This window comes from Cryptomeria japonica, chromosome 10 (assembly GCF_030272615.1).
Source record: "Cryptomeria japonica chromosome 10, Sugi_1.0, whole genome shotgun sequence".
NCBI lineage: Eukaryota > Viridiplantae > Streptophyta > Pinopsida > Cupressales > Cupressaceae > Cryptomeria > Cryptomeria japonica.
The window spans coordinates 911,977,392-912,049,480 of NC_081414.1; the positions used below are offsets into that span (position 1 = coordinate 911,977,392).

The 72,089-nt window shown below is 37.1% G+C and overlaps 1 protein-coding gene across 3 annotated transcripts; it reads right to left on the reverse strand.

Moving 5' to 3' along the window:
* Window positions 1-23,776: 23,776 nt before the first annotated feature.
* LOC131050480 (polypyrimidine tract-binding protein homolog 1) lies at window positions 23,777-56,269 on the reverse strand. 3 transcript variants are annotated; one of them, XM_057984675.2, is made up of 10 exons: window positions 55,728-56,265; window positions 46,284-46,493; window positions 44,607-44,669; window positions 44,421-44,494; window positions 44,165-44,260; window positions 30,725-30,776; window positions 30,520-30,624; window positions 30,335-30,416; window positions 24,759-24,871; window positions 23,777-24,562 (listed from the first exon to the last, which is right to left on the reverse strand). In XM_057984675.2, exons 1-10 carry the CDS (start codon window positions 55,911-55,913, stop codon window positions 24,074-24,076), a joined length of 1,470 nt encoding a protein of 489 aa, XP_057840658.1. In that variant the 5' UTR covers window positions 55,914-56,265; the 3' UTR covers window positions 23,777-24,073. The 3 variants fall into 3 exon arrangements, with proteins under 3 accessions (XP_057840658.1, XP_057840662.1, XP_057840666.1); XM_057984683.2 differs by having other exon boundaries at window positions 23,983-24,562; window positions 24,812-24,871; window positions 55,728-56,269; XM_057984679.2 differs by lacking the exons at window positions 46,284-46,493; window positions 55,728-56,265 and adding an exon at window positions 45,978-46,236.
* Between the last annotated feature and the right edge of the window lie 15,820 nt (window positions 56,270-72,089).

Sequence of the window (72,089 nt, forward strand, 5' to 3'; positions counted from 1 at the left end):
AATAATTAAACAAATAATGTTTAATTAATCAAGTAAATACCTGAATACTCTAACACCCCCCCTTAAGCTAGACTTAGGGAGAAGCTAAAACCTAGAACAGCTACTGAAAGCATGAAAGATGGGTCCCGACAACAAGGCCTTATCAGGTACCCAAATACAATGAAATCTCTATGAACTAGAGAAATAGATAAAACCACGTGGGAACAAAACTCTACTCCAAAAAGAGATGGAAAAGAACACCACTGAAGCATGAAGAACCTGCAAACTCTGTCTCTGAGAAACTGCTGATCTGAAGAACCTCCACTAAAATAGAACATGACCAGGTAGAGAAGACTATAATCTGTATGAGTGCCCTCAAATGACACTACTCGAATCAAAAGGAAAACAAGGCAAACAACTGAAATCAAAAATACAGATGGCATGAGATCCCAAAGCCTGAAGAGCTGATCAATCGAACCATGGAAGCATTAGAACCAACAGGACAAACCTCCCCATAATGCGGAAGAGGGAGAGGGATAGGAACACTGAAAAGGACAGCCAAAAAAAACTGCATGATAAAGAACCAAGAACATCAAAGGTGTTGAGACAAGTACATGGTGTCATGGAAGGAACACTCACTTGACACACTCACTTGACAAAGGAAGATGACAAACAACAGGCAAACATCAACCCCCTCATGGCACTTGATCAATAGTGCATGTACAACAAGACACAAGATATGCAAGATTCCAAGTAAACAATGCATGATGGCACTTTATCTCAGTGTGTTTGCATAAATACAAGTTACAATGATAAGAAGACTGGAAATAGAAACGTGAACCAAAATAGAGACATCCTACTCAGAGAAGAGATCCCAAGACCTAAAACAACCACGATATCCACCAGAGTGCCGAAAAGAAAAAAATTGAATAAAATATGCATGGAGTAGAATCTGAAAATAAAACTTAGATGGCTAGAAATTACACAGCACATGCTTTCCAAAAATATAAACTTTTCGAAAAATGGAGGTCAGATGCTCATTTTATGGCTCCTAGAGTGCAAAAACTAGACCTCACTTTGACTGGAAAAAAACACAATCAAACAGAAAAATTGGAAAAAAATACCAAGACTATGAGGTCAGCCTCTGAACCAGCTTTCTGACGCCTATTCGTTTTCAAAAAAATGACTCCGTATGCCCAAGATAGGGCCAAAAAACCAAATCCCCCCTGAAAAAGCCAAAAAAGGGAGTCTCGGGGCTTGTTTGGGCGGAGGTGGCCAGGGAGCGGCGCTTCGGTGGTGGCCTGGTGGTGGCCTGGTGGCAGGGCGAAGCCTCCCCAGGGGCTGGATGGAGCAGAGCCAGGTGGCCGGGTGGCGGAGGAGGCCGGGTCGGGTGGCGGCGGGCTGATGGGGGCCGGGGAGCGGGGGGCCGCAGGCGGTGCAGGGCTGCCAGAGGAGCCTGGTGGGCAGTCACCGGGGAATGCAGGGAGGCCGATGGGGGCCAGAAGGGCCGTCGGTAGGGGCCGCAGAGGCCGGACTGACAGGTCCGACAGGCCTGTCAGTCCAGTACCCTACGGTACCCACAAACCTCAACCCTAAAACAAAAAACCCTTTTTTTTGCTTTTTTTGAAAGAATTTTTTTTTTTTAAAGCAAATTTTGGCTTGCATGCTGTAAAAAGGGGAAAAAAAATTAAATTTTTCTCTCGATCTGCGTGCCAGGGTCGTACGGCCTGGATCTGAGAAAAAAATGCTCCCAAAGGCTCAGGAACCAAAATAGGTCAAATTTTATATGACCATAGGGGTTTTTGGGCCTTCTGAGCATGATGGTGAGGTCCGTTTAGGCCCAAAGTTCTTAGAAAAAAAGGTCAAACCCTAGGTACACAAAAAATTCCTGAAACCCCAGATCTGCTTCCAAAGCAAAAATTCTCAAAACAAGAACAGGTAGCTGCAGATCTGAAGCTCTGATACCATATAGGAGTTGAGAAAATACAACACCACATGAGCCCAAATAATCTCTGCAAGCTAAAAAACATGTTACAAGGAGAAGCAAGGAAGCAAATACAGAAAAACAAATACACAGAGAATATGCTCAAAAAAAGAGCTAAATATTCACAAAAATATGTAATGTGATTCTTACAATAAAAAGAAAGAACTCAACCTTTAATAGGTCAAGAAACCCTAAAAGGGAAAACCTAGGTTTGCACATAATAATTAATTAAATTAATTATATGCACCTAAAGTTAGCTTAAGTGTAAAAAGAGATAAAGGGAACTTAAATAATTAAACAAATAATGTTTAATTAATCAAGTAAATACTTGAATACTCTAACATAGGGGACCCACGCCCCTGTCCTGCCTTATCTTGGGACCCAGACAGGGCCTTGAGGCAGCATAAGGGCCACAATAGGAGGATACTTGGGATGAAAGTGCAGAAAGAGGTCTTAGTCGAGAGAGAGATGCAGTCGCTTAGGTGAGGACCTAAAACATGGTCGAAATAGCAGGCAGTCGGAAAGCTTGCAAAGTTCTCTATCACCTCATAACCCGCTACACTGGTTACACCCTATTGCTCAAAATTAAATTTAAACTTTTCATCACACCCTCCAAAAATGGAAACTTAATATCTTCAAAACTAGCTATGATCTTGCTACAAAAATTTCTTGACATGTTTATCTAGCCAATCCGAAGCTTTGGGGAGAATTTCGCACCATTTCGTGCTCAAACAAAAACTTACTATAAATAGTAATCTCATGTAAATGCAAGGTTGAGATGCCATTTTCCCAACATTCTCCCACTTGTCGAACACCTTTCAAGAGAAAAGGGAGTATCAACACATTAAATTAATTGCTAGGGGCCATGAGCCCATAGACTTCGAACACCACCTGAACTTCTCTATTCTCACAACCTTAGTTAAAGAATTTGTAACATTAATCAAAATCTTTACCTTAACCAGCTTCACCCTACCATCTTCTACCATATCTCTAACAAAACGATACTGAACATCAATGTGCTTGGTTCAAGCATGAAATCTCGGGTTCTTAGCTAGGCGGATCACACTATCACTGTCACAATAAACTGTCACTGCATCTTGTTTTATTCAAACATCTGAACACAATATCTTAAGACAAATGACTTATTTACAAGCATGAGTAGCTTCCATATGCTCTACTTCTGTAGTGGACAAAACAACCACATCCTATCACTTACTCATCCACCTAATTGCACCACCAAATAAAGTAAACACATAAGCACTGGTGGATATTCTGCTATAAATATCACCTGCCCAGTCTGAATTCACATAACCATGAATATCAAGGGAAATCATGTCTCCAAGATAATTACCATGATAACACAAAGAATACTTTGAGGTACCCTTCAAATATCTTAAGACTCTTTTGACTTCATCCCAATGAACTCTACTAGGATTAGACATATATCTGGAAAGAACTCCCACCGCTTGGACAATGCCTAGTCTAGTACATACCATAGCATACAACAAACTTCCAAATGCACTCTGGTAAGGCACTCTGCTCATGTCTTTCATCTTTGATAGAGACATAGGACAATCTGAAATAGATAATTTCATTCCAACTATGAAGGGCACACATAATGGTCTACAATACGACATGTTGAACCTCTGTAAAAGTGAATTCACATACTTACTCTGACCTATCCATAACTTTCTTATCACTTTATTTCATCTAATTTCCATCCTAAGAATGTGTTTCATTGCACCAAGATCTTTCATTTCAAATTTAGCAGCAAGCAACAAGCTGAGACTTTAGTTTTGAAACCATACATTTCCCTTTACCAATGAATAACATATCATCAACATATAATGCAGTGTACAGGAAATTATCACCATTAGATTTATAATAAATATAGTGATATGATTTATGTTTAAATCCCAAACTCACACATATATATCAAATTTATGGTACCACATTCTGGACTCTGTTTGAGGCCATACAAAGATTTCTTCAATTTACAAACCGAATTACTTTTACTTTTCACTTCATAGTGCTCTGGTTGTGTCATATAAATATCCTCCTCCAAATCACCATGAAGGAAAGCAGTTTTCACATCCATTTGCTCAACCTCGAAATCATAAGCAACAACAATAGAAAGAAAAAAATCTAATGGATCTTTTTTTTGTAACAGAAGAAAATATCTCACCATAATCAACACCCTCAAACGAAGAGTAGCCTTTTGCAACCAACCTTGCTTTATACTTCTCAATGCTTCCATTTGAACCAATCTTTTTCTTGAACACCCATTTACAACCAATAGGCTTCCTTCCTTCACACAATGGTACAAGATCCCATGTATCATTCTTTTTCAAAACTATCATTGCTTCTTCCATAGCAATCTTCTAGGATTCTACATCATTCATACCTAATGCCTCTTCTATAAGTCTAGGTTCATCCATATTAGTATCCAAAGAAAAAATACATCTCCAATCATTAGGTGAATACCTTTCAGGTGGTTGTCTATGTCTTGTAGACCTTCGAACAAGTTGAGTTGGAGGTTCTTCCTCCTCTTCTGAAGATTCGGAGCTAGATGATCTCTCCTCAACTTCTTGCCTATAAAGTGGTCTTGATTAAACTCTTTCAAGCGTAGAAGGGAATCGAATCACATCTTCCTATTTAGTTTGTTTTGGCTGCAATGTAACAGAAGGAGACTTAATTTCTCTAAAAGTAACACTTCTACTATGAATTATTTTTTGTGCAACAGGGTCCCAAAGCTTGTATCCTTTCACACCAAAACTGTAAGTAATGAAGATACATTTCACAACCTTGTTCTCCAACTTTATTCACTTCTCCTTTGGCACATGTGCTTATGCCTCGCAACCAAAAACTCTAACATGTCTTACTGAAGGCTTGTGACCTGATCATGCTTCTGTAGGTGTTTTATCAACAAGATCTAATGTAGGAGACTTGTTAATCAAGTAGCAAGTAGTGGCAACAACTTCAGCCCAAAACTTTTGTTCTAGATTAGCACCACTCAACATACTCCTAGCCTTCTCCATCAGTGTCCTATTCATTCTTTCTGTAACTCCATTTTGTTGTGGAGAATATGGAGTTGTCTTATCTCTGTTAATGTAACAGTCTTTACAAAATCTATCAAAATCATTAGAGAAAAATTCACTGCCATTATCAATCCTCAAACATTTAATTTTCTTTCTAGTTTACAATTCAACCATTGCTTGAAATTCTTTAAAACAATTGAAAACTTCATATTCACTCTTTAGAAAGTATATCCATGTCCTACTAAAATAATAAATAAATGAAACATAATATATGGATTTTCCAATGGAACGAACATATACAGAACTAAGCACACCAGAGTGAATAAGATCCAAAACACCACAAGATTTATGAGAACTCAAGTAAACTGAATGCGGTTTTGTTTTCCATAAATGCAATGCTCATAGAAATCAAAGTCAAGATTACAATCATTCAAACCTTCAACAAGGTTTTTATTTTTCAAGGTCCTTAGACCCTTTTTTTCAATGTGGTCAAGTCTTTGATGCCATAACATAGTCTTCTCTGCAGGTAACTTTGCTTTAGAAGTAAGAGCACCCTTAGGTACCCAAAAGCCATGTCCATCTGTTGAAGGTAAAACCCTGAAATTTTCTAATGAAGTATCCACAATTTACTTTTTACGGAAGTGTTATTACACTAAACAATGTATGCCTCTATCTTATACAAAGTTGTTGAATTTGACACCTCTAGCAATCACCATAGCACCCTTAATCATTTTACATCTTGCTTCAGAAAAGACTACCTACACACCCACATTTATCAGTTTTCTCACAGATAATAAATTTCATTTTAATCGAGGGATATGTAGCACACCACCAATCCTTTTTATTCTACCATCAGGAAACCTGATTCTAACTTTACCATGACCAACAATATCTAAATGTGAATCATCACCCAAATACACCTTACCTCCATTAAATTTCTCATTCAGAAAAGCAATCTTTATTGGAAGTCATATGAAAAGATGCACCTAAGTCAATTAACCGTGCATCATTACTTGCATGAGTAGCCAAAACTACAATGAATGCATCACCATCTTCCTTCTTGGACTCAAAAGCGGAATCATACTTCTTTTTCTTCTTAGTTTCTTCTTTGCAATCCTTACAAATATGACCTGAATTACCGCAATTCCAACAAATGACTTTGGACTTCCGAAGAGATTTTGATCTCCCTCTTGATTTGGACTTATTGCGCTTTTCATTCTTCTTGCCTTTATCCTTAAGGCTTCCAAGAATAGTTAGGGCTTCCTTCGGATTGATGGATACCTTACTTTGCATCTCTTCACCAAGTAGAGCACCCACCACATCTTCAGACTTCAAAACAACGAAAGTGCTACCAATAGTCATAATAAGAGAATTTCACGAATCAGGCAAAGAACAAAGCAAGATATGGTATTTCTCCTCTTTGTCCATCTTAACACCAACAAATACCAATTGAACCACCAACATATTAAATGCTTCCAGGTGGTCTATAATCTGTCCACCCTCTTCCATTGTCAAGGAATATAATTTCTTCCTCAAAATAATATAATTCGATAAATATTTCACTTGATACATTTCACCAAGCTTAGTCCATAACTTCTTTGTAGTGTTCTCTTTGTGGACATTGATTAGAACAAAGTCTACCAATCACAATCTGGTTAGACCCCTGGCTTTATGGTCCATAACATCATATTGAGCAACTGCAGTAAGATCTGAGGGTCTTGAGACATTCGCATCAACAACATCCCACAGATCTCGATCTATTAGCAGATCCAACATCTTCAACTTCCACATCTCAAAATTACTTCCAGAAAATTTATCCACCTCTATTCTACCTGACGAACTTGCCATCTAAAAATTCTTACAACAAGATCAAAAAGTATCTTCTGCACAAGCTCCCACTCAAATTTGGACCAGTTAAAAAAAACCAACAACCCACAACTGAAACCAAAGGTGATCAGACTCTGATACCACTTGTAAGGAAGTTAAGTAGTGGAACAACTTCCTAAACTAACCTTGAGAGGAAAGTAATGCAAAAAATTTTACAGATTGTTACAGCAATTACAAAAGCTTAACAAAAATAAACATAATATCATGCATACCACAACACAGTGATTTACATGGGGAATACCCTTTCAGGAGAAAAAACCTTACACTCCAAAAGAAACTCAATATATTATTCAGCAATCAATAATAGATTATAATATACTTGCACAGAAAGCTCTTCATAGGTGTACACTAATCAAAGCTCTTCATATTGTAATCTTATAGATTACAATATACTTGCACAGAAAGCTCTTCATAGGTGTACACTAATCAAATATTCAGAGGTAACTCAATAGCCATAAGACTCTTACACACAACCTCTATCTTATGCACCTCATATATAAGAGATACAATACAAGAAACCGTCAAACAATATTACAAAACTATGGGCTAAAACCACCCAATAAAGTAGAAATGACCTTATCTCCATTCTAGATGCCCGATGACATGTCAAAACACACAACAACACGTGTTCCTCCCTTCTGTGGCTCATTTAAATGTCCTATGGAGCTTATATTTCCTATTTCAAGAGTCCAAACTTTTGGAGACCATAACTTGTGAACCGGGTGTCCGATTGACGAACCGTTTTATGCATCAAAAAGCTTGTGAAGTTCTCTATCACCTCATAACCCACTATGCTAGTTATGCCCACTTTTTAGGGCATTTCAAAGGGTCTAAAGTCCTCAAAATTAAATTTAAACCTTTCATCACACCCTCCAAAAATGAAAACTTTAATATATTCAAAACTAGCTATGATCTTGCGATGAAAATTTACCTGCATGCTTATCTAGCCAATTTGAAGCTTTGGGGAGAATTTTGCACCATTTGGTGCTCAAACAAAAACTTACAATAAATAGTAACCTCATGTAAATGCAAGGTTGAGACACCACTTTCCCATCAAGAACCCCTACTTTTTTCCAATCTCTAGGGCACATTAATCTACTAGAATAGCTAGGGCTTCAATAGGGCTAAAGAACTAAATACCAACTATAGTAGGGGGATGGGGGGAAAGAGTAGGTTGTCACCAACCATAATATCAAGCAAGTTGGTAACCCCTCAACAACTAGAGTTTCCTTACTCTATCATTTTCTAGCAAGTTGGTCCATAGAAGTTCATGGCATTAGCCATTAACCAATTCCAACATATTCAACAAAGAGAAAAGTGCTAGTTCTTCTGGGAACAATCCATCAAAACGAATCAACGTGAGCAATCTGCATCGATCAATTCATGCACATGATCAGGTATTACGTGTGCATCATATATATAGGACTCCAATACCATGAGATTTCCTTTTCTCATTCAAGCTGAGCTCCTAAGAGGGGCTATGCTCTAAGTGTCTCCTTTATTAGGGGTAGTCTCTAGCTCTTAGAAGTAGATGTTCTTTAGCTCCCTAATCCTAAGAGAGAGATTACTTAAAGCCTTGTATGAAGGCAGATGTTTTCTATTACTCTAAGAATAGATAGTCCAACACTATCGTAGAAAGTATAGTGGGGTCATTCCCAACTGTAGTTTCATTTCAATAAGTAGATCGGACTAATCATCAGCAAAACACCCTACTATTTTAAGAGCAAGGTTTCAAAGGTTAAAATCTTCAAGATCAAAGGTGCTTTTCAAGCTCATTTTAGTCCCCTACTCCTTCATCTTCCTCCCCTCCAAAAAGGTTGAGGAGAAGTGAGTCAATGAATCAAGTGAATGAAATAACGTGAAACGAGCAGGTGGGACTAAGGGAATCATAAGGAACAAGGACCATTTCCTATGGAGAAATACATAGAAAACCCAACTGATTATGAGAGCTTCAATGAATTTGAATCCGTCCCAGAATGGATGGACCTAATTCTCATAATCAAGCAATAGATTTTGTCTCGCCCTGTAAATAGTCGATTGGTTCAAGCAAGTAAGTGCACTACTATCTCCACCTAAGCCCATTCGGCAAGTAGGTCATTCTAGCGAATCAATAGGTATTTATAGCAAATTGGTAGGGTGGGTAGGCAAGATTGATTTCTTAGGTTTTGAAGATGAGAAATCACAATTATAGGGAAAATATGAAAACCACCTGGGTAAAAAGGCTTAATTCAAACCTGTCTCTTCGAGTTGTTTTTAGAAGCAAGACTAGGTTGTGGGGGGTATAGTTGGCGCAGCGTCAAGCCCCCTACTCTTAGAAATCTTTTATTGCTCCTAAACCTAAACATAGTTGGTTGGCATTTAGTTAATTTGAAATAAACTTGCCACTAACCAAGAGATGAAACAAACCAAAACCTTTATATCGCTCCCACCTTTATCACCCCCACCCACTTAATTAATTAGCATGTTAGAAAAAGGAACTACCACCCTATAGTTGATAGTAGGGGTGCCCCCTCACCAACTCTTAGTGCTTGCCAATTAGGACTGACACCCCAATGCTTGCTAATTGAAACAACAAAATTACTAACCACCGCTATCGGAACAAACTCCAACTAATTGAGCAATAAACTTAAGGGCAACAATATAACCCCCAACCCTACTGCCTCACACATATTCCCACCCAAGAACCCTATGATCCCCATGTTGGCATTTGGCATTATAACAGACAAGGAGAGATTGTTGACATTTCAGTAAGGATATTGAGAAGGTTGTTGATGATTATGGATAAAACTGATTAAGGATGTTTTACTGTCTTAAAATTATTATTTTGTCATTGATGTCAAGAAATTGATTTTCTAATTCAGTATGATGTTGCCATATCTTGAGAAGTATGATTTGATGAGTATAAAGAAGTCGGTAAAAGGCACAGAAAGAATATGATGAATAAGGGGAGGAATAAGTTATTCAATGGGCAACTATTACCGAGTTAGACAATGATGAGATCATGATGTTTAGATTGTTTTGATATCATACATATGTTATTGATTGTAAGGATAATACTATACTATGTTACCGAGCAAAGAACCTAGTCGATAAACCCTAAGGAACCTAGTTGGTAAACCCTAAGGTTATCGCTATCGGTTAATGAAGGCGGAATGTCTACCGAGTGAAGTTAGTATTTACTGAGTTGCAACCGAGTAATAATAGAATGCATTGAATGAATAAAAACATTATTTAATGAAGGAAGCTGATGAGCTGGCTATGATTAAATGATTGGTATGATGTGAATGAAGTTTGTTAAAGAATCTATGGCAAAGGAAAATCGGCAGGAAGATCTACAGCTCAGATTGAACCGCAATACCCTAGCACAAGTTCCAAGAAATGTATGCGAGTTCCTAGGCGGGGTAAAACGTTTTCAGATCAAAGGATACATTGAACCTGGTCAAGTTTGAAGATCGGATGGCTATGATTGATCATGGGAAATGTGATCAAGGAGATTAAGCGGTTAAGCTATTGTTTATAAATAAGGAACTGTTGATAAACAATGTATGTGGGCAAGTGTATGCACAAGGATGCTACATAGTGATTACCGAGCACAGAAGCTTGAAGACCTGTTTTGAATAACAGAGTATAGAGCCCAGTAGATGGACAAGATTAGTTCTATGTCTATATTATATTGAGCAAATAAGAATCTTCTTTAGCATTTTAGATGTGAAGTTGCAGATAGATTTTTATTACTGTTATTTTGTAAAGTGACAGAAAATCTCTTAACCGAGTGGACTTAACAGTCTTATTTGTAAAACCCTCTAGCAAGGTGACATTCTGATTGAATGTTTGAAATCCTTTAACAAGGTCACTTCTAACAAGGTGAAGATCCTAACAGATCTGAGGGAAATCCCTTAACCGGGTCACATCTAGCAATGTGTTTGTAATCTTTAATAGGATTTGCTTTTAACCGAGCATACTTTAGAAGAGTATATTTCTTAGTGGATCCGAAATCCCACAGTGGTTTTTCTCTATTTGGGTTTCCACGTTAAATCTGGTGTTATGAGTGTTATGATGTTTATATGCTTTTGAGTTTGCATTGTTAGCAGTTTTGGTTATATTACTAATGTATAGGTTACCGAGGTTGAAATTGATGTTTTTATGGAAGATTAAGTTTGTATGATTCACCCCCCCCCCCCCCCCCCCCCCTCGCATCTTATTAGTTTGGCATCTGTACTTAACATTAAGTATCAAAACTATCAATTGGTATCAGAGCTTTGGACTCCAGAGGAAAAAGTTTAAAAGTACTTGAGGAAAAGATCCAAAGATGTATAAGAGGGATGCACCGAAGCTAAACAAGTCAAGTTTCTCTACATGGCAGAAAAGGATGAAGCTGCACCTATTAGGAGTTGGAGAATATGTTGTATATTATCTGGAGAATTATTTCATCACACCGAGCATCTATCCATTGACAATGGAAGAGATAAAGGCAAAGCAAGAACATATTCAAGCAATGATTGAAATAACATCTGCATTGACCGATTCAGAGTTTAATGATCTAGAAGGCTGCAATGATGCAACGGCAATGTGGGACAATCTCATATTTGTGTATGGAGGTGATGAACATGTTTAAAGAGCAAAAGTGGATAGTCTAAGAGGACAACTTGAATCTATGAGGATGAATGAAGGTGAGAACATAACCCAGTATAGTACAAGACTAAAGGAGATTGTCAATCAAATCAAAGGAGCAGGTGGAACCATTGAAGAAAAGGATATAACAAGTAAATTGTTAAGAACCCTTCTACCAGCTTATGCAATCCGAGTCTCTGCAATCAATGAATTGAGACTGTACCCAATATGCCAGTTTCTTTAGATGCTACTATTGGTAAGCTACATGCATTTGAGTTGAGTAATTTTGATAACAGTGGGTCATCGGTAAATAAAGTTGAATCTGCATTTAGTTCTTTTCATCTTGATGAATCTAATGATTACAATGAAAGAAAGTATAAGTACTCTGAAGGAGATCACAGTGGAGCAAGTGAAAGATTTCGCAAGAACATGGAGGAATTACACAAACTGTATGAGGAAATCAAAAAGCAAGAAGAGTTTGAAGCACTATTAGCTAGAAGGTTACCGAGAGGCAAAGGTAAGTATAAAGGAAAACTACCTTTGAAATGTTTCAATTGTGATAAGATAGGACATATGGCTTCTAATTGTCCTGACAAAGATTCTACTGAAAAGAGAGATTACCGAGATGACAGACAGAAAGATAATCATTACAGAAAACACCGAGACTTCAGAAGAAGAGATAGAAAGACATGCTTAATAGTCGATGAGAAATCCAATGATGATAAATCAGATGAAACTGATACAGAGGAAGTAGTTTATGTGGCTATCAAAGATGGATCAGATGAAGAAAGGTATGAAGAAAAGCCCTAATATCTCACATAAATACTAATGATTCTTGGATCATAGACAGTGGATGTTCACATCACATGACAGGTGATAAACACAAGTTTGTTATGTTAGAAGACTATGATAGAGGCTATGTAAGATTTGGTAATGATGCACCATGTCCGGAAAAAGGTAAAGGATCCATTACACTTCTTGACAATGCAAGATGCAATGATGTTTATTGGGTTGAAGGTTTGAAATATAATTTGTTGAGTGTAGCACAGCTAAACAATACAGGATACCGAAGAGAATTTGAGAAAGGAATTGTCAAAGTTCATGACAAGCATGGAAAATTAGCTGCTATCGGGACACAAACTAAAGGTAACACATTTCACCTTGACTCGACTCGGAATAAATGTCTGTAAAGATAGATGATACCCGGTTATGGCATAAAAGGTTTTGTCATGTAAATTTTGATAATCTAATCAAAATAAGCAAGAAGCATTGAGTAAGAGGTCTACCGAGTTTGGAAAAACTTGAGAATGCTATGTGTCGAGGATGCCAGATGGGTAAAATGACAAGATCAAGCTTTACAAGTAAGTCTTATGCTTCCAAGGGAATTTTAGATCTTGTGCACACTGATCTTTGTGGTCCTATGAAAGTTCAAAGTTATTATGGTGATAAATATTTCATATTATTTGTGGATGATTATTGAAGGATGATGTCAATAATGTTTTTAAAAGAAAAATCAGAAGCTTTTCAAATGTTTAAATGGTACAAGGCAAGAGTTGAAAATGAAACAGGAAGACAACTGAAATGTCTTAGATCAGATAGAGGAGGAGAGTTCACATCTGATGAGTTCAACTTATTCTGCAATGATCATGGTATAAAAAGACAAGTCTCTGCACCAAGAACTCCACAACAAAATGGAGTTGCTGAAAGAAGAAACAGATCTATTGTGGATTGTGCAGAACCCTGATGATTGAAAAGAAAGTGCCACAAACATTTTGGAGAGAAGCAATAAGCACAGTAGTTTACACCCTGAACCGAGTACAACTGAAGAAAGGAACTTTGAAGACACCATATGAAATCTGGTATGACAAGAAACCTAATGTAAGTTATTTTAAAATCTTTGGAAGTAGATGCTATGTACACAAAGATGATAGAAATGGCAAGTTTGATCAGAAAAGTGAAGAAGGAACATTTCTTGGTTATTCTTCTAGAAGTAAAGCATTTAAATGTCTGATCAAATCATCTAACAAAATAGTAGAAAGTCCAAATGCAAAAATTGATGAATTTACATAAAGAAATGATGAAGGAAATTCCAAGGAACCAGAAGATTATGATGAATTTGTCTATGTTCAACCAACAAGTCCTACCGAGAAAACTGCAGAAGGAAATGAAGAGAATATCCAATTACAGAGTGATGAAGAAGATCATACAGAACCTACCAAGCCTGTATTAGCGAAGTATGTCAAAAGAAATCATGCATCAAATCAAATTATGGGAGATAAGGATGATCCAGTGATGACAAGGAACAAACTGAGACAGAACACATGTCTGATATCTGAATTTGAACTGAGAATAGTGAAAGAGGCATTTAACAGTGAAGATTGGATAAATGCTATGACAGAAGAGATTGATCAAATCAAGAAGAATGACACATGGACTCTGATCCCAAGACCGAAGGACAAAAATGTAATCAGTACAAAGTGGATTTTCATAAACAAGCTGAATGAAAAAGGTGAGGTCATTCGAAATAAAGCAAGACTAGTTTGCAAAGGTTATGCTCAAGAAGAAGGAATTGATTATGGTAAAACTTTTGCACCTGTGGCTAGACTTGAAGGAGTAAGAACATTGTTGGCATATGTTGCTTTCAAATATTTCAAGGTATATCAAATGGATGTCAAATCTGCATTTCTGAATGGTATATTAGAAGAAGAAGTTTTTATTGAACAACCTGAAGGATTTGTTGAAGACAAGAATAAAGATCAGGTATGTAAATTGAAGAAAGCTTTATATGGTCTGAAACAAGCATCTAGAGCATGGTATGAAAGATTGCACTCTTATTTAATCAAGATTAGTTTTATAAGGACAAGTGAAAACAGCAATATGTACATGAAGAATGATGAAAATGGAATACTGATCTCAGCCATATTTGTTGGTGATATTATATTTTGTGGAAATGACTCTCTATGCAAGAACTTTGGAAATGAAATGTGCAAAGAATTTGAGATGTCATTAATCGGTGAGATAAAGTATGCAAATGAAAAATGAGATTTTCATTACTCAAACCAAGTACATAAAGGAAATCTTGAAGAAATTTGGAATGGAGGATTCAAAACCAGTAAGTACTCCTATGACTACCAACTGCAAATTATCAAAGAATGATGAATCTGCATCTATTGATGAGACACTTTACCGATCCATGATTGGAAAGTTGCAATATGTTGTTCATAGCAGGCCAAATACAACACATGCAGTAGGTATAGTTGCAAGGTTCTTTGCAGATCCTAAGGAAACACACATGACAACAATCAAGAGAATTTTTAGATACTTGAAAGGCATTGAGGATTATGGCTTAATATATCAGAAAGGAAATGGCTTTGATTTAAAAGTTTATACTGATGCTGATTGGACAGGCAACATTGATGACAGGAAAAGCACAAGTGGAGGAGCTCTCTTTTTAGGAGAAAGACTAGTGAGTTGGCTTAGCAAGAAACAAGGATGTGTTTCACAGTCAACAACAGAAGCTGAATACGTTGCTACAGCATTGAATTGTACCAACATAGCATGGATCAAACAACTGTTGGAATGTATAAATGAGAAAGTTACCGAGCCAGTAACTATATTCTGTGACAATACTAGTGCCATTAACATTTCAAAGAATCCTGTTATCCACTCTAAGACAAAGCACATCTCTATCAAATATCATTATCTTAGAGAAGAAACTCAAGAGAAGAAAGTGGTCTTGGAGTATGTTAGCACAAAGGAACAAATAGCAGATATCTTCACTAAGCCACTGCTAAGGGACACTTTTGAGTATCTCAGAAGTAAGTTAGGGGTCCTACCCCTATCTTCTACTCACTGACCGAGTTCGGTGAAAGCATCAATTCGATGACTCTACAGAATATCTTTTAGGAGTTGATGTTGATTTACACACTTTAGGATGTTTTCTAAAGGTGTGCAGGAAACAATACAGGGAACAGGAATTGAAGACAAAATGCTCTGACCAAGACCTCTGACCGAGACTAAATTGACACATAACAACAAGAATTCACTTCTCAGCGGAAGAAATTATGTTTTAGTTCTTTACTTTTTGGCATTGTTGTCAAAGGGGGAGAAGACTGAAGAAAAGCAAGACAGAAGAAGAGGAGAAGACTAATGTGTGGGGGAGAATTCTGATGACAGGGGGAGAGCATTTCAGCATTTCAAAATCTCACAACAATCCGAATCAATTAGGTCAAATCAATTGGTTTTGCCATCAATGCCAAAGGGGGAGATTGTTGGCATTTGGCATTATAATAGACAACGAGAGATTGTTGGCATTTCAATAAGGATATTGAGAAGGTTGTTGATGATTATGGATAAAACTAATTCAGGATGTTTTACTGTCTTAATATTATTATTTTATCATTGATGTCAAGAAATTGATTTTCTAATTCAGTATGATGTTGCCATATCTTGAGAAGTATGATTTGATGAGTATAAAGAAATCGGTAAAAGACACAGAAAGAATATGATGAATAAGGGGAGGAATAAGTTATTCAATGGGCAACTATTACCGAGTTAGACAATGATGAGATCATGATGTTTAGATTATTTTGATATCATACATATGTTATTGATTGTAAGGATAATACTATACTATGTTACCGAGCAAAGAACCTAGTCGGTAAACCTTAAGGTTATCGCTATCGGTTAATGAAGGCAGAATGTTTACTGAGTGAAGTTTAGTATTTACCGAGTTGCAACCGAGTAATAACAAAATGCATTGAATGAATAAAAGCATTGTTTAATGAAGGAAGTTGATGAGATGGCTATGATTAAATGATTGGTATGTCGTGAATGAAGTTTGTTAAAGAATCTATGGCAAAGGAAAATCGGCAGGAAGATTTACAACTCAGATTGAACCGCAATACCCTAGCACAAGTTCCAAGAAATGTATGCAAGTTCCTAGGCAAGGTAAAATGTTTTCAGATCAAAGGATACATTGAACCTGGTCAAGTTTGAAGATCTGATGGCTATGATTGATCATGGGAAATGTGATCAAGGAGATTAAGCGGTTAAGCTATTGTTTATAAATAAGGAACTGTTGATAAACAATGTATGCGGGCAAGTGTATGCACAGGGATGCTACATAGTGATTACCGAGCACATAAGCTTGAAGATCTGTTTTGAATAACAGAGTATAGAGCCCAGCAGATGGACAAGATTAGTTCTATGTCTATATTGTATTGAGCAAATAAGAATCCGCTTTAGCATTTTAGATGTGAAGTTGCAGATAGATTTTTATTATTGTTATTTTGTAAAGTGACAGAAAATCTCTTAACCGAGTGGACTTAACAGTCTTATTTGTAAAACCCTCTAGCAAGGTGACATTCTAATTGAGTGTTTGAAATCCTTTAACAAGGTCACTTCAAACAAGGTGAAGATCCTAACAGATTTGAGGGAAATCCCTTAACCGGGTCACATCTAGCAATGTGTTTGTAATCTTTAACAGGATTTGCTTTTAACCGAGCATACTCTAGAAGAGTATATTTCTTAGTGGGTCCGAAATCCCATAGTGGTTTTTCCCTATTTGGGTTTCCACGTTAAATCCGGTGTTATGAGTGTTATGATGTTTATATGCTTTTGAGTTTGCATGTTTAGCAGTTTTGGTTATATTACTGATGTATAGGTTACCGAGGTTGAATCTGATGTTTTTATGGAAGATTAAGTTTGTATGATTCATCCGCCCACCCCCCCCCCCCCCCCCTCCTCTCATCTTATTAGTTTGGCATTTGTACTTAACATTAAGTATCAGAACTATCACCCCACCCGGAATTAAAGTAATCCCTGTATTATAGGGGGACCCCATAGAATAATAGGGGCACTCAATAGTTGTTGTTAATCAATATGTGAGTTCTATAGAATTGTAGAGAATCAATCCCATAGAATTGTAGGGTAATTATAGTTGTGAATTGGAGAAACCTGCAATTATAGTTGCTAGAATCACCCATAAAATTTTAGGGGAATAACCTGCCCTATGGGTGGCCTTGGTTCATAACTATACATGTGCCCTATTATCCTATGGATAAACCTGCACTTGACCCATAGAATAGTAGGGGGCGACGAATAAGCTAGAATCGAGCTCCTCCCTACTATTTTAAGGGCTCTGTGGAGGTTATAGAATCGAGCAATCCCTTTTGTCCTCCTAAGTTCCCACCCCCCTTTAGAATAGTAGGGGAATTCCCCTCGCCCCCCACCCCCCTCCTAGTTTTTTTGGGGAATCATATTTCCTATGCAGAGCTTGGCTACTGCTCTCTAGCCAGGACTGACTAGCTTTTCTCAGATGGTCATTATCCACTTCTGGCTTTGCTTGTTCCCTTGCCACCCATTTTTTCTTTGTTTCCTTTATCCCTATATCTATGTATGGGTATGGACCAACTGCTTCATCAATTTTTTCTTTGTGCTAGCCCGTGTTGATGGACTGGAGCTACTAGTGCTAGGTCTACTGGATCATCGACTAGATCAACAACTAGGTCATTCACTAGATTGGGATTAGAATGAACAGTCTGATACTATTTCAGAGAAGACGTGACTATGTAGCTAAGAATGTTTGATGTCTTATTTTTTAACTATGTCTATTCTACTATCTATAGGCACCTAATGGTTAATAGTCGGAAAGATAGCTTAGACCTGACACTACCTATAGATAGTAGGGCAGTGAGCACTCTACAATTCTATGGGGGAGTACCTATAATGGTTTCCTTTATCCTATGTCCTCACCTTCTAAACCATCCTTTTGCTCAAGGTTAATCAGCATAATGTATAAGCTTCCTCAAGTTCTTCTCTACTATATACTTCTTCGAAAGGATATTCATCATAAGCAAATGGGTTATCAAAGGCATGAAAGTCTTGTAAAAAGTAATCTAACATTTTTGGAAAGAAATGCTAACTATTGCAATGAAATGATCTAATGTAAACACACAAAAATGCATAAAACAAGATTTTTTGTATTTTTCTTTTAAATAAAATTATGAAATGAATGTTTCTAAATCTGAAAATTAGCTCTAAAACTCAAAATAAAAATATGCAAGTGTAAGAAGAGTGGGGTTCACCACAATGTGATGGATGAAAATGGAATCGAGTAGTGTTAGGACCTAACTCCACTTTCATTGATACATTGGAATACGAAAGCACCTAAAGGAGTGATTCTCTTTGACTAACTCTTGTGAAAGAGAGTCAACGAATACTTTTAGGGTTTCTATTCCTTTGTTTCTATGAAAGGGAATGTGCAAAATGTGTGAGGATGTGAAACTATGTAAAGAAGATGAATACAAGTGACTAAAACAACAAAACAACAGACTAATAATCAACAAAACTAAGACAACAAGTATAGATCTGAGAGTAGAATTCTGATGTGCACTTGTGATTAGAAATTGACCCTATTGCCCTGGTCTCATAAATAGTGAAGAGCTACCAACTGGAAATCTGAATTTTGAGTCTGTTTGAGCTGCAACAGTGAAATCTAAGCCCAAGCCAAGAGGACCAGGGCGTCGAGCGCCTTGGTCTAGGAATAGGGCATTTTTGGGTGCCCTGGTTTCTGAAAATCAGCTCCAAACTGTGGCAGGGGCTCTGTACTAGCTTTTGGAGGCTTCCCAAAGTCTCTCGGCTCCATCAGACTCGTGTAGTTGCACACAAGAGGAAAGAAAGGGGGTTGTGGATAGGGGTTTGTCTTAGGTCAAGCTCCGGATTTGGAATTAACCCTAATTGAAATAGAAATTAAACTTTAAATGAAATGGAAAAACTTGCCTTTTGAGGGCAAGGCTTAAATGCTTGAATGTAAATTATTATACCTTCAATAGGTGATGCAATGCTCCTAGGATAAGTCCTCCATGTGTTGATGCAATAATATGATAAATCACATAAAATCCATCATGAAATCATAACTGAAGCATAAATGGAAGATGCATTGATGTAGTTTGTTGCTCCTTGAATCAAATCTGCTCTTGAAGAAGACAAATTTCTCTTGAATTGGTGATAATTTTAGCATATGATAAGATTATGAAAATGAGTTGAGAAGGATGCCTTATATAGGGATTTTCATAATAAAAATCACCTTTATGCCAACTTAGAATTGATATATTTTCACATGAAGTGGGATTTGGATAGAGTAAGACCGCCTTAATGATCTCCCAAAATTCAGAGAAAAAAGTTTGGGACTAGGTAGTATACTACCTAGTACTACCTAGTCTTATCAACTTTTTTCTGATTTTCTAGGGATGCGAGATAATGTGATTCTAATGCTAAATCTAGCTCCGTGGATCAATCCAAGATGTGTAGATATGCGAAATATGCTTTGAGAGTTGAAATTAGGGTAAGATTAAGAGTAAATCAGGATTAAAATAATTAAGGGCACACATAGAATTAAGGGCTAAAATAAGAGTGTGATGATGTAATAAAGTGGAATAAGACCCATAATATTAATTTTAAAAATAATTTAAATCAATCATATAATGCATAGAGGAAAGGGAAAGGACTAAAATAGGTGCTAGGAGAGTGAAATTTGACACACTAGTAAAGGTGTACAATTTACGACACTACACATTTAAACAATCTTTTTGATAAATTTCCCTAAAGATTGATCTTTTAAATGCTATAGATAATGTGTGTGTATCAACTCTTCACATGTGTTTATTCACCCCTATGAATAGTGTATACCTATTATTCAATGCCACAACATTGACGAGCTGTTTATTTTTCTCTAATCTAGAATTAGTGGCTCTAAGATAATGAGATGTAATAATTTTGGCTAAATAATCACTCTTTTCATTTTGGCTATACTTGGGCATCTAGCAATAATTTGAATGGGACAATACAAAGAAAATTTGGGAACATCATCAACCTTAAAACTTAATAACTTAATCTATGAATTTCACGCTAGTTTGGATGTTTTTCTATCATTCATTGAAGAATTATGATATCAAATGAAATAATGTATCTACTAACAAATGTTATCATTTTGTCATTTTTCCAGAATCTATTATAATAGGTGATACATGGGTATGTGAAAGGGTTCTATTATAGGATACTTTAAGGCACTTCTTTGTAGGATTAATTATTTCAAACATATCTGAGCTAACTAAAGTATAAGTTTTTTTAAGTCTTGTCATCTTTAAATTCAATGTCACTAATGGAGGTCATGGCTAGCATTAGGGTGATGAACAACGTGTTCATACTTCCCACTAGTGAAGCCCTCGTAATTAACAATACTAAGAAATGAACTATTGGCTGACAATTAGCACTAGAGCCTCTACTTTGAGCTTGTTTCGCCACAAACCCATGTGAGCCATGAAATTTTGGTTTTAATGCTTTGCTCCTACAAGAGTGCCAATAATGCACCATTCTATTGCAAATATTCTTCTAGACTGTTGGTGTAAATTATGTCTCATAATTACACTTTACTTAAGTTGACTTGGGATAATGCATCTCATGGTAGTTTGCATATGGGACACTTAGGGAATTGCACATCTAGGGAAATGGTTGTAGGAGAAATTATACCTTTTGTAGTGTTATCTTGTTATCACATTCCACCTTCAGTAGGTGACCCACCTTTAGTGGAATATTCTATAATTTCTCCTACCTACCCTTGTATCTCATTGAGCCACATGTCATAATTGTGTGCTCTCATAGCCTTGCCTTTATAAGCAGACTCATTTGCATTGTATGCAATCCAATTGAATCCAATTAATCCATCTTATTGCATCATTGATGAGAATACAATTTGTTCTTGTCACATATCTCTGTCTCTCTTCTTGTGCTTTTCATTGGCCTCTAGATCTTGGGTTGCTATAGGCAAATTCTTACATAGACAAAAAGGTCCTAGTGGGTAGAAGTAGCTCTAATTTAGATACCTCTTCTTTGTTGTTGCATTATCCATTGAACTTCAAGTCAAAGTGTATATTCCTTATTACCTTTAGATCCCAACAATGAGCCCAAAAGGGCAAGCATTATTTCCATTTTGATGAGGGAGATCAAGTATGATTCCAAACTCATTATCTACTTCTCTCTTTTGGGGTGGCCCACCCCAATCTTCACTTTCACGCACACATAGTCGAAGAACAAGAGAATGTTAATGTATGTACATGATCATCACTAAAGGAAGGAGCAACTATTTTATGGGTTTGATGACACCACCCAACATGGTGATAGTGATCGAGGCATTATTTTCTCTCTATTGTCAAGGGAGGTCTTCCTTGGATGTCTGAATGGATCTACTTCAAATTAATTAACAATAGCTGAGTATTATGACTTACTCTAGGTTGTCACTAATATTCTTTGTACACTTTAAATTGTTAGATGAACTTTTAGAAAATCTTCAATCATCGAAGCAACAGTAGGGAAGCAAAAATACTTGTATATGATATTACTTAATCTTTTTATAATCATTGTTCAATGTATTCTCGATGCCCATATAAACAATAATTGTCTATGTACCATTTTCATGTTTTACATTAATGAGAAAATTTTCAAGAGTGAAATTTAACAAATGATACAATGATTATTAAAAGAAACTAAAATTCGTAAAAAAATGTTTTGATTTATACTCTTATACAATAATTATATAATATTAAAATATATTAAAACTTTATGTTTAATTTTCTATTGATTTATCCCTTCAACCTCCTATAGGTGCAAGTGCTAGTATTCATTGATTCATATTTGATACTAGTTTTTTTTCTACTCCCTTTGAGAGCTTTTGCTAATTGTTAATGCTATACTGATGAAATCAAAGAGCCCTTACTTTATTAATTTTGTACTCCATTTTGCTCATTTGTGTTTTTACATATATATTTAATCTTTCAAGTAAATGCACTACTAGTTTAAGAGATGGTGAACCTCACATTGGTGAACAGCAAAGTGTTCTACAATGTTTCAATAGAATTCATATTCAAAGTTGTTACCTGTTTGTTTAAAGTTTGGACCCATCAATAGTATGGCATCCGCACAGAGAATTATTATGCAAACATATAAATTATCCCGCATGCAAAATAAATACTCTTTTTTGACATTATATAATGGTCAAAAATCTTTCAACAATATAATGTCCACATAATTCAATTATATTAACACTTTGTTAGTTTCTGTGTTCTGCCCGTTAAAATTTACAATCCTAAAGCTATTTCGTATTATAAATGACAAATAAAATTAAAGGTCAAAGTGCCAAGTTGCTTTATGGCACCAAGTACTTTAAGGAATTTGCATGCATTGAAATAGTGAAATCTCTCTACTCAATTATAGCAAACATCCTCGTCTTCTAAAGATTTCAAAAATAAGCCATAATATTAAATTTTATAATAATCAATTAGTAATGAGCACAAATATTAGACACACAAATCAAAGTTGATAAAAAAAGTTATCATCGTTTAACATTAGTGGTGAGATCCATTAAAATTTATCGTAAAGGTTGATTGACTGATATGAACAGCTAATATTACATCTCATGCTCTTACAATCCTAAAAATTGAAAGTTGGTTTTGTTAGCCATTATGATAGATCATAGTGTTTTGGTTTTGTTGGCCATTATGATAGATCATAGTGTTTGATCCGAAACATTGACAACAAAAATTTGCATGATCTAATCCAAAATGATTAATTCTAAATTTTTCTTTTTAAATAAAATTGGAAAATTATTCTTTACACAATTCGATCTTTTGCACCTATAACAGTATATTTATCACCCGCCAATTCTTCGCATAACACAATATGTCATTGAAAAAGACGCAATCCCTAATAAAATTGAATGGTTTTTTGTACCCGCCACTTCTAAGCACAACTAAAGGACCCGTTACAAAAGACGAGAAGCCCCATCAAATTGAGTACTTTCACACACCCATAGGTTATTTGAATTAGCTACTTGAACATTGAAATCACTTAACGCATTAACGCCAAGTTTCTCTTTTCTGTTACTCGTATACATCACATTTACCTTCTCTATCCATTATTTTACCCACATAAAATTCCGGTTGACATTCAAAAAGTTGAAATCGTGAAGCTTTTTTTATTTTCTCTGTCAATTTTTTTCTGATCTTGAACACAACTGCTCGCCGACTTGATGTTTAATAGTTTTGACAAGTATAAACGAGGAGCACTGAACCATCTTTTTTATTACATTGTGCCATAAAAATCTTCTCTTACGATATTCTAGACAATGTTCTCAACTTCTCTGCATTGTAACATTCAAATCAAAGTTTCTTAGATTTTGTTAACAAACTTCTGTGAATTTAAAACACGCAATGAACACAAATCACCGGAAACTTTTCTTGATGTTATATATATTTTTTTAAGTATACAAGTACGGCCGTAAATGCCGACTTTTTGTATACTACTTGCTACCAGAATCAAAACATATGATGAATAAAATTAAAATATAAGATCCAAAAGGCATATGCTCAAAAAGCATTCTTCCTGGATCATAAAAAGCAAAGAAGTTTGCAACATAACCACATAAAGAATAAGGAACATAAGGTGTGGTGTACTTGCATTAACAGACCTGCAACATAGTTGCTGAGATCAATATATGAATTTCACAACTCAAAAGAGTTTACATGTAATATCCGGAAGCACCACCATTTTGTGGAGGAGCACCTCCAGACATTGGCATGTGCATTGGCTGACTGCTATATTGAGGCATTGGGGGAGGGCCAGGGTGAGGACTGTGACTAGATGGTTGGAAAGGACTTGTCCCTATATTATTTCCTCCAATCCCTGGAGGAGTTGGCATAGCAGGACTCCGAACTGGACCTTGTCCCACATAAGATGGAGATGATAAAGCATTAGGTCCTGGCATTTGAGAGGATACCTGTGACTGATTGTACTCCCCCCATCCCTGCATTTGCTGAGGCCCAGAAATACCTCCCTGCTGTGGTGGACAAGGAACACCACCAAACCCATTTGGCGAGTACATTGGAGCAGATGGAGGACCTTGCCATCCACCAACGTTGGTTGGGCTGGGAACTGTTAAAGGAGATGGTTGGGTTGGTAATATGCCAGATGCTGGAGTTGTATAATCTCTGCTGCGATCATTATTACCCTGCATATGATGTATATTTTGTAAGAAAAAACCTCCCATAACATTTTCAAGTTTAAGAAAGCAATTATACACATTTTACAGTTTTACCAATGTGAATATTAGAATAATCAAGTGTTAGAGAAATGTAACCTTCCCCACAAAAATTAGAAGTCCGGCAAAATACTTCCTTCTGAAACTAACCATAAAACATGACTACCTTTACGTTTAAGTCAGTGTGACGAGAATAAGACAGGTGGAGTTTGCAATAACCTCCATCATAGATGCAATGTCCTTCTAGCGCTTCCTTAGCAACCACAGCAGTACCAATATCTAGAAGAGAAAGATCATATTAGCCTAGAATAAAATGTGCTGCGACCAGACAGAAAAACACATGAAAGCAAACTGTTGGAAAGAGAACAAAAGTGCTTACCATCTCCTTGGAATATAAACAAGAACAAAATCCAATAATTTACAATGCAATCCATATAGGCTTTCACATAAGAACATTTAAAACGAAAGAAACTGTCCTTTGAATGATTGAAAGCATGACTGAACATGTCACGGCATTAGATTTTAGTAATTGTGCTTTATCTAACAAATTCTATAGTATGAGTTGATAATCATTTAGTATTGTTAATTCTTAGTATTAGGTTATGCATACTGAAGATTTTCAATCATTTTGAGGATTAAGGTGAATTCTTGGCCACAGACTACATGGTGCTAAGTTGCTAACCTTCAAACCAGCTTCCTTCGCTTTAAGCTGCTCCTTAAGTGTCTCAAATCAGTCAGTCAAAGTCACCTCTTTCCCTCTATTTAGTTGGTCATGGTTTACAATTTACCATTTTACATCACATTCACTTCCCCTAATCTCTGTGGATCACAGAGTGCAATCTGAAATGTTTATGAGAAAAATTATTACACATCGTAATCCAGAAAACTATCTTCCACAAAACAGTAACAATTTAAAAATGCTTCTTCCAATTCTTGTTTTGTGCGCTTTTTGTTTTGAGCCTATTCTTGTTGCAATGGCATAACATTGCAGAGCATGAAACTAGTTCCACTTAATCTTTCTACAATAGTTATCTTGGTTTCTAGTGCAGCTGAGCGCAGTAGAGAGGTAAATCAGCAAAAGTTGCAAAGCTTTGTAAATGTTAAGATATTGTTGTCTTGGTGATTAATGTCCTTGAAGTCCCAAAGAAAACAAAAAAATATTGTAGTTGTTGCAGAGAGATATTGACAAGATAAGGTAAACCACTTTACTCTTCTAAAGTTCCTTTCCATGTCAGAATCTCCAGGTAATCTCGTGTGTCATACTCCTGCTCTCGTGATGCTTTTGAATCTTGTTCTTGAAAAATAAATTGAATGAATGATTCAATAATCGGATGATTACATTGAACAATATACACACGTATATATAGAGGTTACAAGACGATGTTCTAAAATTAGAACATAACGTTAAAGTAAAATACTAAAGAGCTAGATGCTAAATTAAGCGTGAAAGCTAAATAAAGCTTAAAAGCTAATTAACTAAAAAGCTAAATGAGTCCACAACTAAAAATAAAAGATGACCATTATAGAAGATATTAATATTATTTTAACACCCTCCCTAATGGTTATCGTACTCAATACCCTACAGAAGACACTGCAGGTGTTATGATCACAAATACAAAGACCATCTGCTGCTATAGAGACCCTCCCAGGATCTGCAGAATGCAAATGACCAAGAGTACCAAAAGCCATCCAGGGTAATGTAGCCTTCACACGTGAATTAGAGATGTGGCACACGAGAATTACTGAAGCCTGAAACCATGATTTTGAGAAAAAAATCAGCAAACCCTTTTGCAGAAGAGTACCAACTCCAAAACTGACTGCAAGATACAACAGTTGTAGATGTTTGCCTTGACAGGTGTCACCCAAACTGACTGCAACAAAGCTCGATTTTTTAGGAGAAAAAATTATCAAAACCAGAGAACTTCGCGAATCACAAATCCCACGCGAACTTCGCGTATAACAGATGATTTTTGAGGAAAAATCGTAAAAACCAGCAAACAATTTTTGAAGAAAAAATCGTGAAAACCTAGAAATCCCACGCAAGCTTTGCGGATGACAGATAATTTTTAAGGAAAAAATTCTAAACCCTGAAATAGGAACCCTCGAAAAGAGAATTTACAATTTTGATGAGAAAATCGAAAAACCAAGAAATCTGAAGCTACAAATCATCGTTTTTATGGAAAAAAACGGTAAAACCCAGATAACTAAAATCTTACGCAAATATTGCGGATTACAGATGAGATAATTTTTAAGGGAAAATTATAAACCCTGCGAACAATTTTTGAGGAAAAAATTGTGAAAACCCTCCCATGATTTTTTGTGGAAAAAATCAGAAAACCGACCGACAATTTTTCAGGAAAAATCGTGAAAACCCTGGGACCTGTAAGACGAGGTCTGGCCTAAAACAATCTGATAAAGGTAACGATATTCAAATATCGTTAACATGCACTATTTCCAAGTGTTGTGGTTGAGGCCACTGAACTTCTGACTGTGTTCCAACATGATGTTGGTCAAAGATGCCATCACAAAAACTGAGGTTGAATGTGGTCAACCTAGTGAAGGCACAAAGAATGAGAAAGAAGATTCTGATTAAAAATCAGAATAGAAGCAACTGCTAAAAAAACTGGAACCCTGGAGAAGAATTCTGGCACAAATTCCAAGGCACGAATTTCGAGGTTTGGAAGAAACCCAGAAATTAAAATTTTTTGCAAACTCAAAACAGCATAAACGGTGCCCAAAAGACAGCAAAATTCCCAACGTCCATAGAATTAGGAAAAATTGCGAACTGTTTTTAAATTCCAAGGCAAATTTGCTAGCACAAAATTTGAGGTGCGAAAAACGAAGCACCCAGAAAAATATGAGACCAACCCAGAAAGCTCTCGAAAAACCCACCAAGAATCTGAAAACAGAATGCAGATCCGACGGCTCAAAAATTGAGGCCCAAAAAACGATGCACCCAGAAAAATTTGACAATGACCCAGTTGAGGTCTCAAAAAAACCCACCAAGAATCTGCAACCAAAATAAAATTTTGACTTGAACTGAAGGGTCAAAACCTTAATCGAAAATTGCAGAAACTCTACGAAAATTTTCAATCTGCAAAAAAAAACCCCCAGGTTGCAGGGTTGAAAATCTCCAAAACCCTAAAGAAAACATGAACTGCTGCCCAACACAAAGAAATTCGCCTACAAACCAGAAACCCTTGAAACCCTCAAAAAACCTTCAAAAAAGCAAAATCATTTTTTTTTATTAAAAAACAATTAAAAAAATTTGGAAAATATTCCAAAAAGAAGGCCATGAATTTTTATTAAAAAATTCGCCAAACTTTAAAGAATCCCATCGACCCGCTCTGATACCATGAAAAATAAATTGAATGAATGATTCAATAATCGGATGATTACATTGAACGATATACACACGTATATATAGAGGTTACAAGACGATGTTCTATAATTAGAACATAACGTTAAAGTAAAAGACTAAAGAGCTAAATGCTAAATTAAGCATGAAAGTTAAATTAAGCGTGAAAGCTAAATTTAGCTTAAAAGCTAATTAACTAAAAAGCTAAATGAGTCCACAACTAAAAGTAGAAGATGACCATTATAGAAGATATTAATATTATTTTAACAGTTTTGTTTCCTCCATATCTACAACTATCTCTAAGTACTCATTTTTAAGCATATATTGACTGTTTTCGTAAGTTAACATGGACAGTGTAGGAAAAAACTGATGCCAAATCAGTAGAATGTGGATAAATAAGTCCATGAAAAAAATTTTAAGACTCAAACTATAAGAGTATTCAATTTTGGTGCGCCACTTTTCAGCTATACTTCAGTTAGTTTTGGTGGTTATTTAAAAAAAAAAAAAAAGACTATTTTAGAAGAGATATTTTTAAAAGGCTGTGTTTAGTCTGTCACTGATTTTAGATGTAGACAAGTCTTTGCTTAGTTTTTCACTTAAAATTTAACTTATTACTTTACACATTCTTCGTATCTAGTTTAGCAATGTACTTTTTTTATTTTTAATTACTATTATTGAAGCGTACAATCTGCTCTTGTAATCAGTTATTTTTGGGGTGAAAACTCTATTACTAATCAGTAATAATTCATTCAAGAAAGACGATTCAGAATCTTATAACAGTGTTTACTTTTAATTTTCCGCTCGTAATTGATTTTATGCTGAACGGCTCGTAATTGATTTCATGCTGAAAGAAATAGTTATGTGAATTGAATGAATGCTGTATGCATTTTTCTAGTGCCGTGTGCAAGTTGCTGAGAGCCTAAGGGTGAATCAGAAGTAAGTTTATTTGTAATTTCGTAACAGAAAGGAGTGCAAATAAATAAACCAAGATGGTTACAGAAAAGATTAAAAAATACTGTTGATGAATTAATATTCAAATATCTATATTTATTATGGATCATGAAGACTAAATGCATTTGCAATTTGGTCAGCTACCCTCTATTCAGATATCTATATTAATTATGGATCATGAAGCCTAAATGCATCTGCAATTTGGTCACTTATCCTTCTTCTGGCTGCAGTTAAATAAGCTGTCAGTTTATGCATCTTCAAACTCTAGATAAAGCAACATTCAAACACCTTCCTGTGAAAGTTGGAGGGGACACAGAGAGAAAAATGCAGAAAATTTTTGGACCAATTGGTGTGTTTATTCCAACACATGGTTATCTTGATAAGTCAAACAGATTGTATCCAAAACCTTTTCATTGGGAAGATACCTATCATGAAAACAAAATATCCAATCACATCAACCCTTTCTTTCCAGCCAAACTTGCCTCATAACTTCATCATAATCCTCACATTTCATAGAGCTCTACCTTCTTATGATCATGTCACAACAAAACTTCCTTCTTCATGTGTTAACGTACTTTAATTTCTAAGTATTTTACCAACTTAACAAGTTAAAAGGCCAAGCTGGGCCAACAAAAGATAAGGACCTTCCTTGGTGACAGGAAAATTACATTTTGCATTTCAAGGGGATCATTCAGAGATTTAGATAGCTTATCTGGACACATAATATGTTGTCCCCTTGTTTAGCTTAAGGCAGATTCTCAGACACAACCATGTAAGGGATGAGTATGATGAACAGTTTTGAATTCTAGTTTCCAAGGTCAATCCCGAGGACTTGCTACCAAAAGTTCACCTCTTTGATTCTATCATTAAACAAATTGTGTGTTATGAACTGAAAAACTAGGACTTAGCCTTACACTAATTGATTGGATAAACGTTCACAGAGTCCATACCCTAGACTACCCCAAAACATTAGGCAAGCCAATTTTCAAGCTTATCCAATCCCTCTAACAATTATCTTTCACCTCATTTTGTACTTTAGAAGGAATGTATCCAAGCTGTCACTGATTTGGCTCTTGGTTGAGGGAGGTAGTTTTCATTGCCTTCAATTCCTTGAAAGATCTCACTTCCGGTTATCCTCATAACTGAAGATGGAGCTGATACATTAAAGCATGTAGCTTGTGCTATGTAAGAATAAACCTCTAGGAAGGGAAAGGTAAATCCTGAACATAAAGCAAATCTTAAGTGTTATTCAACTTAAACCCATCTCATTATCAATGCTCAGATGTCTCTTCCTAGATTACTAAAAAGCATCAACAAGCAGTTTCAAATGAAGATCATATCAGACCAAAATTTCAAGCAAAAACATTTCAAAACAGATTATGAATTAATAAAACCCTAAAAGAAGATACAAGTATAAACATTAAAGGTATTACCTGGATATTGAATTAATGCCTGAAATCCTCCATTCTTCTCAAATATGGCAATCTTCTGAACAGTTCCAAATGATGAAAACACCTAGTAATTCAAAACAGAGATACAAATCAATCCCTGCAGTGGATACTGAAACTTGACAATTTCAACGTCCAATTACAACTGATCAAAATAAATATCTGACTACCGTGTTTAAAACATCAACTGTCACTGCATATTGCATGTTTTCGATGGACGCGAGAAGAACATTACTCTCAAGCTCCTTTCTCTTTCCATCAGGTCCTATGGTAAACTGGAATGTCAATAATCATGTCAGTTAAAAGAACACAAACAGAAGTAACTTTTAATAACTAATACTCCTAAAACGTTCACAAAAACATGTCTACACAAACCTGCCCATCTATTGCAGAAGGATTCACGGGAAGGTTGGGATTGGTGTAATCTCTGCGGAAAAACAAACGCCAGAAACAGGTATTATTGAAGTTAGACGTAGGATTAATAGTTATCTTTTTTTAAGAACTCTGAATATATCTCATTAATCCAACCAAAAACGAAATCCAATTAACTTTGCAATATTGAAAGCTCAGAAAGATCTGTAAGATTGGTTTGCAATCACAAATTCATATGTTACAATTTGCATTCCTTACATTTCTCAAACCATAATCTACTTCATTTAATAAAAAGAAAGCTTTCTCATAAAAAGGACAGGGGACTAGTCCAAAAAATGTAGTAGCTTAGGACCACGTAAGTTTAGATAAAAAGTATTTATTAAATTAATAATCCTACATGGAAATACAGGACCTTTAAGATTTCTCTGACCGTCCAGGTAGTAGATTGATATTAGAGAATAGGCTCTTCGTATTTTTAATCCATTGCAAGTTTCGGTACTGCTGGTACCAACTCTCTTGTGTGTTGTGTCACTGTCTTCACAAGACTGGGAAAGTGAGTTCAACCTTTGATCTGCTTCACCACTGCAGTCCCCTTTGTAGCCTAGCCTTCTTTTGGTGGTAACTAGCAATTCCAGACTGACAACTGCTCTCCTAAGAAGAATGTTCTAATGTTAACCTTGGAGCAAAGATCAAAGAGCCAATCTATTTAGATTCTCCACAATCCAATTTGTGCTCAGTATTAATCATCGAATGTACCTCCCAGTTAAGTTGTTGCTTTATTGAGAATTGTTTTTCATATACACTCACAAAAATAGGACTTTGCTGTAATGTCCCCTTCTTGGACCTGATTTTCTCTGCGACCGTTGGTCTTTTGTTTGGAAACTCGGAGGCCAGTCGGAAGGTATAATTAGGGTTTCCTATTTTTGAGGAGGACTTTGTTCTTTTTGGATGGTTCCCTTGGCGGCTTCTTTCTGGTTGCTCAGAGAGCTTCGCAACGGTATATTCATCTCTGCTTTCGAGGCAATTCTTAGAATTTACTATTTTTAGTAAGTTCTATTTTTGGCAGTATCCAGGTGGCATCAGGCAATCTCCTTTTCTTGTTCAGTCAACTCAAAAGGGCGTAGACAGATTCGAGCTCCAGAATGCAAGGTTGAGAAGTCAAGTAATTTCAATTTTGAATAACATTATAATTATAATGTTATTTTACCCTTGGCCTAGTCAAATGACTTAATGACAACTTAAAAGGGGGTTTCTAAGGGTGGTGCCTTCATGGAGTATATTTAATATTTTTCTTGTCCTAAACCAAAGTCAAAACCAAGGCGTGACTTACCAAGGTGAAGACTTTATTATATACCTTGACTTTTGCGCTAGGAAAGATGGGACGCCATGTTGAAGGTGAGATTAGGGTTTGAGGTGAAGTTGCATTTAGGGTTTCGTGGAGTCCAAGGAATCTATATATTGGAGTCTTGTGCATCATGGAGGGACCTTTTTGCAGAATTTTGTCTGGCTGCCGTCTGGCTCTGGGATTTGCTTCAAGGAATGAAGGCCTTCTAGCACAGGCATCGCTTCTTGTTTGAAAGACAACAACTAGTGGTGATTTAATCTCTATGTATTGCATTTGATAGTAGTTTATCTTCAGAGTATTGCATTATTAATCATTTAAGCATTATAGTGTATTCAGTTTTCTGCATCCAGGAAACCGCGACTGCATGTTTTCCATTCATAAAACAGAAAACACCAAAAATATCATTCTGGGTATTAGCCCATTGCATTTGTTTGACCTAGGCGTTGCATTTCCTAAGTTTGTAGCATTTTAGAAGCTTGCATTGAATTTTAAGAGCAAATCGTACCATTCTGCTAAACCGTACCATTTGGGAGTGCATTGAAATTCGTGCAGGTTGTATGCATGGGTTTTGGGTTGGTTTCTTTGTCTTGTCTTAAGCATCTCCATTAATAAGGGTTATTGCATCTGATTGCTGGTCATTTGGAGGTTATATGTGAAGAATATGAGCATGTGAAGTAGTCCTATAGTCTGCTGTTTATGCATTTAATGTGCAGATTTGTAACAGGAATCGGGAGATCCAGTATATTGATCTTTGAAGCTATTGGATTTAGTATTTCCACTTAAGTTCATAATGGCTCTCCATAATGTAATGTGATCCCTTAGAAATTCTACAAGATTTGAACAGAGGAATCCACACTGTGTAAAGGCTGACAGTAGTACTGGCAGTCTTGGTATCATGCTTCATTTCTAGTTGTAATTCTCAAACTCACTTAAGTTGTTGTAATAAGTTTATCCTCCACCCTATGGTAGCTACTCTCCCTTCTTGGGTCGGAAAGCACATTCCGGGTGTTGAGTGTTTTCAGTTTCTGCATTACTAATCAAACAAGCATTATAGTTTTCACTCCGTCATATGGTCGCCCCTGTCCGTTTGGAGTGGGTAGCACATACTTGGCGTAGAGTTCCCATTCCAGTTTTAGAATAGGGGATCCTCTGACCAATGCTCGCCATCTCGGCGCCATGCTGGTTAGAGTTTTCTGCATAAGCAACTGTTTTAAAGATCCTCTGACCAATGCTCGCCATCCACGGCGCATTCTGGGTAGAGTTGTTTCAGCACATGGAATTATATTCTAACTTAAACGTACAATCATCTAAGTTATTGCAATCCAACTTGTTTTAAAGTTTTTTTTAAAAAAAAAATTGGCTAGGAATATTTCAGTGGTATCAGAGCCAAGATTTTGCCATCCTGTGAGCAACTTGTCTATGAGTGACAGAGAAAAACGATATTGGGCAAGAGAAGATAAGAAGGTTGGGAAACAATTTCAGTTTCATCAGCCTCCTGAGGGTCAAACAGCCTCAGAAGTCTTGTGGGCTCACTGGGAGTCTTCTCAGGAATCTGATATGGCAGAGGGTGAGAGATCAGTTGGGGGTAATGAGAGGCACACCCACAACAGAGAAGATAGCGGAAAGGAAAGGGAAAGATCTCTGAGTCCCGGGAAGAGGTTTGAAAGAAAGATGGATGCTTTGATGGACATGGTCTCCCTCATGATGGGAAAAATGGGTCAGAACACCACTCCTCAGAATAACTCAGGCCATAGAGGAGAGTATAGTGCTTCCAAACCGCATGATGAGCATGTAGGCCGGATAGTGCCTAATAATACCAACATTTCTTCCAGACCCTTTAAACCCACCTTTCTGGCACCCGTAATTAATCAGCCTGATCCCGGGGAGAATGCTTCCTTTGTGGAGCAGTTGAGACTCGGTCGAGCAGAGTATGATTCTCTACCTGACGACATCAAAATGGATATGTCCTATAATGATTTCATGGATCATAAAAGGAAAAACAAAGGACAAGGGAGATATCATGATCAGAGGAGACCATTAAATCAAGGAGACTTGTACCAAGCTGTCAACAAAGTTACACTTCCCCACTTTGACGGGAGTGATTCCAATTCAGCCCGAGCTTGGATTCAAAAGCTGGATAACTATCTAGCTCTCCGACCAATGGCAGAAGAAGAAGCGATCAAGTTCGCTACGCTACACCTTGATGGGGTGGCGCACGAGTGGTGGTACCATGGCCTCATCACCTTGGGTCATAGGTCTATCACAGCATATGATGAGTTCACCACTAGGCTCATTGAGAGATTTGAGAAGAAGGATCCTGAAATCCACTTTAGAGAACTTGCACAACTAAGACAGTATGGCACAGTCCATGCCTACATTGCAGAATTTCAACGGCTCTCAGTCATGGTGACAGGAATCACGGAAAGGAGGTTGGTGATTCTTTTCAGTGAAGGGTTGACAGAACCTCTCAAGGGGTGGATTAAAGCTTTCGATCCCCCATCATTGCAAGAGGCCATGAAAAAAGCAAGAAATATGGAGTGGGCCGCTCCTAAGGCCAAATTTCAGTCAAATTCCCCCTTTCAGAAAGGGGATAAGGGAAAAAGGCCTCAGCATAGACTGCCCTTGAGACCTCAACACCAAGAGTTCAAGAACCGCAATCCCAATATCCCCCGGTTGGATCCAGAAACCCTGAATGAACTCAGAAGAAAGGGGTTATGTTTCCAGTGTAGGGAAAAATGGTCACAAGATCATGTTTGCCAAAAGGGGGTTAAGTTCAATCAGATTGAATATTATTCTGCTGGTGAGAGTGGTTCTGAATTTTCCGACCAGCAATCTGATTTTGAATAAAGTGAAGGAGATAGAGCCCCAGAAGAATCTGGAGATGAAAGGGAGTGTGGGGGAGTCTTGGCCCAACTCTCTAGTTTTCAAAGAAACGAATCATTCAAGGTTCGTGGGATGATCAAAGGGCAGCGAATTGTAGCCTTGATCGACACTGGAGCAACACATAACTTCATTGATGAAGTTGTGGTAGCCAAGAAGGGGCTGCAAACTGAAGAGTTTGAAGGGTTTAAGGTCATGGTTGCCGATGGATTCCATATCTCTTGCACCAAGAAGATTTCAAACATGACCATGCAGTTGGGAAACTACGAAGTCAAGGATGACTTCTACGTAGTACACATTGGGGATACTGATGCTGTCCTTGGTATTCAATGGTTGCGTTCTCTTGGGGAGATTTCCTTGAATCTGCAGACTATGGAGTTGAAGTTTCAATCAGATGGGAAGAAGATAGTTCTAAGAGGAATGTCTAATGGAGGTCCGCGAGTTGTGTCATTCAAGAGAATGGCAAGACTGATCCGTCACGATCAAGCTGAGTGGATTGCTGAATGTATAATCCTCCCTGCTAGTCCTGTTGAGACTAAACGTGACCAACCTCCTGACATCCAGTCTCTTCTCACAAAGAAAAGTGCGGTTTTTGCCGACTTGCCTCCTGGACCTCCACCTGAACGGGGTTCAGAACACATTATAGAGCTCAAGGAAGGAGCTAAACCGGTGATCATAACTCCATATCGGTATCCGAAGAGGCAGAAAGATGAAATAGAGAGGAATATTCAAGAACTCTTGGAGATGGGTTTCATTCGCCCAAGCAAGAGCCCCTTCGCTTCTGCAGTGGTTTTGGTGAAGAAGAAGGATGGGACCATGCGCATGTGCGTGGACTATCGTGCTTTGAATCAAAGCACCATCAAAAATAGATACCCCATTCCCAGAATTGATGAACTTATTGATGAGTTACATGGGGCCAAGTTCTTCTCGAAGATCGATCTGAGGTCGGGCTACCATCAGATTCGGATGAGGGGGTCTGACGTTGAGAAGACAGCTTTCAGATGCCACTATGGTCATTTTGAATTCCTAGTCATGCCCTTTGGGTTGACTAATGCTTCGGCCACCTTTCAGTCTTGCATGAACCGTGTTTTTCAGAATCAGCTAAGGAATTTTGTATTGATATTTTTTGATGACATTCTGATTTACAGCAAGACTTGGGATGATCATCTCAAGCACTTGGAAGGAGTGCTTAATATCCTGGAGTCTGAGAGTTTGTTCGCTAAAGCTTCCAAATGTGAATTTGGAATGGAGGAGTTATTGTACCTGGGTCACATAATCAGTGCTGAAGGAGTGAAGGTGGACCCGGAAAAGATAAAAGCAGTCATGGATTGGCCACCCCCTGAGAATTTGACTCAATTGAAAGGGTTTTTAGGTCTGTGTGGGTTTTATCGAAGATTTGTTAAGGGGTATTCACAAAATGCAGCTCCCCTTACTGATCTCACCAAAAAGGGGGCCTTTGTTTGGTCCGAAAAGGCTCAAGTTGTGTTTGACAAATTTAAGAAGATAATGAGCTCGTGTCCAGTTTTAGCCATTCCTGATTTCTCCAAACCATGAGCTCGTGTCCAGTTTTAGCCATTCCTGATTTCTCCAAACCATTTGAGCTGCAATGTGATGCATCAGGTGAAGGAGTGGGGGCTGTCCTGATGCAAGACAAACACCCTATCGTGTTTGAGAGTAGAAAATTACGGGGTGTCGAAAGGACATACTCGATTTATGACAAAGAAATGCTTGCCATTATGCATGCATTAGCCAAGTTCAGGCAGTACTTGGTGGGGAACAAATTCGTGGTGAAAACTGACCACAATAGCCTCAAGCATTTCATGCATCAGAAAGATCTAAATGAGAGGCAACAGAAATGGGTAAGTAAGCTTCAAGCCTATGACTTTGACATTGAATATGTCAAAGGGAAAAATAATATCGTGGCCGATGCTCTGTCTAGAAGACCTCATCTTAGCTCATTGTGTGAGCTTACTGCAGATTGGAGAGACTTGTTGCTTGCTGATTATGCCAAAAATCAGTTTGCAACCAGCATTCTTGAAGGTACTTTTCATGATGAAAGGTACAAGGTGGTTGAGGGATTGATCCATTACAAGGGAAGGATCTTTTTGGTGTCCGATTCTAAATTGAAGAAGAAGATTCTTCTGACTTTTCATGATATTCCGGTTGCTGGTCACCAAGGGTTTTTCAAGACATATACGCAGATCCGAGAAAGGTTTTCTTGGAAAGGGTTGAAGGGAGAAGTACAACACTACATCCAGGAATGTCCTGTTTGTCAAGTAAATAAGAATGAGAACACTTTACCTGCCGGTTTGCTGCAACCCCTCCCCATTCCTAATCAAAAATGGGAAAGTATCTCGATGGATTTCATCACCGGGTTGCCCAAATCTCAAGGGAAGGACTGTATTTATGTAGTGGTGGATAGGCTTACCAAATTTGCTCATTTCTTCGCCATTACCAGCACTTTTTCTGCAGCACAAGTTGCAGATCTGTTCTTTCGGGAGGTGTTTAGGCTGCATGGGGTACCCAAAAACATTGTAAGTGATAGGGACAGCAAGTTCTTAAGTACTTTTTGGCAAGAAGTTTTCAGAATGAGTGGTACTGTGCTCACTCCAAGCACTAGTTATCACCCCCAAACAGATGGTCAGACTGAAGTAGTGAACAAGTGGTTGGAAGGCTACTTAAGAAATTATGTGTCAGAACAGCAAAGAGCATGGGTCAAGTGGCTGCACCTAGGGGAGTACTGCTACAACTCTTCGTTCCATATGTCGATAAAGATGTCTCCTTTCTTGGCACTTTATGGGTATGAAGCTCCTAGTTTTGCAGATTTGGTTTTTGGTGATAGCAAAGCACCCTTAGCCAAGGATATGTTGCAGAAAAATCAAGACATAATGAAATCTTTGAAAGAAAATTTGCAGATTGCACAAAATCAGCAGAAGTTGTATGCTGATCAGAGGCGTAGTGAGCGCTCATTCGAAGTTGGGGATATGGTCTATCTGCGATTGCAGCCTTATAGACAGTCTACTCTCAAAAAGAGTGGAGCTGAGAAGCTCAAACCTCGCTTCTATGGGCCATTCAAGGTCATCAGAAAGGTTGGGGCAGTAGCTTATGAATTGGAGCTACCTTCTAATAGTAGAGTCCATAATGTCTTCCATGTATCTCGTCTCAAGAAGGCTCTTGGACACAATGTGGTACCTTCGTCACAATTACCCCCCCTGGATGAAGAGGGGCAATTGGTTCTAATTCCCGAAGAGATACTTAATGTCAGAGAACGGTCTTTGAGGAAAAGAACCATCAGAGAATACTTAGTGAAGTGGAAAAACCTGCCTTTGGAGGATGCAACTTGGGAAAGTGATGAGATATTGCAGCATCCTGGTTTGCGATTGCTTGGGGACAAGCAATCTTGGGGAGGGCAGACTGTAATGTCCCCTTCTTGGACCTGATTTTCTCTGCGACCGTTGGTCTTTTGTTTGGAAACTCGGAGGCCAGTCGGAAGGTATAATTAGGGTTTCCTATTTTTGAGGAGGACTTTGTTCTTTTTGGATGGTTCCCTTGGCGGCTTCTTTCTGGTTGCTCAGAGAGCTTCGCAACGGTATATTCATCTCTGCTTTCGAGGCAATTCTTAGAATTTACTATTTTTAGTAAGTTCTATTTTTGGCAGTATCCAGGTGGCATCAGGCAATCTCCTTTTCTTGTTCAGTCAACTCAAAAGGGCGTAGACAGATTCGAGCTCCAGAATGCAAGGTTGAGAAGTCAAGTAATTTCAATTTTAAATAACATTATAATTATAATGTTATTTTACCCTTGGCCTAGTCAAATGACTTAATGACAACTTAAAAGGGGGTTTCTAAGGGTGGCGCCTTCATGGAGTATATTTAATATTTTTCTTGTCCTAAACCAAAGTCAAAACCAAGGCGTGACTTACCAAGGTGAAGACTTTATTATATACCTTGACTTTTGCGCTAGGAAAGATGGGACGCCATGTTGAAGGTGAGATTAGGGTTTGAGGTGAAGTTGCATTTAGGGTTTCATGGAGTCCAAGGAATCTATATATTGGAGTCTTGTGCATCATGGAGGGACCTTTTTGCAGAATTTTGTTTGGCTGCCGTCTGGCTCTGGGATTTGCTTCAAGGAATGAAGGCCTTCTAGCACAGGCATCGCTTCTTGTTTGAAAGACAACAACTAGTGGTGATTTAATCTCTATGTATTGCATTTGATAGTAGTTTATCTTCAGAGTATTGCATTATTAATCATTTAAGCATTATAGTGTATTCAGTTTTCTGCATCCAGGAAACCGCGACTGCATGTTTTCCATTCATAAAACAGAAAACACCAAAAATATCATTCTGGGTATTAGCCCATTGCATTTGTTTGACCTAGGCGTTGCATTTCCTAAGTTTGTAGCATTTTAGAAGCTTGCATTGAATTTTAAGAGCAAATCGTACCATTCTGCTAAACCGTACCATTTGGGAGTGCATTGAAATTCGTGCAGGTTGTATGCATGGGTTTTGGGTTGGTTTCTTTGTCTTGTCTTAAGCATCTCCATTAATAAGGGTTATTGCATCTGATTGCTGGTCATTTGGAGGTTATATGTGAAGAATATGAGCATGTGAAGTAGTCCTATAGTCTGCTGTTTATGCATTTAATGTGCAGATTTGTAACAGGAATCGGGAGATCCAGTATATTGATCTTTGAAGCTATTGGATTTAGTATTTCCACTTAAGTTCATAATGGCTCTCCATAATGTAATGTGATCCCTTAGAAATTCTACAAGATTTGAACAGAGGAATCCACACTGTGTAAAGGCTGACAGTAGTACTGGCAGTCTTGGTATCATGCTTCATTTCTAGTTGTAATTCTCAAACTCACTTAAGTTGTTGTAATAAGTTTATCCTCCACCCTATGGTAGCTACTCTCCCTTCTTGGGTCGGAAAGCACATTCCGGGTGTTGAGTGTTTTCAGTTTCTGCATTACTAATCAAACAAGCATTATAGTTTTCACTCCGTCATATGGTCGCCCCTGTCCGTTTGGAGTGGGTAGCACATACTTGGCGTAGAGTTCCCATTCCAGTTTTAGAATAGGGGATCCTCTGACCAATGCTCGCCATCTCGGCGCCATGCTGGTTAGAGTTTTCTGCATAAGCAACTGTTTTAAAGATCCTCTGACCAATGCTCGCCATCCACGGCGCATTCTGGGTAGAGTTGTTTCAGCACATGGAATTATATTCTAACTTAAACGTACAATCATCTAAGTTATTGCAATCCAACTTGTTTTAAAGTTTTTTTTTAAAAAAAATTGGCTAGGAATATTTCATTTGCTAAAAACGGTTCATTGAAGAGCAGAACCTTGGGCTCACTATTGCTGGACCATTGGGATTGGTTTCTCTCAACATGCCATTCTCTGTATTGACCAGAGGGGCCTTTTACTTTAGTCTCAATCATTGTTGACCTCCATGGGAACACCTTGACTTGGTTTTATTTGTATGGATCAAAGATTTAGTCCATAGAGGATATTTCGACAAGAGTTGGAAGATTGATAACTATGTACTAAGAGGATATTTCGACTGGCCAACAGAGGTTGGCTGTTGGATAACTATGTACAAATGTAACAATTCAAGGAAAATGTTTAGACTTTGACCAGCCTGTAGAAGGTGATGAGATCCTTCTGGAAACTTTTGACCTGTTATCCAGGGCCATCCAGCTACAGCTTTAATATAATTATATATCAATCCAGTATCCAATTTGCAGATACATGTATATTTGTATCCACATGGGAGGGAAGGTATCCAGTAAACCTATATATAACATCACCAAAAATTAAAATAGTATTTATGAAACAAAACTTTCCAGTCATAAAGGAAGACTTCGCTGATCTCTACTGCTACTCAACTAGTATTCTTAGCAACTGCATGCTTTTGAAATATTAAGTGCAATTATTTGATGCTTTGGAATAGATACACAAAAAAAGATGTGAAGGAATAACTTAATTGGGGTGATTAACCTCTGACATAAGCAAGTTCAAACTTTAAATATAATTGATCATTTTGGTCTCAATAAAGTGTCTTTGAGAAGTCTTCCTCCAAATTCAAGTTTAAAAGTGCTATCCGCAGTAACCAACAAATCCTTGCCTTTTGAGGATCTATGTTCTATTATTAATATTGCTATTGTTTCTGATATATTTTAGTATTGGATGCAAATTTAATTGTTTTGGCTACCATTTACACAACAGAATGCAGTTTACCCCAAAGTAGATGCATCTCGAGTATGAGAGTTTGGACCCGTGTAAAGTATTATTAGCTCATGGTAGTAAGCTATTTGCTTAAACTCACTTAAGTCTCATTACAGTTTCAGTTTGATTCCCAACTCATAAATCAAGGTGGGGAATCAAGACTTACTTAAAGAATCGTCTATTCACAAGCAACATTTTCAATGCAAGTATTCCATGTATGAAAAATGAATAAACTTTGAGAAGTAAATTCTTTCCCACCACCTTGTTGTACAAGACACTTTCAAATTCAATGCTAGGATTTACTCAAACTCAGGCATCATCATTATGAGGGATATGATATAGGCTATATCCTAGAGGTTGGAACAATTTTCCTAGGTGGCATAACATGTCCAGGCATGATGATTTGAGGCCCACTTAGAGATTTTAGATTACTTTTATGCAGATTGTTATGAGTTGGAGTAGTTTTTGTAATACATTCTTTGGAGTTAATACAAGAAGCAGCTTATAGATTGCCTGATCTATGCGTATGTGCTATAAATTTGTTCTTTGTAATCTGGTAGTGTCTATTGTTTGAAATCAGAAACTTATTTTGGTCTTGTGTTTTATTGCTTTATGAATCATATTGCGCACAGAAGTGGTGTATGAGAATTAATGTGATAGGACGATATTGTGGTGATATTCTTTCCATGAATTTGTGAGGTTGCATGACTTTGCATGTTTATTGGAGGTCCGTTATTGAATGCTGGTTTGAATGATATTGATGATTTTTGGATTGCAGGGTGCTAATTGAGTTGTTCATTAAGTTGTTATTGTATTGGTTTCATTGTTATTTTCTTGTTTCACTGATCTATCTTTTGCAGTTTATTTTGAAAGAGAATCTAAACCATAAAAATACAAAAACAAATGTTAAGCTATTGGAAGTTATTGGAATTTGTTTCAACCAGTAGGCCCCTTGACAGGTACAACCACATCAACCATTGAGCTGCCCATCTCCACCGAGACCCGACTATAGAGACCTTGGAGTAGTTAGTTTCCCCAAAACTTATTGTTTTTCAGGAGAGGTGGTGGGTGTTCACATAAATTACCTGACTGTTGGTGAGTGTGTCAAAACACCCGTCAATAGAAACTGGTGCTAGAACAGGATTGATTTATCAACAGATATGCTAGGGTTTGTTTTTGGTATTCCTTCAAGGGAAGATGTGTTGTTGACAACTGAGGAGGAAGCGGATGAAGTATGGAAAAAGGATACTGCCTCCTGCAAGAGACACATGAACGAAAATTGGCTCGAGGAGGAAAGGAAGACAGGATTAAAGGTCAGTGACATTCTAAGGGCCGATTTCAAGGAGCCACAACAGGATTTAATCATTATGTTAAGCAAGGCCTTCGGTAAGCCAGATTGCCGACATTTTCACCCTTGGATGTTTCAGTACATGACAACTATTCTGATTGGGAAACAATACTTTGATTGGGCCCAAATATTGTCAAATAACATACATAAACAGTTGGTTGATGTGCACAAGACAAAGAAATTCTTCTTTACCTCTTATGTTATCTGGGCAAATTTCCAGGGTTGCAAACAGAAGGCCAGCTCGGTGATGAAGAGGGATAGAAGAAGGTGTGGGAGTATTATACTCAACTCCCTCTGAGCAATGCAAAGACACATTTTAAGAGAATTAATGATGCCTTCCTCTTCCTCGTCATTATAAAACTCATAGGTGATATAGGATACAGAATAAGCCCGGAGGCCATGGCAATAATAAGGGAATAGGTATGTTGGTTCATTCAAAACCAACATTCTACATACATCAAGGTTAGTGGATTCACAAGGAACCCTATGCTATTGCATGTTCTTTCCTTTAGATCCTATTTTCCACTATTGACATAGTTCTATATTCTCTTTTAGGTCAATAATTTATGTAACTCAAATCGCCTGTCACAAAACTTCCACTCCTCCAAATCCCTTATCATCTGGTTTCCAATAGTGTACTTATGTCAAAGCAACAATCTCAAATCTCACCATATCCCACAATATTTGAAGTGAAAATCGGAAATGGCAAATATATAGGATAGAATACTTTCTAAGAATGAGTTCAATCCCTTTGTGGACTCACATTTCTGCTTGTGGAGTGTTCGCACGCATTCAACTTGAAACTTTCCTTTCTCTGGAGGTGTATACATAGGTTGTATTGGTATTGAGATGTTTACCTTACACATTACCTCTGGAAGACTTACATATGGTTTGAACTTTATACATACTATATAATATAATAAATTGTTTATTTCCAGCATTTTACCTTATGACAACATAATCTATTGAATCGTAATTAGAATGGAGGTCTAGATTATTTTAACTAATATAGATATCTTGAATACATCTATCTAAAGAAATGCCGAGAGATATCAATTGAAACTATTGAATTTACCTTAAAATTATTTTATTTTACTTTAAATTATATTTACTACATACAAAAACTTTAAAGTTTAAACTTCTTATCATAATTCAAAAAAATTATTAAAAATAAAAAATTATAATAAATATTTTTAATTGAATTAATTAGTCTTTACTAATAATTTTAAAAAGAATATTTGTTATACATTGTAATTATGAAATGATAAGACTAATTTTTTTTAAATATCTTTTTTTATTTTATATTTATAAATCTATCTAAAATTTATAATTTTAATGAGGGCATATTTTTGCTTTATGTGGAGTTTATTTAGAAAATATTATGTTTATACTTTATAATTAGTATTAATATTTTGACATGTGAATGTTTGTCAAATTTAAGCTAAAAGATAAAAGTTTGTATTAACATTAACACACTCATGCCAATAACAAATACACTCCATCCCTTGCTGCCATTGTAGAATGCCTCTCAGCATTAACAAGAATATAACCCTTTATGAACAGAATCAAAGCTTTGAAAAACAATTTACAAAGAGAACAATTATCACAAGTAAAATTGCCTGCATGAAAAACAGAATTATCTTACCTGCTCCGATGACTCTGAAATTTGACATTTAAGTCAGTGTGTGCAGAAAATGATATCCGCAGGTGGCATGAAGTCACATGATCTGGAAGCAAATATCTAAGATCCAAAATAAACAACACATAAAAGGGCAGTCAGTAATTAATCTAGACTATATACTTGGGCTTCCAGGAATTGCTCTGAAATCCAATCATATTTCTATTGTGATACATTTACATTGTGTTTTAAGTTTTAACAAACACAAGAAATGTAGAATCACCTCGGAATGCTTCTTCCATCGAGGGCATTTCTTGCAGCAGTAGCAGTGTCTGGATCAGTAAACTGCACCAGTGCCTGTCCAACAAAAACTTATCAAGATAAGCATTATGCCATATGTGTTACATTGAAATCTAAAACATAAACACTGCAGTTCAGAAGATACTACCGTATTATCTTAGTTCCCAACCTGAAATCCTGCACTCTTCTCAAACGTAGCAATCTTATGCACGAAACCAAAGGCTGAAAAGACCTGTAGCCAAAAACAGTTGCAAATTATGTTTGAGCTTTTCAAACCTAAAACTCACAAAGATGGGGAATATACCATTATTGCTAACAATATAAACTTCAAAAGAAATAACATTCTGTAATATTCATCCAAAAACTGGTTGCCACCAAAATGTAAGGTCCTACCACCTATTGCATTGATAGAAATACAAGTATAAAAAAATATGTTAAACGATGTCTACGATATAAGGATGCCTCCAGTTTCTTATCAAACAAAGCCAGAACCATACTTTCAAGCATGCAGACAGTTCAAAGAATAATACTTTACCATGTCCAAATCAATTACATCAAAAAATTCTTTGTAATTTGTATCTATTGATAAAACAAACTAAAAATTGATATTACTAATTAGGCTAAACTAGAAACTAAAATTCTAACTAGTAAAACATGAACTAGCCAATTTCTGTTAAGGCAGACTCCAAAAATGCAGGTACTCATTTTTTGAGAAGCAGAGATCCCCCAGGTTGCAAGCACTGTAAACAGGGTTTCTAGAGGAGGAGAAACAAATGATTTCCCTAAGAATAAGAATTTTTTACGAGGCTGTACTGTTAGGAAACATAGAGTCAAAACTGAAGAAAAGGGGTTAAACAGATGGCTGAAAACAACTGTAACATAAGCCAGCATCCAGTTATGTTTTAGCCTTTAGATTTTAAAATCATATGTTAGACAGCTAAAGCAGTTTCTAGAAACTTATATCGATACAATATTACAAAGGACACAGCATTCAAAGATATTAGTCCAGAAAATATGATTCTAAAACCAAGAAATCGAGTACCATTTACATTCACGGTCTTACAACCTAGAGCATCAACATAAAATACAAAACAAAAATATCTGTAAGACAGTGTCCAACTAAATAAAAGCATCTCCCAGTTTCTTATCAAACAAAACCAGTAATATTCTCTCAAGCATACCATCAAAGAAAAATTAGTTTACAAGATAAGGGAATTCCAGGATAACTTTAAATATTCAACAATAATTTTCTGAAATGAATAAATATCCCTGCATATATTGATATCATCATAATCTAAAAAAAACTGATATTAGTAATTAGGATATACTAGAGAACGCTAATACTAATTAGGCAAACAACTGTGAAGGCAGACCTAAAGAGAGCAGTTTCTCAACTTCAAAAGGCAGTCATCCTCCAGGTTATAAGGACCATAAACTTGGTTTTAGGACAGAGAAGAAGACGAATCAATAACAATTTGAAATATTGAGGCTTTAGGGTTAGGAACAGTAGGGTCAAGAGACAGGGTTAAGCAAAACACACGTGCGTACTCTCCAAATGCAGTAGGCTGCCATCGAACATGTGTCCGTCACATGGACCTCCTGATAAATGTAGATTTATGTCAAACACAGGCCATAACATTAAGTACAACCCCTTGTATGTAACTGTAATACACAAGACAATCCACATCAAAAAGCTTACATATCTTCTACCCTGATCCATTGAAGATGTCAGAAATATAAAAACAGGCTCTATCTAAATTGAATAAAATTTATATTGGTTCGATGTAATACCAACTTTCCTGCAGCAAGTTGTAGAACCACCACAATAGGTGGTTCAGAAACTTACCAAATGCAAGACATCAATGCTGACATCCCCAGCCTCGACACCCTCAATTGTCACCAATAAAACATTGCTGGCAACATCCCCAGTGCTTTTATTGTTTACAATTTCTTGCCTATTTGAGTACTGCAGGTAAACGCTTTTGCCTCGTACCTGAGCTGGCTCTGATGATGAAGCATAATATGAAACCATTGCAATGGCTTGATTCAAATCTGCCTAAAGATACCAGAAACCATTACTAAGAGTTAGCACCTTAAAAATAAAAAAGTATGACATGAATACCAAAGAAAGTAAATAACCGAGCTGACTCTTATGTTGATGAATAATAGAAACCATTGCAATAGCTTGATTGAAATCCTCATACAAACACCAGAAATCATAACTAATAGCTAGCATTACACAAGTTAAAATTGGCAAAAAAAAAGAGCCAGGTTAGGCATTCTAACCAAGTTGTACCTTTACTCAATCCACTCATTAAACAATTTCTACTAGCAATCGTGATTCATAAATATACAAAATATCATTTAGGTACTCTGAATTGGAACATATTGTCCATTTAAAAATGAAGCAAATGTGTTGTTTTTCTTGAAACGGATAGTTTATTTGATCCATAAAGATCTGGAGAAGATTATTCTTTTACAGCATGAAGCTTTCTCGCAGTTGCAATCTGTGAATAACACCCTAGAAACCAGCAGAGTGAAACCACTGGTTCCGTTGTAGCAATGGTTTTGAAACCAACAATCCCTTTGAAAAGGCAGCTTCAAAACCACCAGAGCAGTTTCACAAATACCAGACTGCTGAAAGGGGCAATTTCATTCCAATGACAGAAACAAGAACATGAAACAACCAGAACAACCCTGTCTCTCCAAATTCTGGGCAACAGAAGCTTCTAACACAGGATTATATTCTTCCAGTACCTATAAGAAGACATGGAGATGTCAATTAAAATCATCAGAGGCTTGTGAGAGTGTTGTTATGATTGGATTGAGAAGAGCTCAACTCTAAAGACTGTCAGCTTGTCAGTCGCCATAGGAATAGGGGTTTGGCTATATCTACTTTCTGTACTTGTTTATTACAAATCTGGTAAGATTTGATAGACAAGCAATTGCTGCTACTAATTGGTTTTTCCCCACCCTGGTGTTTTCCAGGCTAACATTTAGAGTTGTTGAATTGAACATTTACTTGTTTCAGCGTTATAATTTATGTTTCCACATCTTTCAATACTCAAAACTGTCATTAAAATTATTCAAGCAGAATAGTAGTTTAATTGTATAGATAGCTAATTTCTACAAGTAGTTTGAGGAAATTAAAGATCATCAGGTTGCTTGGATTTTTCCCTCATAGTGGCAATCCCCTTCTCAACATTTTTTCTCTCCATGGTTTCCTCCATTTCCGATGCATCTTTAATCAATTTTTCTGAGCAACCCTAACAAGCTCAGAACCAATTATTCAAAACAGGCTATTTTGCTATCAAAAAGCTGTTGCCAAGTTCTTGTCACTCTTTTCCACAGGCCATTACAAAAATGTATTTTGTATTTCGTTCTAGCAACATCTTTTGAGTTGCTTAAAAAAGGTTTTGTTTGGAAGTAGAAATATGCCTAGATTTCGAGTTTAGATACACTTTTTAAGCTAACATAGGACGTGAAGATGCCGTTACTGCCATTAAATTGATAATGAAGGTAAATACTAAATTTTTCCTGTTTAGGATTTTTCCTTACATATGAAACTTTGATTGCCTCAAAATAACAGAAGCGCATTCCTTTCAGATTTCTAGAGTGGTTTTGTTAATACAGACAGTGGCATGATGAAGGTTAGTTCTGAGTTTTCTGCATGCACACAGAGAAACATTACTGCAGCCTAACGTGCATCAACCTTTAAATTCACTTCCACTTACAATAGCTCCCATCTTTAAATGAGTAATAGTTAATACAGATTTGTTATGTTCTCCATAACAAAAGGGAGCTCCTTTTTATGCACCCTGATAATCCTAAGAGGACAAGGCACCCATTTGTATACACCCAAATATTTGTAGCTCATCTTTGTCCTATTTAAGGCTAATCTCATGTAAATGGTCTTTTACTACCATACCTATCTTTAGAGGAATATAGCCATAGGTATAGTACACCAAAAGATATCATATTTTTTCATTCTTCCACTTAAAAAATAATTATATTATTATATTGTAATTAATATTAAATTATTATTATTATATTATCATATTGTAATTAATATTAAATTATTATTAAGATATGATTATATTATTATGTTTTAAATATATTCTTATTTTTATATTTTTATATTTGATATTTCCATTAAACTCTTTACAAAATTAAAAAGACTCAGTACCATATTATTATTAAATTATTATATTTATATATTTCTATTAAACTCTTGACTAAAGAAAAAAATCTATTAAGACTACTACAAAGTTAACTGATTGTATGATGGAGATAGATAGAATTGATTGATCATTAAATTCTAAGCGAGTGGTAGTTGAGAGGTGGAAGTAAAGATATAATTAGCATTAAATAATTAAAAATTTAATTGAGCACATGAAAGGAGAAAATAAATAAAATGTTTTTTCCCACTTTTCATGCACAAACACGTCAACTTTAATGCTTCTAGTTTTTATTGACAAACGTTTTTGCATCTATTATGTGATTGAAATATGCCTTCGGTGTAAAAATCCGTCTGGACAGATTTTAATTAAAGCTTCCATAAGTCATAGCTCTTTATTACTCAATCATTTAGACATCTTCTGATCCAATATCTTAAAAAAGCATTTTATCCGAATATCAGTCATCCCTATAGTGATGTGGAGTTTCTTATTCAAAGGAGATACAAGGTTGGGTACTCTTCCTGCACTTCACCACACATTGATTTGCTTGCTTCAGAAAGATGCATTGTAATGTCCCCTCATGGGTCCAGGCATGCTTTAACCATAATTAATCAATTTCAATAGACTTGTGACTCAAACTGAATATATTAGGAAACAATTCCACCTTAACATGCATCAAATCAGTGATAGTCCGCAGTTCAATCAATTAAATATTAATAAATAAATTGTTCATCTCTCAAACATCCATAGTTCTTAATGTAAGTATCAAACCAAATGTAATGTCCCCTACTAGGAACATCCCCTTTCCCAACTTCTTAAACACGGGCAGTTGTAACAGAAAAACATATTCTTCTTCCTAATATTAACTTAAGAATTCTTCTGATTTATATTCTAATATTTATTTGTCTGACCAAACATTATTTTATATATTTATATATTATTATTATTATTATATTCCTCTGCAGAACATTTCTCAGTCAATGTTATAATAATAATAACTATTATACTATTATCAGTATTTATTTATTTATTTATTTATTATAATTATTATATTATTATCAGTATTTATTTATTTGTTTATTATTATTTATTAATATTTTATTACATCAGGCTTCTTATATTAAACATACCAATTAAGTGCATCCCACACATTGCTGAAGCGATACCCCCACACATATTACGGTGAGCAGGGATGTTACTGCCTGTAACTTTCTGACAGTTTCTGATTCTGTCAGCACTTTATCCTTGCTGTCCTCCCTTGTCTTATTCCCCAAAGTCTGCTCCAGAAAAATAACCCCAAGAACAAAGGTGTTATTGATTGTCCTCCTTTTATGAGCACAGTCTATAATCATTTCCCATCTATTCGATGATTGCAAATGATATCCTCCTCTGATCTGGACAATCTTGTATCTTCCCGTCCTCTTCTCCCCTTATGCAAATGGAATTGAGACGTATTTTATACATCTGCGTGCCCCTTTGGAGAGACGTGGGAACCCCTCACCTAATCGTGCCTCTTCTCTTTGAAGAATCGTGTAATACAATTTGTTGGTAATAATATCGCTTATTGATTAATACGATCTTCACCAAGATCGCATCCCTCCACACACACAATTCTTGCCCTTAATAATGATTTATGTTCTAAATAAATGGTTCATCGAGTAACGTGAAAGCCCAATAACTTATTCATGAAGTGGACTGCCCATTAAGGAAGTCTCCAATTAAAGAAGTCGCTGCTTCCTATCTCTTCACAAATTAATGCAGTATAGCATCAGTTATATAAATTATATATATTTGTTATTTTAAATATTTATAAATTGTGTTACAATTAAAAATATGTAAATTATGTTTATAATTTATAATATACATAAATTATGTTTGTAATATAATATTAATTTACTCTCATTTGAATATTTCAAGAATATCATAAGTAATAAATATTATTAAATAATAATATTTAATAAATAAATAAATTTCAAATAATTATTTGTTGGTAATTATATTAATTAATAATAATAATTGTTTCATTTATGCTATATATAACGATCAAGGAGGGGACATGACATGTATTTACAAACCAAGAGCTATATAAACCACTATGTTACTGGATTCTACTATTTAAGCCCCTATTGCTCAACACATATCTAAAAAACACCAAAAATATTTCTAAAAGACTGAAAAATTAAGTTCAGGGCAGGAAACTCGCACACAAAAATCTTTTACCATCTTGAATGCACGTTGTGAATGCTATTAGAATAAGGGAATAGGAGTTTGTCCTACAATCACAAGTGAGTTGAAATGCTTCCCCTGTTCCAATCTAGCACAACATCTTGCACCTGTCAACAACCTACATGGATAGTGAGAAGAAACTTGCTAAAGATAGAACCCTAGTGAATGGATACTAGGCATTGACTGCTCAAATGCTGCAGGATATCTCAACCATCAAATTTTCTTTGATAGAGGGCTGGGCTAGCTTATGGACTTGCTAATATTATATTTCAAGGTAGAAATTTTATTATTTTATTCTCATTCACTAGAAGTAAATTTGTGTTGTGAGACTTACCTCTGTCTTGGTCTAATGGTCTCCAGAGCTATTAAGATTTATAGATTATATATTATTATTATATGATATATCATAAGTAGTATAGATATCTTAAAATTCTATATAAAAAATTTCAGAAGTATCAATATGGAGTAGCTATATTTATTAAGAGTAATTTTATTTTGCTTTAAAATTATTTAAAACTTATTTTGTTTTATTTACATTGTTTAATTTATTTTTATTCTTATTTAAGAGCCGTATATGTTAAGATTTATTTTAAAATTAGTTTATTTACTTAAGAGCCATTTTATTTTACCCTATTTTAATTTGAAGAGCTACTTTATTTACTTATACTTATTTTATTATACTTTAGAACTATTTAAGAATTTTGTTGGTACTTACTAAGAGTTTTTTTTTAATTTACTTACGAGATATTTTATAGCTTTAGTTTTTTGTTTTTTTTTAGTTGGCTCTATAATAGTTTTTTGTCAATACGCTCACCCCATTACACTCTCAGCATAGCTATTATTATAATTATAATTATATTAATTATATTTTGTGTAATGTAATGTTTACATAAATATACGTAGATATATATACACACACACACATACATATATGTAGATGTATACATATATACATATGTGCTAAGTCACAATACGGCAATTTTCATGGATGAGGTTCGAATTTAATCGAATTTCAAACTTCTATAAAAAAAATCGAATTTAATCGAATTTCCTCTATAAAGCACTGCTATCCGCCTCTAAACACAACTCAGCTGGTCGTGGGTATTCTTTGTATATGTTTTGTATCTATTGGGTCACGGGTGTCTGCAACTGCTGGGTCACCCTTGGATTTTCTCCAACAAGGGTCGCTATTCTGATAATTTATTAGAAGTATACATATATTTAAAAATAAACAAAATTATAGAAGGCGAATTTTATCCGAATTTTTTTTCGAATTTTTCCCTTGTCGAATTTCATCCGAATTTCATGGCTGTCGAATTCGAATTCGAATTTGAACCTTGTGACTTAGCATATATGTAGATGTATACGTATATTATATATATTTCAGTTCATTGAAGACATATAACGCCTTTTTCTGAAGATGTCCATGGAGATTTTTGTTCTTTGGAGACCATATTTCAACTTCTCAAGAAAAATATTCCCTTCCACAATATTTTCCTATGGTTTCAAAACATTTTTAGTAGAACAGGTGCCTTTCACAGTATTGGCAAAGTACTCTTTCTTACAAGGTATAATTTTCCCTGATTGAATTGAAGATGTATTTTCCATGCTTGAAACATGGCATTAGTACTTCACCTGTAGTCTTCTGCATAGTGCAAAGTTCAATTTTATCTAGGCAAATTCTTCAACAATTCAAAATTAAATATTTAGCAGAAGGGCCAAAGATCTATTTAAACACCCACTAATGAAACCTGGGAAGTAGAATGCAAATTTTATGGGAAACTTCAGTCTGTAATTCTTAATCAAGCTTCCTTCTGTTTCTGCGTGTCACCAACTTTCCCTGTTTAATAAAGCAAATTCAATCCTAGTTTTGATAAGGAACTGTTCCAACTTGAAGATCGCATACTATACTAAGGACGCTTTATTAGCCTATAGCTTGAGGTTTCTCTGACCACGTTGGGTCAGCAGCAAGAAAATGTGAATTGCTTTAATGTATTTATTTTCAGATGATTGATTCATTAGATGATTATATGTGTTCTTAAATTACAAACATATGTATAGCAGAAAAGACTAATTTGAGCTCTGATTCATCACATAATACTGATTTGATATTATTTTCCTCTTAAAAAATTTGTAGAAGTCCAAAGATAATGTCAGCAAAATATTGTAACGCATCTGTCTATTTTAAAATTTAAGTCAAGTTTAACAAAAATATTCCATGTTTGGACTACACACACCTCTGAACTTCCAGCATATTGTGGTGGCAAATTCCATACCTTGAATATACAAAAATTTCTTCTAGGTTATTCTAGCTGTAGCTATTGTGATCTCCCACAAACAGGAAGCCACAAGGAGGTAGGACTCGTAATCCTCTTCTGTATGCACAGAGAAGACATGTGCCTAGTGTTTTCACAAAAGGCCTAAGTTAAGCAGTTGTTAACTATTGCGTGCTATGTTTTTAATCATTTCTAGCCAGACAAAGAAAGGAGAGAATTTGATCGAGGCTCTTAGCATGTAACTGTGGTTGTTGACCACCATATGGTGCATTGACAATTTATTTTTGAGCTGGTGATGTTCAAAGCTCAAATGCTATCCCACACGTATTAGCATGCTCAAGTTCAGGGTTCAGATGTGAAAAAAAATTCTATGAAGGAGTGCAGGTTAGTTGCTAAACCCTAAAAAATCCTATAGTAACCTAGGTATCATACCTAAATTAACCTAATTGCAATAGGAATTACCCCATCCCTACAAACAGTCCCAACTCTGTGTTCCCAGCAAGTGGATTTCCTCTACCCAACTGGAGGCAACTCAAATGCAACTTGGGGCTTCAGGGACAAGGGTTTATGACCAGCCCAACTGTGCCACGTTTCCCTTCACTTGTCGTACAAGAGAGCCTGTCAATATAAAGCGAAATGCTGCACATAGGAGATTCACCACAAGCACAAAGATGGATCATTAGATCATTCATATGCTATTCATTATTCTCCAGTATTCATCCTTTTCCAAGAATTTTGTTGGAAGTATCTTAATGATTAACTAGGCAACATGGAACATGAGTATAAGCCTTTCCTTACTCCGTTTCCAAAAGTCTTAGCTTTTTAATATTTTAGTTCCCTGCATTCACAAAGTTGTCATGCCATTGTCATTTAATGACAAGTTGAATGATTTTTTCAAGTCAATCCTAGAAATTTTTGTTTCACATTTGCAAGGGTGACCTTAGAGATTTAAAGTTCAACCATATGGCATGCATTTGTTCCAACCATGAAATTTAGTATTGCCTAAAGGCTGTGCGACTGCTACTTGATTTAGAAGGCTCATTAGAAAATCTTCTAAAAAACCCATCCTTTTGCCTAAAAATTCGTTTTGACATCTCAAAAACCTCATTCCTTTAACTTCATCTCCACAAGCTCGCTTCAACAGGTTCGATGTGTCATTTCATAGAGCTCTTTATTTAGATGCGATGATCTAGATGATAAGTTATGTTCATTATTTTGACTCCCAAAAACTTTTTCTAACAGGGTCTAACTCTAAAACCTATTATCAGAACATTTTCCTTCCCAGAAGCTTCTCGGCAACCCAAAGAGTTTCCCAAAATATTGGAAATGTCTGTACCAATTGCATATTATTTTGCTGGTTTTCAGTCAAAAACAGAGCTTCAAAAGTTTCTAGTAGTTTCTAATCTTTTCCAAAGTGTTTCCTAAAATTTTAAACACCCTTTCCAACTGTTTTTAAAATTCTACGCCATTGCCAGTACTCTTTAATGCTGATTCCCCTTTTACTGCCATTTCCTTGAAAAGTCAGTCTCAGAGTTTCTGATGCTGCCTAACATAGCCTTGCCCACTTCCAATCTTATCATTTCCAAAGTTTCCAAGTATCCATTTGTGCTCCTTGACACAACAAAGGTACTTTTCCCTTCTTACAAAGAGCCGCAACTTAATGCCTTGATCCAGATCATGAAATTCTTTATGATAAAGCTAAACCAAGATTACCAACAGGGACATGATTCACTGGTGACTCTACGTAAAGTTTCATATTAGTTGCAAGGGCTCCATTCTAGCTGGGTTGTAATCTACCAAATGACATGCGACTGAAAAACAGAGATCCGTGCCCAGTCTTCAGCATATTTTGGGTAACAGATCCACATACCCCACTGAAACCTGCCAAATTTTAGGTATTTCAAGATGCTTCAGGCAACTGCCGAAGATCAACGGACTACAATTCATTGCTGAAACTGCCTTAACTCTATGCAACCCACCAGGACTCCGTGCCAATAGAATACTAAACCCCACATACAGATACAATTCCTAAACAGTTTTTAGCATGATAGTTGCCCCTCGGACCTTGGCATCCAAGCCGAAAGGCGCCACAACTCTTTACTACCAGGAAAGCTTTCAAGGGAAACAAATCACCGAAGACCTTGCTTGACGCAGCAAGAAAGTAGGTTTAGTCGACAATATTTTACACCTAGCAGGTTATCCAAGAATATCTAAGGTGGTTTAAGGATTCGTGGTTTATGCTCTCTCGTGCACAAAACAATGTACAATTTCCTCACCAATAACGCATTGCTCTCCCAGCAACATCGTCTCATGTAGACCACTAGTTCGAAAGCCAGGTCGACTCCCCTCCCATTCGCCAATTACTTCAATATTGACTAAAGTTAAAATTTATCTTCTCGTCGTATAATTCAGCATAAAATGAGTGCTAGATCTGGTTTCACGGTACGATCTAATTCTTAATTTCTTATTTTATCACGGACCTAAGCAAAAAACAATAAATCAATTTGACGTGCAACCAAAGCCTGGCACGATCGAGAAACCATCCCGTCTTCCAGGAAACAAAGAAGTAGGAACTTTTGAGATCTTAAACAGTAAGGTTAAAATACTTACAAATTCAACGAATGCCTGGTTATGGTTGGCTCCCACGTTGCATTTAGTGTTGACAATTTTGCCAAAGGGTTTACAAAGCTCTACGAGCTCCTCTTCCGTGCATTCCCACGGCAGATTTCTGAGATGCAAAACCTTCGACGGAGGCTGCGTGTAGCGAAACTGAGGCTGACCCGCTGAAGACGCCATTCAATTTATACTAGACAGGTTCACTTCTGCTGCATAAAACTGTGCAGACAATTCGCAGAGAGATTCGAACCCTAAACGACCATAGCACAAAAACAAACCCTTTTCTTCTGAAAACCTCTTCTAATGCGTGTTTGTGCTCAGAAGAGGTATTTCCCACTGCAGAACACAAGTACAAAGACGGCGAGTTTAAATACGTGGAAGCGTATGTAAGCCGTAGGTTTATGCCGTCTGTATTTGAAGTGAGGCTCTGGAAGCTGCGGCTAGAGAAGCGAAGAGCAGATATGTTCGTGAAAGGGTCTGAAACTTTATTTTTATTTTATCTTCGTTTACGTCGTAGGGCAACTTATTTTTGGATTTTAAAGTGCGTGGCAGGATAAAAGGTTCTTAGCCGACGGTGAGATCAAATTTTATTGCTGCTCCTCCTCTTCTAAGGATGGAAATAGTTAGGGGAAAGGACTCACTAGTTGTGCACCCTAACTTCGCGCTCCTCAAAATCGTACTTGGAAATTTTAAATCACTCCGATGTTTTTACAACAGCTTACTTGGCAAGTCCCCTACTTATAACTAAGGTTTCAGGGTCACATCATCAAATATGATGCCACATCAGCATGCTTTTTGCTAAGGTGTCCAAAACAGCCCCAAAAAAAAGTGAGACCAATAGGCGTGCAAAAGAGACCCCAATAGTTGTGCAGCTGACATGGCATCACTTGATTGGTTACTTTTTACAATATTAGTACATTTCTTAACAACTATTGGTACATTCCTAACAATTGTTGGTACATTTCCTAACAAAAATTGATATTTTTTGATTCAAACAATAGGTTTTATTTGTTCAATTTTTGGAACAAAAGGTATCAACAACCCTCACAACAATTGGTACATGCTCAACTACTGGGTCCCTTCCCCTAGTACCCGTAACAATCTTCTTAGGTGAGGTTTTGGATCATCTTAACATATGTAAATGAGAAAAATGTGTAATCCCTTTAAGTGTTTTTCATTTATGATTTTAGTACGTATGTGATTTGGTTTTTATGATGTATATGTTAATTTTGTTGGGTGAATATTTTGTCTCCAGCGTATTGATGACAAAATATATAATTCACATAACGCTATGCTGAAAAATTAATCTCTCCTCTCATCAAGGGGAGGTTCCTTATGAAATTTCTCTTCTAATTAATAAAAATTAATCTCTCCTCTCATCAAGGGGAGGGCATATAACTCTCTTTTTTCAGAGTTTATGTATTCTCCCTTCACTTGGTTACAATTTCTCTACCTCTTCAGATACTCAAAGAAAATAACTATTAATCTAACAAACTACACCAAGAGCTACTATTAAGCAGCACAAAGTCTCCTTGAAGGAAACACTAATTCAAACTGATCATTACAAATTAAACAATTAGAAATTTAGCTTGTAGCTCAAAGTCTTCAAGTATAGATTTCTAATCCATTAACTACAAATAATTGCAGTAATACAAAGCTTACCACAAGTTACTTAATTTATCAGAAGATTTCTCAAATATGATAATAGCACAAAGTCTATTTGCAAGATTTGAGAGCTCTTTAACCACATAACAATATCTTAAAGATCAAAGAAGTAAAGATAATATATATTCAATGGACATAGGAACATTAAATTATATAAACAATTTTCTTGGTACAACACAAAGTTTGTGATCAACAAAACTGTTTTCTTTATTTGTTTGATAGAATTTTCACCACAAAAGCCCAAAGTCTTATTTGGGATAAAAAATTTGCAGAGTTTTGCTAAGCATGAAAAAGATAAAATATTTACAAAAGAGGTCCTCTTTATATAGGAAAATAAGTTGAGAAAAAGGTGGGCACAGTTGGCTTATTCAACTACACAGTCCCATTTTACTACAACTACAATATAAAGAAAATGTGCAGCTGCATAAAAATTAACAACATCTATCGGTGCAACTGCATGAAGAAAAGGTGCCAAAAGGGGGTACTTCATTCTTGATTTTCTTCTTCATTGGATTTCTGGAAATCTTCGAATTTAGCAAGGATGTCTTTCATCTCTGCTTCGTTTGGCATTGAGGTAGAACTTGTGATGATTTGGATGCGGGAAATTGCATCTTGAATCTTCACCTGTTTCTTTTTAACATCCTTCAGCATAGATGCGAGGACTTCAAAATTGACTTGGATTTCTAACAGTTTATCAAATGTATCAATTGAGAAATCTTGTCCCGTGCATTGATCCATCAAGGAAAGGAATTCTTGCATGACAACTTCAGCAGTGACGAGATTTTGATCGCCATCATATAAATAGCAAGGGAGATCACCAACTTTGGCAAAAATGAGGTCAGCCTCGTCATCACCTTCTTTCTTCTCCCGGTCCAGCTCCGCAATCATTAACTTCATTGTCTCTTGCTTATGAGACAATAAAGACAAGATCTGGATGTACTTCTCCCTCGTGGGAATTACCTTATTCTCAACCAGGACATCTATCTTGAAGTCCTCCATTTTGCTCCACAAGGTAGTACTTTTCACAACTTCCTCAATCTCTTATGATAAAGAGGTTTTGAGTCCTTGCATCTAACTCTGGACTACTTCATAATCTGACAATAGTCCCACTGTTGAACTCAGAAGATGAGAGCCTTCTGATCTTAGCCGTGAAATCCACTCATCCATCACTCGACCTTTAGCTCCCACCTGTTCAATCTTCTTGAGGGCTTCGGTATCTATTGAGGATCCTATGGGTTCAACCTCTTGAGAAGATTGTGTTACCTTTAGAAGAACGTTGGTCAGTTGTTCACACTTCTGCTTCAAGATATTTTTCTCATCCCTCTCCTGATCTAATCTTCTCAACAAAGAATTAAAGGTTGTCTGTGAATCCAATTTCACACTCTCGTGTGTTTCCACCCCGAGCTCTACGACCTACATGGTATAATCTTCAGATCGTATATTGCCTTTGTCCTTGTCTGACGATGGTACCATAACTTTAGCATATTTTCTCTTGGAAGTCGGGTCTACTACCACCCGAGATACCATCTTTGGCTTTTTTGTTCCCTTAGGCTTTGGAGGAACCAAAAGTTCAAAGTCAAACTCGTCTAGAGAGATCACCTGTTTTTTCCTTTTAGGGGCCACTACTTCCATCTAAGAGGGTAGTTCTGGATTGGCTGATGGAGTAGTAGCTCCTTGTTGATTTTGAGTTGAAGCTTTGGGAGTAGGTTGACTAGAGCTTGGAGCAGTTGTGAGTGTTACTGATGGTGTCGATATTGAGGTATCTAGTGGAACATTTGTTGTTGCTACCTCTTCAGTTACAAATGGGAGAGTTGAGGGTGCCGTGAATATAACTTCAGCACTTACCAATTGAGAATTGTGGTGGTGGTGGTGGTAGTGATGGGTAAGTCTACTGAAACCTGTTCTGCAAGTGCATCTTCCAAGGTTTCATTAAAATCAATCATTATGGATTCAAAAGTAGATGAAGGGATATCATCTAAATTAGAGAAGTTGGTTATTGTGAAAAACTGACCAACAGTCTCTGATTGTGTCATGCCCATACTTAGATCTCCATCTTCTTGAAAATCCTCATCCTCTTGGTCAGAGTCAGAGTCAGAGTCAGAGTCAATAGAGTGGACGATTACTCGTGAGGTAATCAGGGCATCAACTTCAGCTAGGTGTGATACTTCTTCTGCCTGTACTTCCTCTTGTTGAGGAATTTCACCTTCTTCAACCTCCTTTCCTTTTCCAACTCCACTAGCAGGCAGTTGTTATGGCTCTTTCGCCACTGCTTCCTGTGATGCGGATGATGATTCACCCTTCTTCGACCCTTTAACTATAAATTTAATTTTGGGTCCTTTACCCTTCTATTGTACCATAGGAGTTGAGGATAGTGCTTGTGAGCCTGCCCTGCTCTTTGTTCTTGTTTCAGCTGTAGTTGTCTTGCCCAATGGGCCATCATTGTTGTCATCATCTCCTGAACTAGCAGGAAGTTGTTTCATCCTGAGATTCTTTTTTAGCAACCAAGCATTGGTGTTTGCTAAGATAGGAGAGATCCTCTAAGTAATAGATTTGCTTTATTTCTTTGACCATTGCACAAGTGGAAGTGGAGAGTCAACAATCTTCTTCTCATAATAAACAGGGTCCATTATGTCATTTGTGTCTTCCATGGTCATTGGGATCTTAGCTAAATCCAAATTTTTAATTTGTTCCAGAGTAAGGCGGCTGAAATCCATCCTTCTTATATCCTCCTCATTCCGACAATCTGCCCAAACATCCTCAAACCTATAAACATGAGTATAAGTTCTTTTGAGTTTGTTCTTTATACTACGAAAGTCAAAATTGGTTCGGGCCTTGAATCTTGTCATGGTATTCCATTGCATTTCTTCCTCCATATTTTTGGCCTCAGGATTGGTTAGCACTGAGTACCTGTCGATTGATTCTAGGAATTTCAACCCAGTCTTATGTGCTTGTGATTATTTCTCATGCACACTAATCAGTTGTCTGCACAACTCCATGAGGACGATTTTGTCTGAAGGGAACCTTGGAAGAATGAAGGGCTCGCTTGAGAAACATCCAATTCGGATGTAGGTGAATGTGGGAAACTGCAGAAATACACACCCAATGAGATACCCTGTTGTAAGTGACCTTTGATATTCTCCTCTTCTACAGGCCTTTATCAAAAATGCACTTCCATACAGCGAAGAAGGCGTCATTAACCCTTCTATAGTGGTTACCTTGATTCTTGATGGTAAGCTAATCATAATACTCCTAGACGGGCACCAATCTTCTGTCACCCTTGGTAGACAAGCCTGGATATTGCCTCATTGAAGCAGCTGCGTAAACTAGGTACGAGGTCATGTAAAACTTCAGTGTCACCTTGACCTCCTTCAATTGAGCACAAAGCGCATCACTAATCTTCTCTCCCCAATTGATTCTCACGGCCCCCTTTCTGATTATATTTATGTAATAAGACATCCAGTTTTGAAAATAATGAGAGTCTTTTAACCCCCTTACTCTAGATAACATGGTGACCATGTCATTATATTCTTCGTTAAAATCAGTCATGTGGAAGGACTCAAGCCATCGTGAGGTGAGGGAACTCCTTGCAGTAAAGAGATAGACGGTATTGATCACCTTTTTGCATTTATCCTCATGTTTCTCATAGTACTCTTGAGCACTCTCTTGAGAAATATCAGCCACTTCTTCAACTGATGAACCTTGGAAGACACTATTGAAGAATACACTGTCTAGGGTCATGATGACATTCTGATATTCATCTTTTATTTACCTTGTATTTGGATCAAAGTGATCCGCTATTGTCAATACAAATTCAGGATCATGAGCCGCAACTGGGAAAGATGCATACTTATGCAGCTCAGATTTGATTAGACTGGTTAGACGAGCAAGAGCTTTTTGAACCTGGTCAACAAATTCTTGCATATCAACATGCCCAAATTTTGTGTCTCTGATCTCCTTAATATTCGAGTCTACTGAACTCTCTAGGTATAGATTCAAGTACCTGTCGTACTTGTATTTCATCTTTCTTGATGATGCTTTACTTGGAGAAGATTCCAACTAACCTGAGGAAGACTCGGGTTTGTTGTGAGGAAGCTTTGAGATTCGTGATGACTGCATTCAACACTGATGATTAGCTATTCATCATTATCAAAATCATTTTTTCTCAAACGGATCAAAAAACGGGACTCAAAACAAGCTTGGGAGTAAAACTGCCAAAAACAGCAGGTTGGGGAAAAAAGTCTAACATGCTCTTTTGAAAACAAAAATTGCACATCAGACTTTAAAGTCTGAAATGCAATTAAAAATACCTTGATCAGCACATCAGACTTTAAAGTCCAATGTGCAAATCCAAGATGGGTCATCAACACATCGGACTTAAAGTCCGATGTGTCAATCCGAGGAAATCAATAACACATCAGACTTTAAAGTTTGATGTGTAGGGGTGAAAACTTGAAACAAGCACATCGAACTTTAAAGTCCGATGTGCAACCTGGGAAAGATTTAGAGGCACATCAAACTTTAAAGTTCGATATGCTTACAAAGGGAAAAACAATTAGTTGACATGTCGGGTTTTAAAACCCGACATGTCAACCTACTCTTCTCCACATATCGGATTTTAAAGTCCAACATGCAAAGGTTAAGATCCTGCATATCGGACTTTAAAATCTGATATGCGGAGATCCTTCCATCCAGCTACACTGGATTTTAAAGTCCGGTATGTGGCTAGAGAAGGGGGACTTCGGAGGGCAATCGGGTTTTGAAATCTGATTGTCCTCTGAAACAAGGGAGACAATCGGACTTCAAAATCCGATTGCTCTTTGAAACAAAGAACAAAAACCCCAAAAGAAACCAAAACGCAAAACAAAAATGAAAACTCAGAAAGAAAAATAAAATGCAAACCCTACCTCACGGCAATGATGATGGAAAAATCCAGAAATGGAGCGATCTGATCCGAGTCAAGGCGAGCAAAATCCGAGGAGGGCACGTGGAGAAAAAGAAGACAGATGAAGGAAAGAACGGCAAAAATTAACTTTAAAAAAACCAAAAAGGCGTTTAAATATGAAAACCCTAATTAACAATAAATATGAAATAAATGCCAACTCGCAGTGCATGTCAGACTTTAAAGTCCGACATGGATTGTCCAAACAAGCAGTCTGTAGGTCGGACTTTAAAGTCCGAACTGCAGGTTTAGACCAAACAAACGCACATCGGACTTTAACAACCGATGTGGGATCAATAAAGAAAAGACCTTGCAGTTCGAACTTTAAAGTCTGAACTGCAAGTAAAACTGCAAACTTTTAAAAAAACAAGAAAAACACAAAAATGGAAAGCAAGGAACAAAACAAACTAACCGACGAAGTCGATTAAGCTCTCCTGGAGACCATAAGGTATGAAACAGACCAGTTTCGTAGGGTTGCCTCACGATTTTGGCCGTGCTGAAATCAAGGACAACAAATTTTAAATTTTAAATTGATATATTATTATAGCAATTTCAAAATATTTTGTATCTATTTATTTATCTTTGGTTGAGCTTCAATTTAATTTTAGTTGGAGTGGGAACTTAGGAGGAAATAGACTCATCAATCAAGTCTCTTGTGTGGGGATGAGTGGGGAGTTATATTACTTTGGAAAATAGTAGAGGTGGGGTGGTTGCTTTGGGGAATTATAGTTGGTGGAACTTAGGAGGAGATAGATAAGAGGGGCACTTCGTTGAATGAGTGAGAGATAGTTATCATGATCCAGTTTATCCATCAGTATCTTGTCCAATAGCACCACCTACACCTCTACTTGATTTTTGGCATTTTATAAATCATAGGTGTGAGTTTGTTTCATAAGAGTAGGTCATAAGTGTGATCATATTTTCAATTTTTCAAAGTCAAATTCTTGCTTTCTAAGGTCGATAATCCAAAGACATGATTGTTAAACCTATAAGCATGGGTGCCACAAATTTAAAGTGTATTTAGGGTTATCTATTTTAAAAATCATCCTAAAATAATTTCACATAAAAAATGATTATAAAAAATATCACAAGAGCATCTCCTCTCAAGAATCAATTGCAACCACATGTTTGCTAGCATTGAATTTCAACATAGCCAACAATCAACTAATAAATATTCATTGTCATTTTCACAATTTCATCTATCAATCATAAGGTGCATTAGTATCAAGTTTCATAAAACTCAATTGACATCACACATCTACTTGCATTTGACCTCCAAATAGTTAATGACCAGCTTATTGACATGCATTGCCATCTCTTGTCTCTTTTTCATTAGTGTGTTAAATCAACCTAGAGATTTGAAATGAGGTTAAAGTCAATTAATAATTCAATACTCTCATCGCAAGCTCCCAATAATTCTCTTTAACACAACTTTATTTTCCTAATATGGACGGATACCATGAGGTAAACATTTTGTATGAGTACTAAAGATTTATTTTTGCATCAAATAGAATTGTGTCACCGACGATGAAATGACACTAGGTAGACTAGATCATAAATAAGATCTTATCCTTAGTGTTTAAAATCTTAGATCCCAATCCTCTCTTCTCTTTGATCTTGAATCCAATATTAATTCTACGTCAATGTCTCTATTAAATTCAAAGTGTAGCCTCTAATCTCTCTCATTTTTACACACCAAAGTTGACGTAAAATATAGATGGGAAGAGTTCGTGTTCCACTCTTATATATATATATATATATATATATATATATATATGTTTTTACACCACTTTGAGTTGGTGTCTTTCATACATGATTCTAATACATAATTTGGCTCTTCTAGTATGTTTGCATACCATAATCTTGAAACCAACATTATGTTATACTAAATCCTTTAGTTTATAATATTCTTGACTCAATTTCAATCCATCTACCGAACTTACCATCAATATTCTAGCCCAAACAATGTCTTCTTTACAACAACAAATAGCTTCTATGAGTCACTCTAAGTATAATGTGCCCACAATTGATGTAGCGGGCCCATTATCCAATGACTTTGTTTGTGTTGTCCCTCCTAAATTGTTACTACTTATCAAGTTGTCATTAGTTTTATGTCAAAGTTATACTATATACTCTAGTCGGTTATCTCTATCGAAATATTCAGTCGATATGCACAGTCTAGTCAGTTACAAAAGAAAGTAAGTCTCAAAATGTAGTATACACCGAGTTGTCTACCGAGTATCATTTCATGTCTACCAAGCAACAAAGATGACACACCGAGTTGATATACACCAAGTGAAACGTGTTACCAGATTCATTGAACCTGGACATGCATATGAAAACGTGTTACAAGATTGAGGCACATCTAACCGTTATCACATTGGAAATTGCACTTAAAGATTGTGTATGATTTTGAGGTCATCTAACCAATGAAATAATTTGCATGGTTATTCATTCAATAAATCGTGTTTGTAAGATCGAAGCAATGAAAGGATCACCGTCATAAGAGATCTATTTATACAGCATGAGTTAAGAATTAAAAGTGTGTGTGCATGAGTGTAAGAAGATTGTTACAGAGACATAGAGGTCATCGAGAAGGTTTTCAGAGAACAGTTGAAGAACAGAGTAAACATAAGGGTTTACCGAGTTACTATATGGGTTACCGAGGTATGCTATAAGTAAGGTAACTTATTATGAGCACATAGAATCTGCTATAACATTCCAGATGTAAAGTTGCAGATATTTGTAATGATTTTATTGTAATATTGTGAAGTTGTAAGAGAAACCTTTTGTATATGGTGAAAATGGATAACAATAATAACGATATTGAAAGGCTAAATGAATCCAACCACAAAACCCTAGCCTAACAATCAACAAAGATCCACCATAACATATGAAGATTACCTAAGACAATGCAAATCAAACAAAATCACAAAGATTATACCATCACATGTCCAATAGGGTTTGAATCTCCATTCTTCCCATCTCCATTGATCTTGTTTGATATATTTGCTCTCATATTTTATGTGCACAAGAGCTCAACAAAGAACGAAATGTGGTTGCAAGTAGGATTGTAGTGTAGTCAAGTGCATAAAAGATAATTAGAATGCATAGAATGATTAGGGTTTGATAATGAAGGAAGCATCTCCTTATATAGAAGACACTATATGAAATGGAGGGATAAGATTGAGAGGTGTAAAAGGAGGTCGGCTATGATTAGAGGGTAGGTAAAAGAACTAATAAAATAATGAAAGGGGTAGGTAGTGTATGAATTAAGAGATGAATGACATGTGTCATGGGTAGAAAAGGTTAATGACTTAATTAAATAAATAAAGATTTATTTAATTAATAGAGGAAGTGGGATCAATTAAATAAATAAAATATTTATTTAATTTAGGAAAAGGATAATTTAAATAAATAAATGTATTTATTTAAATGAGAAATAAGGCTAGAAGAGGATAAATGAATTAATTAAATAAATAAAGATTTATTTAATTAATAGAAGAATTAGGCTTAGATAATTAAATAAATAAAATATTTATTTAATTAGACTGGACAATTTTAGGTGTCTACATTTTGCCCCTCTTTGAGACAATGCGGCTTGTCGCGTTGTTTCAAAGAAGATAAGATGAACTGATACAGAGTTGCCCCAGGATGGGAATGATATGCCCCCTCGAGAGATTGGATGAAAATGTCTGGAAAGATTGCAGACAATCTCTCGATAAGAAAGAAAGGCTAGAATGGACTGACCGGATAAAGTGACAAAGTCACAGGATAATGAAGACTGACTCAGGAAACGAAGGCGAGGGCTAGGAGTAGTCTATAAGATAGACCATGGGGGAAAATACATCCTCATTGTCATCTACACATCCACAAGAGCATATTGCAGAGCTAAAATAGAGCAGGAGCAGTCAACAGTGATGGCCTTCACTCACAGATTCGACCGCGTTCGTCGATTTTAGAGGCCAGCAGAGGCAGGAGAGCCGGTAAGTACCACCAAACCTCCTCGTACTTTGACGCATTTAATTTTTTCATTAATGCATGCTAGATAGGGTCATAAATGCGCTTAGACTAGGGTCCAAAAAGTGTTAAAAACGTCCAGGCGCGTCTGCGTTGGTGCCAGACGCGTCTGTGCTTGCGAGGCGCGTCTGTGTTTGTGTCAGGCGCGTCTTCATTGGAACCCGCATCTATGTCAAATGCGACCGCGTCTGTGATGTGCAGGTGCGTCTGTGCCAAGAAGGCACGTCTATGCAGCCCAGGCGCGTCTGTGCAGAGCATAGGCACATCTGTGTCAATCAGGTGCGTCTGTATTTTTCAGGCGCGTTTATGCAGTCTGAAAGCGCGTTTATGTCAGGTAAGCGCGTTTGCGTTTGAAAAAGTGTGAATTTGCATCTTCTAGGTCAAATCGGCAGTTCTGTGATAAACATACGCTGTCGATTGGATAAGCTGCTGAGAGGATGCACTCAAGCAAGTCCTCTAGGGAAGACTAGGATAGATCAAGGCACTTTGTGATGAACAGTGAGTACCAAGATAGAGTACTTTGTGATGAACAGGGAGTACTAGAATATGAGCAGCACTTTGTGATGAACAGGGAGTGCAAATGTGAGTAACACTTTGTGATGAACAGCGAGTGTCACACACGTAGTACTTTGTGATGAATAGGGAGTACCACTAGGATAGAAGCAACACTTTGTGATGAACAGTGAGTGTCACTAGGATAGATAGCCATATGCATGTAGATAAAAAGTAACATTTTGTGATAAACAGGGAATGCCATTATGACTGACATGAGTGATTTGCTTGACTGTAGGAGTATTTGCCGATGCTAAAGTCATGGGAGAGATTCTCGTCTACTCAGAGGTTACGACCTGAGTTGTCTTTCGAAGACAGAGCTGCTATTGAGGAGATGGGACTGAGACATGTTCTGTATGTGCCCGAGTTTCGGGCGAACATGAGACTGTTGACTGCATTAGCTGAGAGATGGCACTCTGAGACATGCACATTCTATTTACCGATGGGTGAGATGACAGTCACCCTGGAGGATGTATACAGGATATTGAGGATACCGATCAATGGGGAGCTGATCCCATACGATCGAGATGGCGACAAAGAGGCCCTGAGACAGGTGTTCCAGGACCCAGGACTGGAGATGAGGGCAGGACATGTGGCATGGGATACCATGACAGCCATAGGGTTAACATTGTCGACAGTGGTAGGAGGAGCTATCAGTGGGTTCCCGTGTCTAGATAGGGCGACACGGGGGTTGGCTGTGGGTTGGGGAGGAGCACTGGAGACACTGGTGATGCAGCACACCAGATATGCCTGGGGACCATGTGTGCTGGCCCATTTGTATTATGAGCTTCATCAGTTTGTTTATCATGGATCAGTAGGATTGGGCTGCAGAGTTACATTGCTCCAGGTATGGGCCTATGAACATCTGTCAGTTACCCGACTGATACACTTCAGGGGCAAGGGTCATGGACGCAGCTTTGTTCACCTATGTGATATGATCACATCACAACCACAGATTGATAGGCTAGAGCATTGGCGGCGAGTGATAGATGGCATCGACATGGTCATATGGAGACCATATCTGGGCTGCGAGCAGTGGGAGGATGATGCAGTTGAGCTTCCCTACACCTTTCGGAGCAGGTATTTGATTGGGTGGATGCCCTATATGCTGGAGAGACAGCTAGTGGATAGGATTGGCCGACAGTTTGGCTGGATTCAGAGGATTCCCCAGGGCTCAGGCTTGTATGCACGGACAGTCAGAGATCAGGCACAATTTGGGCCCTTGCTGTCATATGATCAGGCAGTGACACAGCTGGTAGAGATGATGTCCCTACCCTGGGACATGTGGCCAGAGATTGAGGATGTCGACATGGATGTTGAGTACACAGCATACTGGGCAAAGCATCCCTTCCCACGCTTGACGGATCCGGGAGAGCCATTGGATGGAGATGGGGGTGGGGATGATGATGATGGTGGAGGTGATGGGGGCAGAGGCCGACGGAGGAGGAGGGGAGCAGTTGGAGAGAGGAGGGTTGCACCTCAGAGGGAGGGTGGTGAGGAGAGACAGGCTTGGGTGGTGAGGGGTCGCAGTGGATTACCGCTATAGGTGCCAGCAGCACAAGGTCCCCGATAGGTACAGGTGCAGGGACAGGGACAGAGACAGGTACCAATACAGGTACAGGTACAGGCACAGAGGCAGGCACCCGTACAGGGGGAGCCACAGGCAGAGGTGGAGGGGGCTGACCCAGTGGAGGATGAGCTGCTAGAGCTGAGGGAGATCTGTCAGGGCCAGACAGATGAGATCCAGGAGCTGGAGAGGGAGAGGGATCGGCTTAGGATGAGGCTCAGAGATACTGAACGGGAGCGAGATCGGGGTATTCAGCGCTATACAGAGGCTGAGACAGCACTGAGGGCCGGGAGACAAGCAGCAGAGGACACAGGGGCAGGATATGCTTATGTCCTACGGGCAGGGGAGGAGATTGCCTACTGGCGAGATCTCTATTATGGTGCAGTGCTAGCAGATCAGCGAGCGAGTAGCTTCCATAGACCATCGCATACAGCGACAGCTATGGGAGGGAGCTGGAGGAGATAGGCATTGAGTGGTGGGGTTAAGGGTCCTCCACCACCACCAGATAGAGGAGACAGGAGGGATGATCCTGGGGCGGGTCCTTCAGGGGCTCAGATTCCATCGAGGCCAGGCAGCTCCGAGGGAGGGAGTTCATCATAGCCATAGAGGGCTCCTTATGTATCAATTTTTGTACCATTTTTGTATTGTAGACACCTGCGGATGCTTTTGTAGCCATATGATTTTGACATCATTGTATCATGACACTTTTATATATATATATGAGATGATTCATCTTTATGGCAGCTATATGCATGTGTACCTATGTGATGAGATGTTCTTATTGATACTTATGATATGGATGCAAATATGTATATGATGCAATGCTATATATTTTTTTTTGTTCTTTTATGTTTTATATGTGTATGCATGATGCAAATGTGAATGTATGAAATGTGGATGAATATGACAATGCAAATATAAATTGTGCTAACAGGTGTTGTGTGCAGGATGTGATGTAGTTGTGATATCTATATGTATGTATGAAATGCTTATATGTGGTAATGCAGGTGCAACTACATGAAATGCAAATGTTTTTGGTGTGTCATTATACTCAGTCATGTGATAGCAGGCTACGCAGACTCGAGAAGGATGATGGAAGTCAATCAAGAAAGGGGGATGGAAGATAGAAGATATGAAAGTGAAAGAGCTTCTTGTGCGTTATCATCATTGAGCTTTATTATGGCAAAATAGGTTATGACAATCGAGGCATATGTTTGACCCAGAAAGTCATTGTACCTGTTTGCATGGAGATAAGACAGTCACAAACAAGGAATGCCCTAGTTCATACTAGACTCACAGTGTCCTCATATCTTTGGACAAGTCATAGCATTACTAAGAGACAATCCACAGACAGCAAATACAAATAGGTGACGATACCCCATCCTCGCCTTTCTAGTCAAAGACATCCTGGAGATAGAATCTCTAGTCAGAGACATCCCGGAAAAGCTAAAAGACATGTCACCAAAAGATAAAATCAAAAGAAAACCAAGACTCGATACCAACATCCACTGTAGCCCTCAAATTTAGTGTCTCTTGTCACTTGTATAAGTCCTATTTGATTGTGGTCACAATGTTTACTTTTACAAAAAGGATAGATAGCACTGAACCATAATGTTGTCTGAGTCTGCTGAAAGATTTGATTTGTTGAAGCCCATTGTTGCTACTGTGTCTCATCTGAAACTGACTGAATCCATGAAACTGATACTTTATTGTGAAGAAGACGGAACTTTATTGCGGATTGACGATGCAGATGTTGCTTTATTGCGAAATGTGCGCGGATAGACTGAAGGAAGCTGGAAGAAACGGTACTCCTCGAAACATGTGATGTTCTCAATTCCACACCCATCACTAGACATAGGATTTGTCTTAGCCACAGATAGGATCTGATTTATTATGGATGGAAAGGGAGGTGAAAAGGGAGGTTTATTATGAATGGCTAACCAATCTTGGGTAGATCAATAACAAGCCATGATGGGAATGGGTAAGTTTATTATGAATGAATTGGTCGTAAGTGTGTGTAAAGTGAAGTAATGAAAGAGAATCCTGAAGGAGGGAGGAGCAATGTCTCTACGCATGGCGCTGGTGACCCAGTTTTCACCATGGTACTTGCCCAAGGCGCCACCGAAGTGGTTTTCACCGTTGGACGAAATTATTTCTCTTTACTTTTTTGATTTTTCAATGTTTTTTGTGTCACAAGGCGCCTGTTTGCTAGGTTTTCACCAAGTAACGATTTTTTTTGTTTTATAATTTTTTTTTGTATTTTTTGAATTTTTTTATTTTTTTGTGTATTTTTGAATTAGGATATTCCGAAAAGCTATGTGTAGAACCTGCAAAGGTGCATGCTGTTGATAGGATCCTCCAAAGGTTCACCTTCTGTAGTTGAAAGCTGATATGCACGAGATCCATATGCTGCTGTAATAATGTAGGGACCAAGCCAGTTTGGTTCGAACTTGCCCTTCTTCTCTCTGTCTTGTTAATTTTTATGATTTTCTCTGAGAACTAAGTCACCTACCTCAAATGTGTGAGGTTTGACTTTGTGATTGTAGCTGCGACTCATTCGTTGTTGGTAAGCCTTGAGATGATTAAAAGCAGTTTGTCTTCGTTCATCCAGTAGTTCCAGCTCTTGTAAGCGAGAGACCCTATAGTCTTCATCACTGATGATGTTTTGCAAAGAGACCCATAAAGAGGGTAGCTCGACCTCAATAGGCAAGATAGCTTCAGCGCCATACACAAGTGAATAGGGTGTAGCTCCTGTAGGTGTGCAGACACTTGTGTAGTAGGCCCAAAGTGCAGGATTAAGTTGGATATGCCAATTACGACCAGCATCGTCGACTGTCTTCTTTAGGATTTTAAGGATTGTTTTGTTAGACGCCTCAGCTTGGCCATTACCTTGGGGCTAATATGGTGTGGAGAAATGATGGGAAATATGGAAGCGGTCACAAAGTTCACGAACATCCTGATTTTTGAAGGGACGCCCGTTATCAGTGATAATGGAAGCAGAAATACCGTATCGGCAAATGATATAGTTGAGGATGAATGTAGCAATTTGTTTTCCTGTGACTTGTGTGAGAGGCATGGCTTCAATCCATTTTGTAAAATACTCTATAGCAGTGATAATGAATTTATGACCATTGGAAGAAGGAGGGTAAATCTTGCCTATGAGATCGAGTCCCCATTGACAAAAGGGCCAAGGAGACGCAAGTGGTTGAAGTTTTTGTGCTGGCGCATGTATGAGATCTCCATGAATTTGACATTGCTTACATTTCTTGACAAACTGATATGAGTCTTTCTCCATATTGGGCTAGTAATATCTAGTCCTGATGAGTTTCTTGGCCAAGGTAGGACCACTAGCATGTGGACCACATATCCCTGCATGCACTTCCCATAACGCAATCTGAGCTTCGTCGCTTTCTAAACATCTAAGAAGAGTGCCATCTAGACCTCGCCGATATAGGATATCAGCTAAAATGACATATCAAGAGGATTGGCGAATGAAAGTGCGACGTTGGTTATTTGATAGATCAGGAGGTAAAGTATTGTCACGTAGGTATGTGAAAATGGAACCATATAACTGGGATTCGGGACCGACAACACATAGCATCTCAGTAGGCAT

Excerpts from the sequence above, each read along its gene's own strand:
- LOC131050480 (XM_057984675.2), bottom strand. The coding sequence starts at position 55,913 with ATGGCGTCTTCAGCGGGTCAGCCTCAGTTTCGCTACACGCAGCCTCCG. Across the intron at positions 46,494-55,727 it reads ACCAGGCATTCGTTGAATTT|GCAGATTTGAATCAAGCCAT; the intron begins GTAAGTATTTTA and ends TGGTATCTTTAG. Across the intron at positions 24,872-30,334 it reads GGCATTAATTCAATATCCAG|ATATTGGTACTGCTGTGGTT; the intron begins GTAATACCTTTA and ends TTTCTCTTCTAG.